At 42.8% G+C, this 72,089-nt stretch overlaps 1 protein-coding gene across 4 annotated transcripts; it reads right to left on the bottom strand.

The window, feature by feature from the left end:
• Positions 1-44,331: 44,331 nt before the first annotated feature.
• Positions 44,332-66,139, bottom strand: LOC141783581 (SLIT and NTRK-like protein 3). 4 transcript variants are annotated; one of them, XM_074660967.1, is made up of 8 exons: positions 65,544-65,798; positions 61,741-62,015; positions 61,305-61,556; positions 60,980-61,095; positions 59,773-60,696; positions 58,251-58,470; positions 46,302-46,958; positions 44,332-46,217 (listed from the first exon to the last, which is right to left on the bottom strand). In XM_074660967.1, the coding sequence occupies exons 2-8, from the start codon at positions 61,954-61,956 to the stop codon at positions 45,729-45,731; spliced, it is 2,874 nt and encodes a 957-aa protein (XP_074517068.1). In that variant the 5' UTR covers positions 61,957-62,015; positions 65,544-65,798; the 3' UTR covers positions 44,332-45,728. The 4 variants fall into 4 exon arrangements, with proteins under 4 accessions (XP_074517068.1, XP_074517067.1, XP_074517065.1 ...); XM_074660966.1 differs by lacking the exon at positions 65,544-65,798 and adding an exon at positions 65,852-66,139 and having other exon boundaries at positions 44,332-46,958; XM_074660964.1 differs by having other exon boundaries at positions 44,332-46,958; positions 65,544-65,800.
• Between the last annotated feature and the right edge of the window lie 5,950 nt (positions 66,140-72,089).

Here is a 72,089-nt window from a genome sequence, read left to right as displayed (position 1 = left end):
TGTCTTGTGTTTTTCGTCCTCTGCAGCCGGCGCTGCTAGACAAACAGGACAGTAAATTTGCATTGCATCACAGAGTTCGCCTTCACATTCTGCACTGCAAGTAGATACCGCTGCAAACAGGGGGGACCTGTTCCCCCCCCTCGCACTGACATTTCCTCCACCGCCTCTTCCTCACTCCCCTCTTCATCTCAAGAGCTGCCGTCGACAGGCTGCAGGAGGATAATTGAGAGTTGTATAGATCGCATGGGGAACATTGATTCCCCTCCACTGCTCTATTCTCTTCTTACTTTCAACTACACCTCCTCTCCCACCCCTCCTCACCTGTTTCTCTCTCTCTCTCTCCGCCTGTCACTCTCATTCTGTCTCCCTGCCTCTCGTTCCTTGTGTGATCACAAGTTGTAACTGCTGTGATTCGCTGCATAGATAATTCATCCACCTCCTGATCTATCTGTCTGGTAATCTGTCGGTGTATCTCTCTTTCTGTCTGTCTGCCTGCACGCTGTATAGCGGCATCATTCTCTATTGTGGCCGAGAGGAGAGATGGAGGGTGAAAACAGCCTCTGAGGCTGATAAAAGAAATGAAGAAACAGTGAAAGCAAAGGTGCAATTTCACAAATATCGAGTTGCACACCCTTTTGCACTTAACAGTTGTCCTCGGGATTGCCTCCTCCACCTTATTTTCATCGGCTTGTCAAAATGTGAAATTGGTGAGGGATTATTGCTTTTACCTGGATTCATCTGCTTAATTTAAAGAGCATGGTGGCCCCCATTCAAAAAGTAATGACATAATCCTCATCCAGCTATCCATCCAGTAATGATAACCTTTCAGTGCAAATAAATGACAGTTTTTCCTACTCCCTTTTTGCAATTAAACCTGCAGTAGGCAGAAATATTTTTGGCATCATTGAGCAAAAAATCCATAATAACCTTTCAGCACATTGTAATTCAAGTGTTCTGGGAGAAAACTAGACTTCTGCACCTCCTCATGGATCTGTTTTCAGGCTTTTAAAAAATCTAGCATGTGACGGGAAACTTTGGCCAATTGAAGGTCATTTCGGAGAGAGAGAGAGCGTTCCTATTGGCTGTTCATTCAACGGAGGCAGCTGTCAATCACTCGCAAACTCCGCTCAAACGGTCAAACTAGGCAGCGCTGATCAAATAGGAATTAATATTCTGTTACTGTAATGCCCATTTCTCTCGGAAAATGTTTTCAGAAACATCTTGTAGTGTACCATTTAGCTGTAATATGAGAAAGTGTGCCCCGGCTGGTGGGCGGTGCTTGGTATTTCCTCAGCTGATCTCAACATGGCTGCCGGGTTCATGCTCATTTTACAGCTGAACAGTACGGAACAAGATGTTTCTGAAAACATTTGAGGTGAGAAATAGGCATTACAGTAACAGAATATTAATTCATATTTGATCAGCGCTGCCTAGTTTGACCGTTTGATCGGAGTTTGCGAGTCATTGGCAGCTGCTCAGAGACGGCAGACTCCAGCTCGGCACTGATTGGTTGTTTTCCTCCGGTCTATGAAATCCTGCATACACCATTAGGAGCATCGGAGGACACAGAAGCACATGATTTTTTTCGGATTACCTATCTCATAAACTACTGTCAGGATATAGAGACCGTTTTATAAAAATAACTGATTTCTTTTTTTTTAAAAACAGCACAGTAGTGATTCAAGCGTTGCAGCAGCAGTTTGATGAGAGTCAAGAGATAAACTGGGTAGTTTGCATGAGCAACCAAAGCTAAAAAGACAAACAACAGAGCTCAAACCTTGAGCAACATAAACTTTAACAACATCAAGACTTGTCTCCTTGTTTGAATGACGAGTGCTCTACACCAGTAGTAAAGTGCATAAACACCAGAATGACGAGGCGTCACAGTGATATAATACAGCAAAAACAGGTTCTCACAGATTACCACTTTAACATTTCAAGGGCCAGACTTATAGAAACTAAACATTTCAAAAGAGAGAAGACATTTTCCTTACTTAAGATAAGAGCGCAGAATAAAAAAAAAAAGGTTGTTTTCTTCACTGTTGCAAGGCTGAGTTGTTTGCACATTGATCTGCCTTTCACTACTCTGCTTCTCTCCTGATATGGATTCTTTGGCTCGGCCTTGACTAGCTCGCTTACACTCAGTCACCTTGATCTGCTGCCGACGCCGAGCAGCAAACACAAACAGCCGACCCGATCAGCTCGTTTCTCCCTCTATCGGGCTTTATAACTCGCTCATTGTTTCACCTTCAAGCAATTACTGTGTTGAGTTGTAATCACAGCCATCGCTGGATGTGTGTGCTATTTCAATGTCTACTTCAGTTACAGTATGTGAAAGACAATGCCTTCATATATTTCTTATGTGAAAAATTTTGGCGACCGATTAGACTGTTGTCAGGCTATTATATAGGCACTATCAGTCGCTATAAGCGCCGTAGATGTGGGTCAATAGGGGCCTACTACACCCACTAGTAGGTTTTATCAGCTATTCTCATGGTATATCGCCGAAAGAAGGTATAAACCAAAAGAAGTTTTAGTTTTGTTGCCTACACCTAAATAAGTGTTTTATTGCCTAAACCTAAAGAAGTTGTAGTTTTGTTGCCTAAACCTAAAGAAGTTGTAGTTTTGTAGCCTAAACCTAATGAAGTTGTAGTTTTGTTGCCTAAACCTAAAGAAGTTGTAGTTTTGTTGCCTAAACCTAAAGAAGTTGTAGTTTTGTAGCCTAAACCTAATGAAGTTGTAGTTTTGTTGCCTAAACCTAAAGAAGTTGTAGTTTTGTTGCCTAAACCTAACGACGTTATAGTTTTGTAGCCTAAACCTAATGACGTTGTAGTTTTGTTGCCTAAACCTAATGACGTTGTAGTTTTGTTTCCTAAACCTAAAGAAGTTGTAGTTTTGTTTCCTAAACCTAAAGAAGTTGTAGATTTGTTTCCTAAAACTAAAAAAGCCTTTTTGTGTTCAAAACGTTTCAGTTCAGTTTTACAGCGTGTTAGAACGTGTTGCTTTTAAGTTTCAATTTCACTTTTATAACATAGTAGGTCCCTAATGACCCACATCTAGGGTGCTTATAGCGACTGATAACGCCTATCTAATGGCCTGAAAACAGTCAAATCGGGTGCTTTTGGTGACTCACGCTGAAGGTTATATATATATTTTCCTGTCTCTTTGGCCAATGAGTCCTTCTCAGAAACCCACTGGGTGATGTCAAAACTGCATTGTCACCCGGCCAAAAGTGAAATAGTTTTTCTTAGTCTGTGAAAAGTTGACACTGTGGAGATAAAGGGTTTTCACCCAGAGCTGGACAGCGGCCCTAGAACATGTCAAGGATTATAGACATTGTGTCAGAGCTGCTGTTGAGTCGTTGTCACGGGGCCCACAGTTTAGAGCTGGGTGCCCAGAACAGTGCCAACATGACTCTCATTCGTACATCCAGTCTGTAGAATATGGAGCTCCAAAGTGTTCATTGTTAAATAAATACATGAGACATACATTTTTAAATCCCATTATTATTATGGAATGTTATTTCAGCATTTTTATTTCAAAAATGTCCTTCTTCGAAACTCATCTTTCATAGTGACATTTTTCCTAATGAAACTTTTATTTCATGTCACATTTTATTTCATAATGTCACTCTCCGTGACAGTGGTCTGTTTTTTGAAGCCCGACCCTCTCAGTGTTCAACCAATCAGTCTCTCCTTGCTGACTCAGCAATCCACAACTGTGCTGCCAGATTGCTAACTAGCTCCTGTTGGCTATAGAGAGGAATCAACGAGAGACGAGAGAAAGTCTTTTTTACTCTTCACAGACTTTAGTGTATCTCTCTGAGGAAAATCTTTAGAATCACAACACTGCTGAGGCAGCTCTGCATTAAGCTAGCTGCTGCTGTTAACACTGGCTCTTCAGTTTGATGCTGACTAATAGTTTGTGGTCAAAACACAGCTACTTAGCTTGGTAGGTAGCATATACTGTATTGCCTTGTTAAACCAGCAACAACTGTTTTTGTGGTCACTTGGTGGCAACGGACAAAAGTTGTGAACACAACAGTGACATATCGTCACCTTTTAAGTTGGCAACTCCGGGGTCTGAAATGTGAAGCCAATGCTGAAGTGCCTTAAACTTGCATTCTCTCTAACAGCCAGCAGGGGGCGACTCCTCTGGTTGCAAAAAGAAGTCTGATTGTATAGAAGTCTATGAGAAAATGATCCTACTTCTCACTTAATTTATTACCTCAGTAAACATTGTAAACATGAGTTTATGGTCTCAATCGCTAGTTTCAAGTCTTCTTCAATACAGCATGATGTTCATTTAGTAAATTATGGTCCCATTTAGCATCAAATAGACCATAAAGCAGGGGATGCTTTAGGGCGGGGCTACGTTGTGATTGACAGGTCGCTACCACGGAGTTGTCCGGTCTGGGAGTTGTCCATGTTTTCATCTTCGAACTTTAACCCTTTCACAGTGTGTTTTCAGTTCATGAAAGTTAAATATAACATTTTGGTCGCCTAAAAATACCTTAGCGTTCAGTTGTACTTTGCTCCACCCTCTGGTGTCACTTCTGGTTGCAAATAACCAAGACGGCGACGGACAAAAAAACCAAGACGTCTCCTATACATCATACTAGTTACATACTGGACCACGATTGGCTTCCTAATCAGTTGTGATGTCACAAAATCCCACTCTTGTGAGCACGTCTAGGACTCAGATTTAAGGTGAGTACAGAGGAACTTTCCCCCCTTTCAGCAGATGAATGTGAAAAAAGCCCTCTAGTGCTAAACTCTGCTCATACATCATTCTGCACAGTGAAGGGCAAACATCAGAGTCAAGCAAGGGCGGAAGAGAACTTAAATATTGAACACTTTGGAGTTTCATCGCAACAGCATTGCCAATTTGTTCCCGAAGCCTTACCTTATAATTTACTCTCAAATGCTACCTTTTTGTCTTACAGTAGACGGTGTCATTTTTGAGGAGCCTGCATGGCATTCTTAAAATATATTCCTGACGTCTTTGTCTTTTCTTGACAGCGGTGGGACAAATCCTCTGTATTTTAAAAATAATTTCACTTATTTCCTGTCAAGGTGTTGTTTATCTTTTGCTCCGCGCTGTTACGTGTCGTTACCACTTATCTCATCTTTGTAGTGGTACAGTGTGGCCTGTTGCAGGGGCACCACCGCAGTCTAACCATCTGTTTCAACTTGAAACGAAGCTGCAGCTGAAGGCGCTCTAGTTTTTCGCCGTTTCCATCTACAGTCGGAATACAGAACAAAATTTTTCTCTTTGAAATCGGTCAGAATTTTAACTCTCTCCGTCTTCACAGGGTTTGTGCTGACAAAGGGAATTTACAGTATTGAACAATGGCAATTAACAAAAGGCAGTAAGGAAGCGGAGCGGGCTGAGGAGGGAACGTCTAAGGAGAGATGAGAGACCCTTTACTCCCTCATCAGTAAATCCTTGCTGATGGGCACGGAGGATTCTCTCTCCCGTTTTTTCTGTTTTAATGAGCACACACACACACACACACACACACACACACTTTCACACACCCCCACATGTATACACACATTCCTTTCCCCCGTGTTTGTGCCTTTCTTTCTCCTCTGACACACACACACACACCCTAAAGAGCAGAGATTGCCTCATTATATCATCATTGGCCTTATTTTGAGCGAAGCGTGTACGGGCATACACTGCAGAAAAAGCCTAAGTCAGGAGGAGAGCAGCGTCTGGTTTCTATCAACAAAGCATTACATTACATTCGAAACCACCTCCTCTGTTTGGTGTTAATCTAATGGCCCATTACCCCACCTGTCATCATGAGAAAATATGGAGGGGAGAAATTCTACCTGACGCCCGTCTCCCACGCCTGAATGAGGATGAGCATCCTGTCATTGATGTGCGTTTGCACGGGTGTGTGTGTGTTCATGCATGCATATGTGGAGTATATATGTGGAGGAGTGTGTGCGTGTGTGTGTGTGCCCGTATTGGTGTGCTGCTGTGTGTGTGCGCACAGAAGGGGATTGTAGAGTCCCTGGCAAGCAGAACTATCTAAACAGTCTAAACAATGCCTCTTTAAAAATCCCCCTGATGCACACACACACACACACACACACACACACGCACTGGCACGTACACACACGCACACTCGCACACTGTTTGTGATCTGGCATGTGATCTGTGAGAACAAACCCCAGAGTGGACACTGTGACGGGGGTGATAGCTCTTGTTTATCTGCTGCTAGAGCTGCATGTTTACCATAGTAACACGCAGGTGTGTGTGTGTTCATATGCATGTGAGTATGTGTGCGTGAGTGTGTGTGTGTGTGTGTGTGTGTGCGTGTGTGCGTGTGTGTGCATCTGGATATACGTGCACGCACATACCTTTTGTGGACCAACTCAAGGCTTTTGGTTGCCTGGCAACCAGATAGAGAAACTTGTAGCTACAGTAAAAGGATTTCACTTTCTCGTTGACAACACCCAAAATAACCAAACCTGAGCAAACACACCCACCACCACGTTAACACACACACACACACACACACGCATACACACACTGTACAAAGCACACCCACTTAGCGCTGCTATGAAAACCAGGATTAACTGCATTGTGACCTTTGTTTTGATCATCTGTATAATGTGCGTGTTAGCATCCTCAGCAAGATCCAAAATAACCAAAGCTGTGCAAATACAAAGACACACACACACACACACACACGCACACGCACACGCACACGCACACGCACACACACATACACACACACACACACACACACACACATAGCACAGAAATGTAAATAAAGACACCTCGGTTAAGTATGCAAAGTGTGAATTATGTTTTTGCCTCATGGACTTGAACGTGTGTGGCCGTGCACAGGAGCAAGTGTTTCCTTTTTGTGTGAGTTACAGTGCTTTCAGTGTCTTACACCCCCCGGTACGCTGCTTAGCTGCTTTGAGACCCATTTAAAAAACAACACAAAAACAAAACAAAATATGAAGGCTCATTTCTGCAGCCCCTCCTCGCAATCTCCCCTCGCTCCGTCTGCCGCTTCGCCCGCCACCCGCCACCTCTTGATCCCCCCGCCCGACATCCATCGGAGAAAATAAATGCAATCCATTATCATTATAGACAAGAAGAGATACAAGGACAAAGAGAATGAAATGCCTCGCATCGCTTCTTTTGACACATTCATCACAGTTGTGATGAGCAGGATAGGCAGGCAGTGCGCCGCACTTCAGCGGCTCAAACAAGACCGGGAAAGACTCCGAGACCGGAGAGGCTTGAAGTGACGCCCACGCTAATGTTCTAATCTTATTCGCGGGGCCTATATTTGGATCCCACCCATGTAAATTTAGCTTCACGGGTGCCTCGACACACCCAAGGCGCTCCGGTTTCTATCTCACATTTGAATAAGTCTGTTTTTCATGAGCAAACCTATTCCACGATTACACAGCGAATAATTACCTACAGCTGAATATGGAGGATGAAATCATTATTCACCGTCAGATTATTAATCACTACTCCAGACCTGATCTGGCTTCTCAGCTGTGAAATTATAGTTCTACTTTGGCAAACAACAATAATGGACTGTACTGAGTTGAACAGGGTGAGAAAGACGGAGCAAAAGAGAGAAAGAAAGGAGGAGGAGGCAGAGAGAAATACCAACCTGAGAGGAAGAGAAACTCAGGTGGAAAATGACACACAGACAGAGAGAGTGAGAGGAAGATAGAGGAAGAGGAAGAACACAAGGAGAATGAGTTTGCCGAGCAGTGTGCTGGAATCCAGAGTAATAATTACAGCACCAGGTCCTTCCATTGTGTGTCTTGGGAAGCCGAATCCAGCCACAGCCGATTTCAATTCATCTTTATTGAAGCTATTGTCAGCATCCTGGTTGGCAGAAAGCGAAGGGAGACAGACGGAGATGGGAAATGGGACAGAGGGAAGAGCTCGGGGAGAGGAGACAGGAAAGGACAGCAAGACATGATGCATGAAAGGACTGTTCGCTAAACCCGCCGCGCCTCGCTGTCGCTAAGATATAATTGGACAATAAGTGTGTTCCTATCCTTCTGTTTTTATCCGCATTTTCAATTTGTGCATTAAAAAAAAAAATAGAGAGAATGCCGAAATCTCGGAAAAAAGTCGTCATTTTTGCAAAAAAGTTTTTATGCTTAGGTGGAAAAATTGGTGTATCGATAGAAGTGAAAAGCAAGTGGAAAAAGACTGATCAGACAGATCTGCACCAGATTTTGCAGAAGGAAAGGTTTTTTAATTGTTTCTAGGTAACACGGTGGCACAATCGTTTGCACTGTCACCTGTTGCGAGCATAGACTGCTCTCTTCCGCCAGGAAACGACAGTTGGTGTAGCGCTATTCTTGTCCGGGTGGAAACAGTAGGGATTATACACACTGTTCAGTTCCAGAAACAGGTTTAGATAAAGAAAAGGAAAAAAAAATGTGAAGTACGGGAGAATTCTGACCCCGGGAGGAAATCGAGACAAAAACGGGAGTCACCCGGGAAAATCGGGAGGGTTGGCAAGTATGAATTTAAAGCTCCAGGTATCTGGCAAAAGGACAATGAGGACCTCGATTTTGTTGATGACATCCCATTACTCTCACATACCCACCAACAAATGCAAAACAAGTCCCAGCTGCTAGAAACAACTGCAGTTAAGCTTGGACTCAAAATACATGGACCAAAAACCAAAATCATGCGGATCAACAACAAAAGCATGAATCCTATATAACAGTCGGGGACCAGCCACTGGAAGAGGTCGACAAATTCCCATATCTAGGAAGTGTTATAGCTGTGGATGATGGAACAGAGGAGGACATAAAATCAAGAATTGGAAAAGCAAGAACAGCATTCAACATACTGAAGAAAATCTGGAAATCCACAAACATTTCACTAAAGACCAAGCTCAAAGTCTTCAACTTCAGAAGACGCATCCTTGGGATCTACTGTAAAAAACACCATCAGCAACATCAACATGTGGGAACGCACCAAATGAGAGACAGTAGAAGTACAGCTAAAAAGGAGAAAGTGGAGCTGGATTGGACACACTCTGAGAAGCAAAACGGCAATAACCCAGCAGGCACCGACATGGAACCCACAAGGCAAACGGGGGGAGTTCAAAAAGAAGGGACTGACGTGGAAACAGCTGGAGAAGATGGCCCAAGACAGACAAGGGTGGAAACTATTAATCAATGGCCTATGCTCAGCAAGGAATACAAAGGCCTAAATAATAAAATAAATCAAATATCTGGCAAAAAGTCACCACAATGAGAAAAAAAACGCTAATGACGTTGGACGCTTTTCCGCTCTGAGTTGAATTTTTTTCAACTCGAGGCATTCAGGGTGCTCCTTAATGCAAAAAGCAGCACGCAAAAAACGCTTCACTCTCATTGAAAACAATTACAAAAAGCCACCCCAGGCTGCTTAAATGCACTCTGTGTGATCAGAGCCTTTTATTGAATAAATCATAACAAACATAAAGCGTGTGACTTAAAGGTCACTTGTCACTGAAGACACGAAAACATCAGATCCGTGAGGAGAGATGAGGAGACTGTGTGACATTCCTCCAATTAAAACATAAAACAAATATAAATGTTTTCATCACGTTTCCTACATCGTTTTTCCTTTGACTGTCTTTTTATGCCCTCTTCTTCTGCAACGGTTTTTATCATTAAACTGGAGAATTAACAGCAGCAGCAGCTGTTTATCTCGATGAACAAACTCCTAATATTTGCATAACGGAAGTGGATGGAAACGCATTTATTTGTATGCAAATCTGGCTAATCGCTGGTCCGTCAATTGGTGCATGGCAGTTTATGACTGACTGTATGTGAGTGCGTCTTTTCTTCCTCTTTATGTGGTCATTCATGTTATTGTGTATTATACATGTATCCATCTGCATCTGTGTGTTTCTATATTGTTGTTGATCTTTAATTCTGGGAGGCTTGCTGGGAACTATGACGAGTGATGCGTCCCGGAGCAATAATATTCGGGGGGTAGTATTTTACTACATCCCCTCTCTGTTGGTATTGAAGCTCCTGGAAACATTGCTCTGCTCATTTTCATACATATTGCCTCTTCTGTCTTCTTTGGATGCACCTCCACCAAGATCCATCACAGAAAGAAAGTGTTTTCTTTAAGACGTATCTCGCCGTAGTCAACACTGAAATGCCCCTTTGAAGCGATTTTTCACAGCGGCAGAATGTTTTTCGGTGCTTTTTTAAACACACACACACCTCCGGAGGAACTCAGGAGCAGTCAACCTACAACACCGGCAGCCTTGGGAATCGGCTGTAACCACCAGCACTCAGCCTCTTTCTTCTCTTCCCTGCACTCAATATAGATTGTTGCAGCAAAACACAAGGCTCTTTGTTAGAGCTGACCATATACCGAAGAGTAAAATGCTATTTCTTGAGTCTAAATTACATTATTTATATATATTACAGGTATGAATAACATTACTTCAAAGTAGAAGCGATTGAGTGGTGCTAACGCCATCAGTTGGCCATTCACGACCTCCTGTAGAGATGTACGTGCTAAAATGTGCAAATGGAAACCTACTTGCTGCCAATTTCTATTACCATCAAAATTAAAAGTCACACACAAGACCTTTGCTTAAATAAAATAAATACAAAATGTTATTAACTAATACATTACAGGGCACAAAGAGCTTTAAATGGATGTGTAGTGTTTTGGAAAAAACGTCCTCCAAAAGCAAAAAAATGTCCCTTTAAAGCTCATACTGTAGAGATTAAGAGCTGAAAGGTTACCGACCCTATTTCTAAGTGTAATCCACTGTAAAGCTTCAAAGTTAAGCATTGTATAAGACGCCATATAGGGGCACTTGTGTGAAGGATTATGAGGTGTCATCAGATAACCAACCCACACAAAACCATGAGCTGAACCACAGGAGGAGACAACATCCCAGACGCCGGCTCTCAACCCCTCGGGCCAAATCTGCAGCCGCAGATAACAGCATTGCCTCTGCAGTCTTGCAGAGGGTAAGGGGGACTTTTTCCTCGTACGAATCTGACCACTAGAGGTGACCGTAGAGAGAGATATCCTTATCCTCGCATGCTCGCCTCACAGTTAGTTGACATTCATCTGCTGGCTCGGAGCCCGGCGCTTCAGTTGTTGGCGTGTGGAGTGGACATCACGGGCCTGACCTGTCATGACACTGCAGTAATACTGTTTCAACGGGAAATAACATAAGGTGGGTGGAAGTCCTTGTCCAGCTAAACACCACCTTGCAGTCTGCTTGACACGTTGGCAGTTTCAAGTGTGTTTTATTTAGACGCAGCAGTTTGTGCAGCACAGCTCAAACGCAGGCAAAGGTATCACACTGTAGGGAGCGCACTAAAATTAGACCGAAACAAAACGCAGGAAGATCAGACCCTCTAAGAAGTAGAGACAGCAGGAAATTAACAACAACTTAGTACACCACAAAGAAAGGTTGTCTTGAGAACAGGTTCGTGTGTCAATCAAAAAGGGGCCTCGAGGGTCCTCTACTGACTCATATGCATAAATAAGTAATAATGACGGTGCTGCTGTTGTTGACTTAGTCCTAAATGTTATTTAACACATTGCTCTTAATTAAAAGCTTTAATTGATATTTTTATAATGACAATGTGAAAACAGTGTTATCAAAGTGAAGAGGGAGGGGGGGGGGGGGGGGATTGCTCCTAGTGATGAATCTACAGAGAATTATCACCTGAATCTGCAGCTGCAGGGGAGCTTTATAGCTTTTTATTACACGGCTTTGTTGAATACTCGATTCTGATTGGCTAATCACAGCGTTTAACATTCTGTTATTTCTTTATAGCAGACCGTTGCTATGGACGCAGTTCTGCTGTCAGACTCTGGCGGAGCGTTTTTGTGTCAAATTATTGATTTCTTAAGTAAGTAGCCGTGTAATAAGCAGGATAATGTTCAGCTAGAGGGTCGTTGTTACTCCTTCAAGGTGATACAAGACCCCCCCGCTTCACCCTGTTGGGGTTTATTTCACAACAATGACAGGCTCGCTGTAGATTATCCCTTACATATTGTATATAAGAAGTGGACGTAGTCACAGTGACGTCACCCATTGGTTTGTGGACTGCTGTTTTGAAGCCTCGAGTTTGGCAATTTGTCCGTCGCCATGTTGGTTATTTGCAACCAGAAGTGATACGAGAGGGTGGAGCTAAGACATTTTTAGGTGACCAAAAAGGTTACAATTACCTTTCATGAACTGAAAACACACTATGAAAGGGTTAAAGTTGTAAAACGAAAACACGGACAACTCCCAGACAACACCGTGGTAGCGACCTGTCAATCACAAGGTAGCCACGTCCTAAAGCATCCCCTGTTTTATGGTCTATTTGACTCTAAATGGGACCATAATTTCCTAGATTAACATCATGCTGTATTGAAGAAGACTTGAAACTAGTGATTGAGACCATAAACTCATGTTTACAATGTTTACTGAGGTAATAAATCAAGTAGAAGTAGGCTCATTTTCTCATAGACTTCTATACAATCAGACTTCTTTTTGTAACCAGAGGAGTCAACCCCCTGCTGGCTGTTAGAAAGAATGCAAGTTTAAGGCACTTCAGCATTGGCTTCACTTCTCAGACCCGGAGGTTGGCCACTGGTTTCATTTCATTGCTAAGCTGTCTGGCTTGCTGGCAGCGTTTTTCTACAATATATTGGGGCCATTGTTGGTTTTATTCCGAGGAAAAAACTCTGAATTTCCAAGATTAAAGTCATCAATTTACAAGACAAAAACTTGGATATTCTCTGAGATTAAATTTATGAGATTCATTAAGAGAAAATCCAAGTGTTTTTTTTTTTGTGTATATTTACGATTTTAATTTTGAAAATTCAATGTTTTTTTCTCGGAATATCACCCCCCTTCCCCTGCTTCATAATTTGTTTTAACACTATGGTCCTATTACACCGTCATATTTTCAGTGACAAAAGCTCTAAAAATCAATTGTACACTACCTGCTCAGCCCCAAACACACACAGTTAGCGACTAGCTGGTGAACATATAGTGGAGCATTTAGCAGCTAAAGAGCCAGATATTTCCCTCAGGAGTCGGTAGAGATCAAAAGACCCAGTAGACTTCTCCTTTTCAGTAAATCTAGCAAAGCCATCTCCACTGCAAATCTTGTGCCCACCGTGATCACGGCTCTGTATCAAAGCGAGTGAAAGAACGTGACCGTGGCTCCTATTCAGTAATGAGACGAGGCGAAATAGAACTTACCTGGATGTAATTCCAGAGCTGTAAGTGCTTGCGTAGCTCACTGTCACTCTATACGATACTGTGGGTAATATAATTAAAGCAGGACACGGCCTGATCACATCCCGTACTATGTGTGATAAATCAGTCTGGTGTGGCTGTGGTGTCAATACTGGGACTGCTGTTAACCCTGTGTTATCAAGTGTAAATCCAGTTTGATTACAGCCTTTAAAACTAGGAAAATACATTTAATAAGCTGTGTGACATATACATTACAAGGGCAAAAGTGTGTGGACACATATATATTACTCCTTAATGTGATTTTGAACATTTAGTTACAAAACAATGAACATTAATATGCTTCCATAACAACCTCCACTCCTCTGGGAAGGCTTTCCATCACATTTTGGAACCAGGACTGAGATCGCCTTTTAGCCTTTTCGCTTGTCATTTGCACTCCTCTTTTTGTGTGACATTTTTCACCATGCGACAAAACTACGGTAACAGCCGCAGTTAGGCAACAAAACCACATAGTTAGGTTTAGGAAAAACATCATGGTTGGGCTAAAAATAAGTACGGAAACTAAGTAAAATCCGTACGAAAACAACACAACAGAAGTACAGAAAAACATCACTAACTTCAAAATAACGCAACGACACTTTGGGACACAAACATAGTCTCAAACACCGGCCTCCTGGTTGAAAGCCCTGTGTTAAGGCCTGATACGGCTGTATGTGTTTTCTGTGCTGCTGTTGCTTTTCCCTCTCCAGTAGCTTTCCCCAGTGGTGCTGCGCTCCTCAACAAGGTGCCCAGGTGTGCTGTATTTGCTCAGCGAGGTTGGGAAGGAAGTGCTTAAAAGCTCCTGTGCCAGCGGCAGAAGGGAGAGGCTTCTGGTGTGGGGACTGCTGGTTTTGCTGCCTCTCAGCTTAGGACTTGATATATTGTCTTCTTTATATTTTTATTGTTAATAAATCCTATGGATTTGAGAGTTTTAAAGGTGTCTTCTGTGTTTGGTTTGGGGTCAGTGTTAGAGTGTTGTTCGCCCCAATAGGGCTGCCAGAGGGTGGGGCGTAGTAACAAGGCCTTTGCACACCAAGTCCGTATCTTTCGTCCGAAATTGTTGCACGTTTAAAAATAGATACGACCTCACATTGTGTCAATCACGTTTACACACAGACTTACAGGAAACTTTTGTCCGTCATTACAGTTTTGTGTGTTTTTTCGCATCTGTCAAAAGCCAGAAAGAGGGTTGTTTTGACCACTCCGAGCCACCGTCCGTGCAAACGTCATCATCCAAAATGGCATTTGATGAACTGATTCACATCTCCGGTCATCTCCACGTCATCGGACTCGGATTTTTATTGGATGATGGAATTAAAAAAACGCTTACGAAAAAGACATTTAGTTCACATTGTGGTTTCAATGTAATATGTATATAATGCCTAGCAGGTTGAGCTAAAACACACTAGTAAGGATCTAAAATTGCATAATTTACTTACTGTAGCTTTAAAGCCAAAGACAAGCTACATCCCTTACATAACCAATATCACACACTATATCTGGCCTCAGGTCCTGCTGTCGATACTATATTGATACCGTATATCTTCCAGCTCTCATATGAAGCGATGGAGGAAGAAGAATTACAAACTGTGCAGCTGAGGTAAAAATGGGTCTTCTAAAAGCATTTTACTCTCTGTTAGTCTTGACTCCTACTACTCCCTGCTTCCTACGCTCTCCAAAATACACCGTCCTCCCAATCACGTCACCTAAAATTGACAAATGGACTAAGGTATATTTTTGGCCTCAGATATTGAAAATAGTAAAGACCAAAAAGAAGAAGAAGAAGCAGCCTTGACAAGTTGTGCTTTATAATCCTATTTTTCTAATTCTAATCAGTGCAAGTTATGATGTTTCATGGTCTTTGTGTATCATTACGTGCGGCGAGCAGCAGACAGAATAGATGTGAGTGTGAGCAGTGAAGGTGGAGGTAGAGAGAGAGGATAAACTGCAGCAAAGGTCAGGAAATAGATTCAAACCCACAAAATTATAGGGGCACAAGGCGTGCTCCTGCTGAGCCCTTTTGATCCAACAAATTGACCTTCCATCAGTTTCGGACTACAGGGAGCTATTTGTAAGTTGGCAGCCATCGAGGCTGAAAAATGTCTCGCCGTTCCCCGACAATCAGCCCCGCCGAGCTCTGACCAGAAGCAGAGCAGCACGATGAGCTCGTCCGGCTGTGCCGCCGCCATCGGGGCTGTCAGGCTGTTTGGTAATCAGTGAGCTGTTGCAAACATTAGGACGCTTTGTCGACCGGCCCGCGAACACGGGAAATGAAGATGATTTATAATACATGAGAGGAGCGGTGTCACTAATCCCGCGAAAGCAGGAAACACAACGAGGACTGTCAGCAGAACACTGAAAGTACAACATGAGACTATTGGTACTGAAAAGACGAATAAATCTGACAAACATTTTCCCTGAACTACAGATTCATTAAAACACAAAAACATCATTCAGCCTCCAAAAAAAGACTTATTAGAAGATCTAATATTCTTTGTTTCTGCTGCTGGTCCTTTATCTCAAGGAAAATGAACTGGAACATTTTCAGTGCTTGTCCACATTTGGGTATCTGGAGTGCTCACAAACTGTGAAATAAGACAACTCAGTCTGTTCTTTGTGGGCTGCCTAGATTAGAAAACATGTGATTCAACAAGCCATTCAGATTTGGCTCCCATTCTTATGTCAGATATTCAGGCTCATTAGAATACATCGCCCACAGCTTGAGAACTACCTTTGCAAAGGTGCACCATATTATTCTCACAAGCCAATCAGAGCAGACTGGGCTTTTTTAGGAGGAGTGCTTAACAACCCGTTCTCACTCCCGACTCGTCAAATACCGCCGATTGACACACGGAGGCACCCTTTAGTGACTGAATGCGAAGTGCCAGGCTTTCATTAGACGGTAAGAGCAACTGACGTGGTATAAAGAGCGTGTGAGGGGAGGTGGATGGGTCAAACAAACACTGGACTTTCAACCAGGAGACCGCTGTTTGTGGCCCGTGTGAAACTAAAAGTTAAAAGTTGACTTGTTTTGTTTCATCAGTTGTTAATAATATGACAAGTCATGTGAGTCACGAGTCACGTGAGTTGTTCATCACTCGGTGGTGACGCAAGGTCAGTGAGTTATCGTCAACCACGACCCTTTCCTAAACCTAACTAAGTGGTTGTGTTGCCTAAACTTAACTTCCTGTGAAAACGGAAGCTTATTTTGAAAGGACACTATGCGCTTACAATAACATCGGAGCTCTCTGTCCACGCTGAATCCGTTAAAATTAACTTCTGTCACGTTATGTAAACAAACCACATACCAGCTGTGCGCTCAAGATCAGACTGGAGACGTAACCACTTAATAGATGGGTGATACTTGCTATCTTCCTACATTTGTTGCCTACTTTTTAAATGGAAAACACGTTTTATATTGTGATATTGTGTTGGGCTTAAAGATGTTTTTGAACATTAAGGCATGTAAACATGTTCTAGTAGAAACCCAAAATACGATCCTGAAAATGAGCGTGATATATCGCCTTTAAATAGCTTTCATGAACATATCTCAAATCTAGTCTAAGTTACTGTAGCTCTGGACTGTGTAGTAAAATTTCTTCAGCACCCTGGAAGTAATTTAAAAAAACAAAAAACAAAAAACAAAAAAACATTTTATCACCAACTGATCAGAAAGGTAAAAGAAAACTGATTAAACAAAGTGTGAATCTTACCAAGCAGTCTGATTCTCCGGCTTCATTCCCTTTTGTGTGTTGTCAAAACCGTAATTATATTTTTATTGTAAACCTGACAGCACATTAAAAAGATTTTATTATCAAGCTGACAAATTGCTTCATTATGCTGTCTTTATATTGACAAATTTGGTTGATGAGTGAGTACTTAAAATAAGAAAAGACTATTTCACGACACACAAAAAAACAACAATTACTTCTGTAGTACGGAAACTGAAATTCGAGTGATGCATCCTCTACCAGCTTTTGTCTCCATTTGAAAGATGACATTCATAGGTAAGACAGGAGCATCTTGTCTGGAAGAGAAGATTTCAAAGATAGAAATTAAATTATAATATCCTCTGACTAGTCAGGCAAATGAACAGCTATTCTAGCACTAAAATGTGATGTCTTCAGGCGACCACATGTTTTGTTATTTTAAGTTATCCAAAATGATCCCCATCATTAGTTTCTCCTCCATTTACTAGCTGTTTGCAGAGAAAGACGCTTAAAGTCAACTTACATCCAGTCGATTTCTAATGATGTCCATGTTACTGTGATAGAAAGAAAAACATGAATCTTAAACCGGCACGGCAGGAGGCATCTTCAGCTAAAGTATATCTAGTGACACAGAAAAGATAGAAACACTGGAGGACAGACATGTTTTGCTGCAGTGCAGGCAGAGCAAGACATGAGGTAATTCAATGTGATGGGGGCCACAGACCAATGGCAATCCCACGACATTATACTTAAATGTCCCCACAGTATATAACATGATAAAAACAAGTCTACAGCCATGCTTTCAGCTCTGTGAGGCTGTATCATAGGGACAGCTTTGAGCTACCATCAGCATGATAACATGCCGATATTTAGCTGGTGTAATGTTTACCATGTTCACTGTCTTGATTTAGTGTGTTGGCATTTGCTAATTAGCACTAAACACAGTACAGTTGAGGCTGATGGGAATGTCATTAGTTTTTGGTCATAAATCAAAGTATTCTTATCTGGTGATGGAAAGTGGAAAGTTAAGAGATCCCCAAAGTTCATCCTGAGCATAGATTGTATATAAAAAGTGGACATGTCACCCATTTGTTTGCGGACAGCTGTTTTGGTTTTAGCCATTATGGTTTTTTGCTTTTTGTTTTTTTGCAACCAAGTGACACGAGAGGGTGGAGCTAAGCACAACCGAATGCTGAATAAGACATTTTTAGTCGACCAAAGAAATTAATTCTTGTGAGGTGAAAACACACTGTGAAAGGGTTAAAGTTGTAAGACAAAAAACACAAACAACTCCCAGATCAGACAACGCCGTGGTAGCGACCTGTCAATCACAAGGTAGCCACACCCTAAAGCATCCCCTGCTTTATGGTCTATTTGACTCTAAATGGGACCATAATTTACTAAATGAACATCATGCTGTATTGAAGAAGACTTGAAACTAGTGATTGAGACCATCAACTCATGTTTACAATGTTTACTGAGGTAATAAATCAAGTGAGAAGTAGACTCATTTTCTCATAGACCTCTATACAATCAGACTTCTTTTAGCAACCAGCTGAGTCGCCCCCTGCTGGCTGTTAGAAGGAATGCAACCTCCTCTCATAGCATTGTTTTCTCAGCAGGCAGCGCTTTTCTACGTCTGCATGTTAGGGCCATTGTAGGTAAAAAAAAGATTCAAGATTTCCAAGATTAAAGTTGTTAATCTACAAGAAAAAAACGTTAGATATTCTCTGAGATTAAAGTGGCAAATTTACGATATTCATTACGAAAATATCCAAGTTTTTATTCTTGTGAATTTACGACTTTAATTTTGAAAATTCTGAGTTTTTTTCTCTGAATATTCCCCCCCTTCCCCTGCTTTGTAATTATGACACTATGGCCCTAATACACCGTCGTAGTTTTCAGTGACAAAAACTCTAAAAAACAATTGTACACTATACCTGCTCAGCCCCAAACAGACACAGTTGGCGACTTTAGCTGGTGAACATATAGTGGAGCATTTGGCAGCTAAAGAGCCAGATATTTCCCTCAGGAGTTGGTAGAGATCAAAAGACCCAGTAGACTTCTCCTTTTCAGTAAATCTACCAAAGCCATCTCCACTGCAAATCTTGTGCCCGCCGTGATCACAGCAAGTTTCCCACTGATCCTGAGGAGTGTGGGAATTTCTGTACCAAATCTCATGACAATCCATCCGACAGATGTTGAGACATTTCACTAAAATACAAAAAATGTCAACTCACGGTGGTGGTGGAGGAAAAGTCGGGGGATCACGAAAGGATTCATCCTTTAGGAATCATTAATGTCTGTACATCAAGGTGATCCATCTATTGATCGTTGAGATATTTCAGTCCAAAATGGTGCACAGACTAACTGACATTCAGTCCCATCCCTATAGAGTCACATCCACCATGGATGGGCATACAAACTTTACTCTGCGTGCTCCTATTGTGGAAAGTATACCCACATGCCACCCCTGTTTTGCAAAATACAAAATGAGTGCAGCAACACAGTTAATCAATACGCCGTCTTAATAAAGAGGATCGATACTACAAGCTGATACAATACGTCCAGAACTGACTGAAAGTCACACGGTCGGTTTATTCGGCTCAGCAAGAAGAAACTGAACGCTGATTCTGGGAACATTTATTGTTGTTCACTCCACATGAAATCTCAGCGCTTGTCAAGTGAAACATCAGCAGGCTTTAGGCCTCTCTGTTTGCTTTAATTTGATCTAAAACATTTAAAGCTTGGGTAGGCAATAACCTTTCAGCTTAATAGTTCAACTGGTCTGAAAGAAAACTAGACTTCTGCACCTCCTCATGGCTCCGTTTTCAGGCTTAATCTTGCCCCTGACAGGAGACTCGATCACAGGTCATTTCAAGGAGAGAGGGCGTTCCTGTTGTCTGTTCTACAAACACAGATGTACGTGCACGTCCCTTCATCATCCTGAACATCCTGCAGGAAAAGTTGCTATTTCAGCATCGGCAACAACTCCCTACCCTGCAAAACAAACCCAAAAAAAGGAAGACGGACTTATCAGAAAGAGTCTTACAATATCGGCAAAGCATTTCAGAGATGGAGAGAAAAGTTACTAATAGTTTAGCATTTTTGCTCACGGCTGCACCGAGCGCTGTGAGCTACCCTCATGGCTACGGTAGCGACAGCAGCAGCTCGGGGCAAGCATCATTTCCTCTCCATCTCTTAACTGTTAAGCCTTCTGCGTGAGCTCAGTGTAAACTACTCTACAATGAGATAATGTGTTTCAAGAGACTTCCTGGATAAGCAAAGGTTGAATGGAAAATTAATAAATACACTGTATATATTGTAAGTCCACAATGGAAAGACGTCTTTGACTTTCTTGTGCCATCCTTGATATTTTTGTGTGTGATTTAATCACCTGGTTCCACTATTATAATAATAATAATAGTAAATTGGACTTATATAGCGCCTTTCAAGAAACCCAAGGACGCTTTACAAAGAGGGCACTCAAAACCATACTAATAAATAAAACAGAGGAAAAAGTGTAGCCCGGTAATTAAAACGTGTGATGTGTAGGAAGAGTTAGCTGAGGTCATGTAGGCCTTGATGAACATGTGGTGCTTGAGGTGGATTATGGATTACATTAGATCAAAAGTCAATAACTCATTTTGTTTTTTGTAGAATGATAACTTGGGGCGGCGCGATGGTGGAGTGGTTAGCACTGTCGCCTCACAGCAAGAGGGTTCAAGGTTCGAAGGAGTTGGAGTTTGCATGTTCTCCCAGTGTCAGCGTGGGTTTTCTCCAGGTTCTCCAGCTTCCTCCCGCAGTCCAAAGACACGCAGGTTAATTGTTGACTCTAAATTGCCTGTAAGGTGTGAATGTGAGTGTGAATGGTTGTCTGTCTCTATGTGTCAGCCCTGTGATAATCTGGCGACCGGTCCAGGATGTAATCCTCCTTCGCTCAATGTCAGCTGGGATCGACTGAAGCACCCCCCCCCCCCGCGACCCTGAATAGGATAAGCATTGACAGATAATGGATAGAACGATGACTTGATGTCATCATATCATCACAATAATCATTAAACATCAGTTGAAATGGCAAACACAAAACTAGACACTATTTGTAAATGTAAAAATTGCAAACCGTGTCGAATCTGCCTTCAGGCTTGGAAGAGAAAAATGCTTTGAACAAGGACCTCTGACAGCTGGTAGAGTTTTTTTTAATTTTTTTTTTTTAAATGATGTCATTTACTCAGTTTTCATTTGCTTTGACTTATCAAACTCATTGGAAACACAGTTGGAGAATGCTTCCTGTCAAATAATAAGTGGCGGCATGTCTCTGTTATCTAGCCCCTGTTATCTTCTAGCAGGTGAAATCACCGCTCTGGTTCGAGCCACACTTTTAACAGCCCCCTGAGCGAGTAGTAAAGCAACTACCAACTCTTCTCTCTTCTCTGTTTTGGGCCAGCGACGGCCCACCAAGACGCCTCCTGGCACTCCAGCTGGCTGCTCCGCTATTGTGCAGGAGTAATAACCACGAGGCTCCTGTTAGCGACGGGCGCGATGTACTCCGGGTTCCTTCCCCGATCTGTGGACTCCCCGCGAGGCCACTGAGCCATTTTAAATCATGGCCTCTGATACTGGAGAGGTATCAGGGAATATAGTAACACACTGATGCTGAGGCGGGCGGACAGGGAGAGGCAGATGGACACAAACACACTCAGAGACCCACACTGCTATGAGTGAAAGCGTGACTGTGACAGTTCTGCTGTGGGGTTATCAGTGGCCAACAGAGCATGCACAGACACACACATACACAAACACACATATACAATCCCCTACACACACACACGCACAATCCCGAGGCCTCTCTAGTCACTGTTATGTACAGTCAGAGTCTGATGGGAGCAGACTTTGCCTTTTCCGTGCCTGCCATCATCCTTCCTCAGCCTCTTTTATTCACCGTCTTGTACCTCTTTGCCCCCTCCTTTCTCCCCTCATCCACACATCTACCTTTTATCTCCCCCCCCCCCCTCTCACCTCCCTCCTCTACCTCTCCTTCCCCCTCTGATCCATATTATCCTCTTAAGTAAAACACCCCAATCATTCTTCAGCCCGCCCGTCATCGGCGACTATACTGCTGAGGTCACACATACAGACAAGACGAGCCCCGTGAGCGCATGCATGAGCGTAGGTGCCCGCGCCGATGCTGGCGAGGCAAATATGGGTGTCATCATCTGAGAGATCATACCGCATGAGCAGGAGTGTCTGTCTGGCTGCCTCCCTTAGATTTTTCTCTCTCTCTCTCTCTCTCTCTCTCTCTCTCTCTCTCTCTCTCTCTCTCTCTCTCTCTCTCGCTCTCTCTCTCTCTCTGCAATAACAGTTTCACACTCCCTTCCCCTCTCCACTGGGAGACAAACATTAAAGAGCTTTCTCATAATGAGGGAAACTACAGAGAAAAGACCTAAACTACACACACACACACACACACACACACATGCATGCACACACATGCACGTAGAAACGTGTACACATGTCCCACAGTTACGTAAAGGTTACGTAAAAGGCATGAATATTAAAAGGAATGCTAGCGCTTGGCTGTCATTAAAAGTGTACATACAGTGTGTGTATGTGTGTGTGTGTGTGTGTGTGTGTGTGTGTGTGTGTGTACACACGTGCGCATACATTCATGTCTCTGACCGTCATTAGAATACCTAATATTTTATGAAGGAGCTGGATGGAGGAGATCCTAGTGCTATTAAATTAGAGCTGGTAATGCAGGGGTGGGAACTCCTGCGAGGCTGTTAAGTTGTAGACAAGCTCATCCTGAGCCGTCCTGCAGTCAGTGATGCACTTTGCAACAGTAATAATAACTGTACATTTTATTTAGATGGTACTTAAAGCCATAAAGGCTAGAGGACAAGATATTTTTACATTTTTAACCTCTTATGCGGGGACATGACTGTGCCATTTTTTTTGTCTTTTGAGATAATTGGGTGATCACAGGCTGTATTTCAGGCTGTTCTCATACACACTTCGTAGCGTTACCCACGGAACTAAATGCACTGTAATTCGTATATATCGCACAAAATCTATTTGTATGTAATCCATGTAATTGTGAGCCAGGAAGTGTAAAGAGCGGCGAACACTGCACAGGGAGGAGGTCGGTGTGGATGGGTGGGTCCAAAAACAGGAGACTTTTGCCCAGGAGACTGGTGTGCGTACCCCAAAACCAGAAGTCAATGTTGATTTATTTATCACGTAACTTCCGTACTTAAGTAACGTCACTTCAGGTGTTATTTTAACCCAAACCACAATCTTTTCCTAAACCTAACTAAGTAGTTTTTCTGTGCGTTCCAATAACCATACTACCATACTATTTAGTATGCCAGAAAAAGATTTAGTATCGGTGCCTTCAAATGGGGTCGTGTTTACCGTGTTCACGAGAAGAGTCCATATGAACGCCCCCCTCTTGTGGTATTCACGACATCGTAAGTAGAAAGTATCTGAAAGTTCACGAGTTGTAACGTGTTTTTTGACGTTGTCAGAAATGACGGAGACCATGGAAGTTAATTTTTTGATGCATAATAAGTTAATTTATTGTAATTTTAGTTGTACATTGTTTTTCTTTGTAATTTTATTATGTCTGAGGAAAATGTTGATATTGCCAACAGCCTCATCTTTTTCATTATGCCTTTGCCTTTACTGCATTATGTTACCCACATGCTAGCTTGCTAAACTGTTAACCTCTGTGGCTTCTAGACGCCGAAAGTAACGTTATTATTGCCGTTGCTTAGCAGCGGTGTTCTCAATACTTAACCACTTGAACGCCAAGCATATTGTGTACACGACTTCCCATACTGTAAACACGATCTCACGAGTTTCATTTGAAGGCACCATATGTCCCAATACATAATATGTCAAATGCAGTATGCCAAAAATACCAGGATGTCGTTCTACATCCGGTCGCATTTTGCAGGATGCAAGCCAGCATGCTTTTCTGGCTATTCTGACCCACAATCCTTTGTGCAGCTGATATATGAGCAAGAGGGTCAAAGTTCAAGGCACAATGTTATGACGAAGTGTCCCCATTGTATGCATACTGCATGCAACAGTACGTACTTTTTAAGGGCAGCTGCAGTATGTACTAAAAGTAAAAAGAAAAAGTATGTGATTTGGATCGATCTTTTCCTAAACCTAACTAAGTAGTGTTGTTGCCTAAACCTAACCAAGTTGTTTCCTGTTAAGACAGAACTTTATTTATGAAAAGACTGGAGCAGACATTAACGCTGGACATTCGTAGGAAAACACACAAAAAGAAGAATAACTTTTCGTAACATATCTTACGAACCGTTATATGAGAATATGTTGCCTATTTACACCTGATGATCTGCATCTTGATACGATATCCAGTATCCAGATAACTGCATTAACGCCTGGTATTAATAACCATTCACCCACCCTGCTGCATGGTGAGCCAGTCATACTGACAATGAGCTGTTGCCAAATATTGCTCAAACCCTCCATGGAAATTTATTTTGAAATCTGGCGTGGGATCCCAAACTTAGGAAAAAAAAAAAACATGACGGGCTGCAGTCTGGGGAAATGCGTATAAAATGATTGACTGATTACATGAAGGAGTCATAAAAATAACTCTTGGATTTGAATATGTTGAGGAGATGGAACAACCTAATACAAAATACTGTGATATATTTATTGGAAAAATATGATTTTAACAACGTTGAAGCTACAGAAAGGGAAACAAAAGGGGAAAACTGGATGTGAAAGGGTTAAAAAAACATCCTCTTATAAGGGAAGAGGAATACCAGCCTTTTGAAATAGATTTTTATTGTATAAATCATGCTACAATGCCATAAAAAAGTTTTAGAATGAGGTAAGTTACATAAAAATAAAGTTTGATTCTCTAAATTTCATTTATTTGGCTCCAAATATTTATGATATTTGTGAATTTTTACTACACGCTGTCATGAGGATCGGCTGAACGTACGCTGCAAGCAACTCACGCCTTCAATAAAACATGAACTCAGGATATTCTGAAAGGTATGATAATATAATATTTACAGTTATTACAATAGTGCTTGTTCTCTTTAGCGATGCAGAGTGCAGTCGAGGGACAGACTTCTCTTCGCCTGTTGGGAGCCACGCCGACGTGTTAGATATAATACAAACAGACTCTTTGGCTGTAGTATAAACACACGCTTTGTTTTCAGTAGGTGTTGTTCCCACAGCTCACAGTGTTTGCTCTTACCAAACTCCTCTAACTGCCGACACTGACCAAGGGAATATAAAAAATAAAAAAACAGAGGGTTAATGAGGTTCAGGTGCCGCTCATCGTCTCTTTCCACCTCCCAGCCAAAAGCTCCAACTGGCCCCCGCCTGCTGCATCCACCTCAACGCCAATGAGGGTTCAAACTGCCCTGCAACACCAGAGAGCAGGGACTCCGTGCAGCGAAACTAAAAGGAAAAACAGACCTCAATATTTATCACCTGCCTCGAACAAAAGTAGCACTGCTGCAGAAGAAGTTACTGGAACATTTTAAAAGCCTTTAAAATGACTGCTTTTAGCCTTTTCCTTTTTTTTTTTTGGCCACGTTTTTGTGAAATTTAGTCCAGTCTGTCATAGACTGTATATAAGAAGTGGACGTAGTCAACGTGGCATCACCCATTGGATTGTGGACTGCCGTTTTGAAGCCTCGAGTTTGGCATTTTGCCCGTCGCTATCTTGTTTTTTTGCAGAAGTGACACAAGAGGGTGGAGCTAAGTACAACGGAACGCTGAATAAGACATTTTTAGGCGACTAAAAAGGTTAATATTAACTTTCATGAACTGAAAACACACTGTGAAAGGATTAAAGTTGTAACACGAAAACATGGACAACGCCATGGCAGCGACCTGTCAATCACAAGCAGTGGGCTACCTCTGGGTCTGAGAAGTGAAGCCAATGCTGAAGTACCTTAAACTTGCATTCTTTCTAATATCCAGCAGGGGGCGACTCCTCTGGTTGCAAAAAGAAGTCTGATTGTATAGAAGTCTATGAGAAAATGAGCCTACTTCTCACTTGATTTATTACCTCAGTAAACATTGTAAACATGAGTTTATGGTCTCAATCGCTAGTTTCAAGTCTTCTTCAATACAGCATGATGTTCATTTAGTAAATTATGGTCCCATTTAGAGTCGTATAGACCATAAAGCAGAGAATGCAAGTTTAAGGCACTTAAGCATTGGCTTCACTTCTCAGACCCGGAGGTTGCGACGTGGATGTTGTTCACCAGATGCACTGATGAATATGATTTGCTTTTAGGTTTCAGTCAGTAGGCTTCATCCTCTGGGGATCTTGAATATCTTAACAAAATTTGATGGTGACTGATCCGATAGTTGTTGAGTAATAAGCATGGACCAAAGTGGTACACCGACATCCCTAAAATCACACTCCTGGTATTGAAAACTAGTGGGGCAAAGTGGATTTTCAATTAAATTATCTATTAATTTTACAATCTTCATGTTAGCATTCAAATCTCATCTCCGATGGCCTTAGTTTTTATAAAAAGATAATCATTTCATTGTGGAAATACTGGATTTGGATTACCACCAAACGGTTGTTTCTTTACCAAGCCTGTCCTCCAAACTTTATGAAAATCATTTTATAATTTTTTTTAAAGATATCCGGCCTTGGTGGAGGGTACAATTCGATCAATCTATTAAAAAAACTAGCAAAGGTCTTCAGATGATTCATGAATTCATAGTAACCCATGACAAATTTGATTCGTTATTAATAAAAGTCCTTCAAGGATTGCTTCGGCTTCCATCAGAGAAAAGTTCACCTTCTTCAACCCTGTAATGCATCTCTGTTCAGATGTTTGACGGTGAATCCAAACCCAGCGAGCTTTGTCTGCTTCAGAGCGGCTTCCGCTGGATTCATATAAGTTATAACCTCAGCATTCAAGGACTTCAAAGACCTAAAGCATTACAGAAAGAAAGAGTTACCGCCGGTATGTACAGAATGTGGAAAAAATAGACTCCGATTACATTAGACTTTGAAAGGCTTCTGATAAAACACATTAAGACAGGTCGGTGCTTTCAGCTGTTAGGGCTAACTTAGCCTTGAGCTAACGCCACAGCGGCTCTATTTGATGTTTTTGTGATGCTCATGTCTCATGTCATATTATGTGCTGTCATGTGTGCTTGTTCTTTTGATATTTTTTTATGCTCTTTGTGCAAAGCAATATCCCCTCGGGGCAACAAAGTTTTCATTCATTCAGTCTTGTAAATGTCAGACGTGTTAAGCTGCTTGTTAACTTTGTTCAAATGTTGTACCTTTTAACAGGTAGTGATTGTTAGGTTGTCACAACTCCAGCCAACTCTTAGTCATACTTTCTCTTCTGTGCCACATACTCTCCTGTCATTTCAGATCCAGACACTCCCTCCTGACCTACAGTGACCTCTTTCCTTCCGTTCCTCCTAACCTGACCTCCCCCCTACCTGCACACCTGTTCCCACTCTCCCCTCACCCACTCTGCCGTATACAGTTCAGGCAAAGAACGTATATTGCCAAGAAGTGAAAGTTAATTGTTCGTTCCATTTCAACATCAGCGCCCAGCAGCAAAGCTGCGCTTCTGCCAATTTGGACTGAAAGCGACAACAGGACGCCAGTAAAACGTCCACGTACAAAGTGGCGTGCAAAAGAAAAAATGAAATGATCTCTATTCTATTGTCATATTCTACAGAAATGGCCTGTGTTGAACAATAAAATAGTATAAATATAATAAGCGTTTTCAGTCCAAAATGGCGGCAGGGGCTGTTGTCCAAAAAACGCTGGAGTTTCGTCTCCTTTTCACAGCAGCCATTTTTGACATGCAATTGCAAAGTAAACACAGGTGTAATTAATCAAATTAATTATGGTCCCGTTATAGTTAGTAGGCTCGTTCAAGATGAACTTCGCCTCGCCTGGAAAGTAGACGAGATCAGGAAGTGACAAAAAGCTGCGGTCAAGTCGGACAGTTTCCAGCCGCCCTCAAAGAATTTACAGGAAGTCATAGGAATAGCTACATCCTGTTAGATCCGATCTGTAGGCTACTTGTAGTTTGCAAACATATATATGTGGAAATGTGCCTCTATCTGGCAGCATTGTGTTCTATCCTTTATTCTTTTCATGCCTTGTAAAGCTTGTTTTGATAAGTGCTGATAAATAACCGTTATTATTATCATCAACCACACAACATGTATTTGTTAACAGATGAAACCATCATTACACAACATGAGACTAATAGCCCACAATCTAGCTTTAAATATTAGAATTACACAGAAAGTTGTGACTTTCTACAACACGTGGCGTTTGTTGTCAAAACTAAGAGCCAATCAGCTCTTTGATCAGGCGACAGCCAGGCGTTTCCCATAATGCCCTGGGTCTTGCAGTCGGCGGAGAGCAACTGCGGCGCCTGGCTCTAAAAGCCGCAGCCGCCTCGATCTTGTGAGGTTATCGTGTGCCCACGTGTGCATGACGTCCGAGCAAGTCGGACACAAATCTAACTGGCATGCATTGTGCAGCGATCTGTTTTTTGACCACATGTAAACATTAACTTTTACCTAACCTGCTTGTTGTTACATCCCGGTCCTGAGTCTAGGTTATGTTTTTCTTCTTTTCAGTTGTTTTTTTCTGTTTTATTTTGGTATACTCACCTTTTGTCTCTCATTTCAGATACTTCACTTCCTGCCCTCATGTGTTTCTCATCTGTGTGATGACCTGCCCCGCCCTGATGAGCTTCACCTGTCTCCAATCACCCTTGTGTATTTAGTCTGTGTGCTCCCCTTTGTCTGTGCCAGTTTGTCTTTACTGTTTTAGTGAGCGTTCCAGCGATTATTAAGTCTCTGCCTCGTGTTTTTGATACAGTCGCCTGTCTTTCTTGGATAGTAACCTGCATTCTACTCTGTTTTTACTAAGTAAAGACTCTTGCTTGCATATCCGTCTGTGTGTCGTGCTTTTGGCTTCATTTCCTGCTGGTCCGCCGGTGTATTCCTGATGCTTGTCTCAAACCTGTTTCTCCACTGAGCCGTTACACAGATAGGTTAGCTTGCATTATTATACTGAAACTGATGGTTCTGCAGGCTTAGTTAATATATCACCAAGATGTATGAAGCTATACACAGGAACTGACACATTCAACAGCTGCTGCTAATCAATACCAAAAGTCGATATGCATATTTTTGGTACAACTTTCTAATGAGTCAAGCCTGAAGGGTGACATATTAGCAACAGGTAGAATGGAGTCTTGACAAAACAGAGAACTGAAATGTCACATCATTTCTTCTCCTTCATTCAGGGCTTCCAGACGGCATATTGGCTGCACTTCTGTGCTTAAAAACGTACACACAGTGGAGCGAGAGATGAAATTTAATGCTAAGGTGCTTTCTGGAAACCGAGCCAAGGACGGTGAAGGAAACCAGAAGTTGCGCTCCTGAGTGGATTATCACGGTCAGATAAAGAAAATGAAAGTCCAGTCCGGCGCGGCTGGACCGAGCTCACCTCACAAGATCAAGTGTAAACAGGTGCTCGGTGTCCAATTCAACTTTTTTTTTTTTTTTTTTGATACACTCACTGTTTGATCTTGAGCGAAAGAGACCGACTTCAAGTGCTCGCCTCTAAAAGAGAGTGTGGCAGACAGAGAGAGGGCGAAAAGAGAGGGTACGGTTCAGTGTTTCTATGAGGCAGGAGAAGGAGAAAGAGAGCTGGAAGGCAGTCAGGTGTAATGCAGCAATAATCGAGTGAAGAGAAATAGAGGTTGAACGGGTAAAACTGAGAGATCTTGGAAGCAGAACACAAGAAGCTTCTTAAAACTCTCACATGACAACTGGTGAAACTGTGTTGTCTAACCAGCCCATTATTTTGAATAAGTCACAGACTCGGCAGCTGTGAACGAGCCAATGCTGCATTTACATTACAACATTTAAAAAGCCCTTCTGGGCTGGAATGAGTTGAACAGGGCAGCACATTTCTGCTCTGCTGAGTCTGCTCAGCCGTGCCGTTTTCGGGGTAGTTCACTGCGTATTTATTAGATTCAACAATTGGTTGTCTGCAGACGTCTAACCTCTTCCGAAGTCGCCGGGTAATCTTACTTATAATTGCAAATTCACTGTCATAAAAAGTTTTGTCGAGCTTGAAAAATGCAAAATAGAGACCGGCGCAGATCTGGGTGGCTCCTTAATACATCTTGAAATGATTTACAGCAGCATCTTCAGCTGCTGCAGTCAACATCAGCAGTGCCCCGGTCTCCCATCGTCTCTCATCATCGTGGGAATGAGTGAAATTCATTTTGCCATCAACTGTCCACATGTGGCTGAAGTATACGAGAGCTGTTTCTATAGAGGCAGGAGCAGTGGGGGAGAGGAAGAAGAAGAGCGTCCCGTGGAGTGATGGAATGAAAGAGGAAAATAAAAATGAGGGCAAACGCAGCAGACTCCAAATAGCATTCTCAAACAGAGGTTTTACACCTTCCAGAAACACCTGCGGCGTCACTCTAATTCCTCTTTTCTCATCAAAACAACCCTGTAATCAAGATGTATCATTTTACGTATATAATTACATTTCTAAGTGCTTGGCAGTGCTGATACAGGTTGATTAAATAATTAGTTAATCAACAGAATATTAATAGCTAACAATTTAGATAATCGTTTTAGTCAATTATAATGCATAAAGGCCAAATGTTGGTTTGTTCCAGCCTCTCAAATGTGCGTATTTTCTTTGTGGTATATGATTGTAAATGAAATATCTTTTGATTGTTGGACGAAACAAGCCATTTGAAGATGTCACAATAAGCTCTGGAAGAATTGTGATATTATTTTCTGACATTTTATAGACTGAAGCAGCCGTTCTCAAACCTACTCAAGACCTAAAGTGGAACTGAATGTATGAATCTGTTCTGTCACGTCAGTAAACAAACAGAGTGCTTCCTCGCCAGCAAAGCAATCAGTATTCAGGTTAGCGAGTGTCATTCAGACACAGCAAAACAACATGTAAAGTGCAAGATGGGCCGATTTTTAACCGGGAAGAAAAAGGAAAAGCAGGTGACGCTCATCAAGATGTCGGACGACGGTAATCAGTCGAAACCAAAGTCAAGGAAATATCCCAAAGAAGCAGGTGTTGTTCATAGGGGTCACAGTCAACGTAACACAGTATATGAGACTAAAGAAACTCGACTGTGAAGACAACATATAAAGACATTTAGGCCCTCTTCTTAATTTGATGGTGCCAGTTTGTGGATCGTAATTCATTGTCTCACTGGTATCTTAAACAACAGCAAGCCCTCACCAACGCAGCCCCCCCTTTAACGCAGGGCTGTCCAAAAATAGCAAAAAATGTCCATCACAATTTTTTTAAGAAGAGAAAAGTTGATCCATCAAATGACAAACGAATAATCAAATATCAATATTAATGATCAAAGTTGTTGCGGCTTAATTTTCTGTCAAATGACTAATCGATTAGTCAAGTAATCCTTTCAGCTCTAGAGACATTACACCCCAGTTATGCCAATGAAGTGAAAATACTGTGAGCAGCCTCATAAAAGCTGCATCAAGGTGCTAAATTCCAAATTCAGAGCAAAGCTATGATTGAGGGATTGCCTCCACATGGCTGTCAACATGGCAACGGTGCTAACAGCACGAACAGTGCAACAACGGCAGCAGTGTGACAGAGCTGACAGTGTTAACCTCGGGGGAACCGGAGGAGTTACACTTCCGCGACGGCGTTATCGGCGTTATCAGCGTATGAACGCAGTGCAGAGCAGCGCCGATTAGCCAGTGGGGCACGCACACTGGGACTCACATGCACGCGCGGACCGACCGCAGAGAAACTCTGCAGTCTGGTCTCTTAAAAATTACCCATAAAACAAAACTGCATTGTGAAATACGTTTTGAGGGAAACTAATTTTTTTCGCCGATTACGTTTGTTTTTTACAAATCACAAATTTGTTTGTAATTTGTCCCGCGTAGGGAGGAGGTCCAGGTGGTGGATGAGTCAACAAATACCGGAGCAGCCAGGTTCCAGGAGACCGTGTGAAACTAAAAGTCAGCGGTTCACTTAATTTAATTATAATTTTTACCAAACCGTACCAAGTAGTTTTGTTCCTTTTTTTGTTTTGTTTCCATTGAAACGTAACTGAGAATGCGCTTTAGTTGTATGGTAACGTGACTTTGTAGGAGACAAGGTTGAACTCAGAATACAACACACATAGAGGGAGAGCAACTTCATTCTCTGCTCAGGTAGACATTACTCCTATATCTTTACATAGCAAATAGTTGTTTGCTGCAATATTAACGCTCTGGATTTCAAATTTAGCAACTTTAACATTTGTCATTTGCACAACAGATGTAAAACTGATATATGCAGTTCATGTTTGTGATATTTCAACAAAATCATGTTTAACTTTCAGGTTTTCCTTTCCACAATATGAACGGTTAAAAGTCTTAAATTAGTACCGTGGGATTGGGAGAGAGGGGCATGACAGGACCACTGGACTACATAATGACTCAACTAATCGGAGAATAATTAACAGATTAATCAATACTGAAAATAATAGTTTTGTTGCAGCACTGCGCTTGATCATTAAGAAACTGACGAAGAGAGCATTCAATATTTAGATCCAGGATTCAATCAAGTCATTATGATTAATTAATCAATCACATATTTGCAAGTGAATTGGCAGGAAAGAGTAGCCTGAGGAGGAACTCTGCTGCATCAGCAGCAGCTCGCGTAACACTCGGCTCATGAACTGCGAACACTTCCAGCCTCTGGGTTGTGTTTGCTATTGTAGCTCCGGCTCCCATTGTCCCACCATTGTTAATGATAATGTCAGCTGTGAGGTGTGTGTGTGTGTGCTTTACAGTGTGTTTGCAGAGTGTAAAAAGCTTTGTGTGCACTGTGTGTCAGAGCATAGTGTGTATCAGAGCAATGTGTGTGTGTATGTGTGTGTGTGTGTGTGACCAGAGGTGACCCAGTGGTGTCCCTGCTGGTCCGGAGCAGGGATAACACCCTCTGGAGGCGACGCTCATTAATCATCTCATTCAAACACACAGAACGCAATCCATCCTCCCATCCTCTCCTCCTCCTGCTCCTCCTTCCCTCTCCTCCTCTTCCTCCTCCTTCGCTCCGCAGCACCAACGCTCCGTAATGGGGTCACTGCTCCCATTTAACAGAGACAGACAGAGAAGAGAGAAAGGAAAGGGAGAAGGGATGGAGTGAGGAGTGAGGAGAGGAGGGGGGGGGGGCATAAAGACGAAGTGAGATTAAATAAGAAGTAACGAAGAGGGAAGGACGGCGAGGGAGGCAGAAATAATAAAAAGAGGGGGAGGGAGATGGGGGGGGGAGAGGAAGGAAGTAATTACAGAGGGAGGTGTTTGAAAGTAGGAGCGATTAAGAGGCGAGGGAGGGGTGATAGAGTAAGGGGGGTTAAAAAAATGTGCTGAAAAACAGTAAAAGTCTTTCCCCCTGATTAATGTCGCGCAAGAGAGAAGCAAAACATTGTGTCCTTTGGAAATGTGGAGAAGAATCTTTGGAATATGCCGCTGTGGGAACCCAGCACTAATTATGTGACTGTGTGTGTGTGTGTGTGTGCGCGCGTGTGCGTGTGTGTGTGCGTGTGTGTGTGTGTGTGTGTGTGTGTGTGTGTGTGTGTGTGTGTGTGTGTGATTCATTCTTGCGCTGGAGGACAAGCATGTGTACATAACCAGCACACATACTGTAGAGATGCACAAAAGCTGGTATAGATACACAAACACACACTAGCGAGCGAGCAATGCCAGGGGACCTCGGTAGAAGTAGGTTCCTCCTCCTGCTGCATTATTCTCTTTGGAATGTTGTTTTTATTTCCTGGTTCGAAGCTGTGGTGCATCGCCCCCGGTTATCCGCCATCACACACACACACACACACCGGGACGCTTCACTCATCCTCGTCCCAGAACCACTTTCGAGAAAACAGCCTCTGACAGATGCCCCAAACGAAAACGAAACTGGAGGCCAAAAAAAAACATCTGAGCCTGACAAAAAAAAACACTGTGCGCGCCCTCAAAATAACAAGTTCATTGTGTTTCCTGGTGGACGGCGGCGCCCGTGAGGCGTCGGCGTCCCTCGGCTGTTAAAACAAAAAGTTAGACATTATGGGAAATTTGTTTATTCGCTTTCTGGCAGAGAGAGTTAGATGAGAAGAATGATACCACTCTCATATCTGTGCGATAGATATGAAGTTAGCTTAGCACAAAGACTGGAAACAAGGGGGGACAGCTAGCCTGGCTCTGTCCTACAGTAACAAAATCCACCTTAGGGATGCCGTAAGAACCGATACTTGGGTACCAAGTTAATGCCAAAATTCTGAAAACGTGATGGTATTTTCCACAGTACCATCGCTACCATCTGGGTTCGAGACAAACGTCGTCCTGTTGTCCCGGAAACAATAGAAAATGTGTTAGAGACACAGTAAACTCACTATTGGGATGCACCTTATTTTTTCCCTGATAATGCTACATGGCGTGACAAATCCGTTTTGAAATCGGCACGATTCATGTTCTTTTATTCCTTCTTTCTGTGATCTACCATGTGAATAGATGATAAAACCTACTAGTAGGTGTAGCAGGCCCCTATTCACCCCACATCTATGGTGCTTATAGCGACTGATAACGCCTATTTAATAGCCTGACAACAGTTTAATTGTCTGATGTAGGAGACCAGAGAGACATTATTAAAAGTGTCTTTGTCTGTTCAGCTCTCAGTAGGCGTATTTTTGAAAAATTACATGTTTATATCTGAATTTGCGATGTTTGTCAGCGGCTATTCTTATTAAAAATAAGTCTAATACTGCAGAGAGGAAGCGAACAAGCAGCACAAATAACGGGGACTTTTATTGTGATGAATATAGAAAATGAAATGTTTATCCACCGTTTTACAGCCACTCCTTTGACCACTACACACACACACCTTCAAGCCGGTAGCCCTGTTGTAATGGAGGTGCAAATCCCTGCTGCGCTGGGCTGACTCGCCGAGTCAAACTGAGTCAAGCCAAGCCAACACGTGTAAAAACCCTATTTAGGTGGAAATTGTGAACATCAGGCAAAGATACTTCATGAGGTGAAAGGGGCCATGCCAGTATTCTAAAAACAACTGGAAGTTAGTTTTCATAGTTTGGCCCGCTTCTCAACACGGTCAAAAGTTGGAGCTGCAGCATCAGCTGTGATGCTGCAGCTCATGGAGGCAATTAAGATACTTTAAACCCCCCTTAGCGCTTGATTGCTGCAATTTGTGTCAAAAATAGCACCAATCATAACTCAGTCAAATCTGAACTCACAGACATGATGCTCATATTTTTAGATTCAGTGTGACTCTCACTTCCCGGGGATATCATCGTCTCTGACGTCCAAATAAACGTCCATAAATCTGCTTCAAGATCATCATCATCATGTTTTTTAGTAATCCAGTAGTAGCTGTCTGTTCATTGTATTCATAGACTGTATATAAAGATTGGACGACATGACAGCTCCACAAAAGTGAAGCCAAAACATCTTGATCGCCCCCTGGTGGCTTTTTCCCAGAAATTATTTCTGTCATTTTAGGTAGTTCTTATCACGCTGATGTATGTTTGTATGTTGTAAGTGTTCCTTTTTCTGTTAAGTTTGGTTTTAATTAGTTATTTGATGCTGTAAAAAGGGGTGTCATGATTGACAGCTGTGATTGACAGCTGCTCTGAGTGAAGTCGTGCAGCCGGAGGCTCGGGAATTGTACGAGAGGAGATGTAACTTTAACTTTCCATAACCGTCACGATTCGGTGTGATAGAACATGTGTCAGTTTGATCATAAATGTAGTTATAGAGATATTATGGTTAGTTCTTAGTTACCTCGGTGCTAACATAGCAGCTAGGTGGCTCACGCTAACAAGCTGCGGCCATGCTTGGCACCTGATTGGCTCAGGTGGTGAGTGGGCGGGACTTTAATACCGTATCCAGGATATTTTGGCTTCACTTTTTGTACAGTGGGAGGAAATGAAGACGTGTCATCCATCTATTTATACAGTCTGTGATTGTAAACAAAGAACTGCTAATAGATAATCTGGCATACTTTTAATTGTGCCAAAATGTGAGCTTTTTGGTGTTAACGTTGGACAAACCCAGACTGGCTGTTCCCCCGTTTCCAGTCTTTGTGCTAAGCTAAGCAACCCTTATATTCAATCAGTGGTATCAATCTAATCATCTTACTCTCCACCAGGAAGCGAATAAGATAATTTCCCAAAATGTCAAACTATTCCTTCAAAGTGCTGCGGCCGAAAGAAAAGATCATGGCTGTTCCTTGTAGTCGCATTGATTCCACCCAACTCAGAGCAGAGAGGTCTGGGCATTTGGTGTCGACTCAGAAAGCTCTGTCTGCCAGAGACGAGGAAGCTAATTTATATAAGAATGGGATGGAGATTAAGACCTCTGAGGGTATTATGGATTTGGGGAATTAAGCATAATGGATTTCATGTAGGGCTTTCTTTTACGAGTCCCTCGTTGGAGAGAGGTACGCAGTCTTGAGAGCAGATCTGAGTCATTCCACGGCCGGAGGACTGACACGTGCACGTCCTAACCGGCTCTCATTCAGTAAAAACCACACATGCACACACACATTGCACGCCTTTTCTTATGCCCACATTCATATAAACAGCAGCTCTCCAGGATGAGCCACGGCTCCTAAACCGTCTGAACTAAAATGCCTTTTGTCATCCCCCCCAAGTGTATATTTATGAAGATTTTACACTTCCATTTCACACCGCTCTGGTTTTTTGAAACATGGATTGGTGGAAATCATCAAAACAACAAACAAATAAAACGCACAATACGCCAAAACACTGCACAGCGGTTTGTAAAACTCACAGACAGGATTTTAAAACTCCGGAAAGCCGTCACGGCGGCAGCTATTTTATCTTTCGTCGCGCTGATTGCCAGGTAAACCTTCAAATTACAAAGTGAGCCAACAGGAATAAACTCAGGCAAGATTTTTTTTTGTAAACAGCCTTAAAATCGTCTCCCTTAGATGGATTCTGAAGACGAAAAGTGTTAAAAGTATAAGGGGTGAACACGATTATATGAATACCTGTAGAATTTAATGCAACCCAGTGCAACAACATCACAAACAATGGCTTCAAAAATTAACAGAAAAGAATTAACTGCAGGTTAAAGGTCAAGTATGGGCGCAACATATAAATATAACTATTAAACATTAAATTATACCATTAATTATTACTTCAAACTGTATTAAAGTTGCAATGTGTAGAACTTGCTTGGATAATGCCAGTAACCTTGCACTTATTCATTATATCATTATCAAGTCAAGGATAACTCGTGAGTTGGTTTTGATTTATTAAATAATTGTTTTTTTTACTTGCGTTTTAAGGACTGGTTTATCTGTAAGGTTTAAAGCAGTATTAAGTAATTTTTTGGCCACTTGTACGCAGCGGAACAAGCTGCGAATACAACGTTGACATATTATCACCTTATAAAGTTGATATGGCGAAAAGTTGCTTAATATTTATACAACCAGCAGACACTGAGCAACGTTACCATAAAGAATAACGTTCCCTTACAACTAAACTGTGTTCTCTGTTACGTTCGGAAGGAAACGTATTTTGTTGTGGATTACCTTTGTCTTTGACGTATCACAAATACGTTTGTAAGTCCGCGGAGGCTGCAGCTAGTGACTTAATACAACGAGCGACACGCAGAGCAGGTGACGTATTATATCGAGCGACCGCTGATGAAAGTTGTGGAATAATAACATTATTGAAAGTTACGTGGTGTAATAACGAGTATAATAAGCGAGAAAGTCCAGTACGGGCGGGCGGAGGGTTCAAACAAACGCCTGGCTTTCCCCCAGGAGACCGCTGTTCATGTTCGGTGTGAAACGTAATAATTTTAAGTCAAACCATGATGCTTTTTTACTAAACCTTAACCCAGACGTTTTGTTGCCTAAACCTAACTAAGTAGTTTTGCAGCGTTTTTGATTTGTTTATCTTCAATTTACTACGTTAACCATGTGTTTAAAACCACGACCGGAATGTAATTTTTGGGGGGACAGGGTTTGGCCACCTGATGAATGTCTTCAGTCTACTTTTAGCTCTAGGCTAGTCTTTATAAACTCCTGAGGGAAATATCTGGTTCTTCAGCTGATAAATGCTTCACAACATTCATCAGCTGGTCGCTAACTTTGTACTGCACACTACCCGCCCACCAAACTGCAGACAGACAGTGAGTTTATCGGAGCTTTTAAACTGAAAACAGCTGCTTGCTGCTGCTGCACGCTGATGACAGCCACGAGAGTGAATACAAAACAGTAAAATCGTAGGTCATATAACCAAAACAATGAGCTGAAAGGCTTGTAGGGCTGAGGGGAATAATGTCGGGTGATAATTCTGTGGGTTCATCGCTACCTGCAACTCCTTTCACATTACACAGTCATTTGACCCGTTGTTAATATAAACATATTGACTGGTGCAGCTTTATAGATTTTGTTTGTGTGTGTGATTGGATTGCTAACTAATGTCTGGTGAGAGCTACTGTACATGACTCCAGTTGATGTCAATATTTTCAGTCGATTCCCTTGTTACTACATTATGATGGATAGGTTGATGAAATAGCAGCGAAACAACGTTTGTATTGCACTGAATCCATTTTAAGTCCGTCACCAGTCTTTCCAATGTCTGTGTGTCTCTCTGTATATAAGAAAGACAGTAAGAAATATTGACTTTGGTGCATCAAAGTGGCGTAGATGTTGGTTTGAATCTGGCTGCATTGAGACCCTTGCTGCATTTTATCTTCCTGTCTCTCTCCCTACAGTATGTTTCCTGGCTGCCTCTCTACTGTGTGCTATAAAAACAAAGGCAAAATGCAGCGCAAAGAAACCATGAAAGAACTGACATTGGGTTCAGGAAAATTTGTTAATTTTGGGCTTTGGCCTAAATTTGAGGCACCGCTACGATTAAATAAAAAGTTTAACATTATAAGCTTCACAATATGGACATTTATAAAGTTTATATTACTATTCATGTAAGGGATAATGTACAGTAATGTACCCCTGAAGGGGATTATTTCACAACAATGACCGGCTGGCTGTACATTATCTCACTTATTACACAGCTAATTACTTAAAAAAATCTATAATTTGACACAAAAATGGTCCGACATCAGAACCATATCCATAGCAACAGTCTGTTATACATAGCAATGGTCTGTTATAAAGCAATAACAGACCGTAGAATACTGTGATTGACCAATCAGAATCAAGTATTCAACAAAGCTGGGTAATAATGCAGGGTTATTTAGTAACATACTGATATTCATGTCATTGGTTTCATACCCTGTGCATGGAGCACCCAAAACCTAAGATCTTTCTAGAACTGATCAGTAAATCAACATGTGTGAACTTTGCATCGCTGCTGGGTGGATTTAGATGCTTGATGCCATCGCTCTGGTGATGAAAAAGTAAAAAAGAGGTCCCAGAATTCCCCTCTGTGCAACAGGACACATAAATCACTGGCACGCCCCTACACCCAGACACATAAACACAACTGTGCTCCCAGTTTCCGAGCGGCACTTGGAGGGAGAGAAGATATTCTGGGTTATCTCCGTGAACGGGTGCCTTCCCCTGGCTCCCACTCCACTCGCCTCCCGCGCCAGATAAACATGTTGTTCCAAACACTGGTTCAACACACGGCGACGGGCGGAGATTAAGGCCGACTTAAGTTTATCATAAATGAAGTGCAAAGTCGACAGTTGTGTGGCCCACTGCCTCTCAATACTGAAACCACCAGCTGGAGTGTTTAGGAGGTGATGGGAGCTGCGCTATAACAGCCACCAGGCATTCCAGTGCTGATGTAGGCTCTAATCCGCTGCTCCTGGCTCGCTCCTGACAGCGGAGGAAACAAGTCGAAACAGCACAGAGACACATCCACAAATCAGAATTTATGGTGTGATCAACACCGTCTTATAGTTGTTTCAGAGAGACACCGATCCCAAGGCTTTTTGTGGGTTTCGTTGCAGCTCTCAATCCAGCGTGTAATTCTTATATAGTGAATATTGAAAAAGCGGAAAATTGGATAAAAAAAAAATCAATAATAGCAACATCTGAGTGAAAATCAGATTTTTGAAAATACATCTGTAGCAAAAATACATCTGTAGTTTAACCGCAGGGACGCATGATCAGCAGGACATCTACATTTTCAGCCCATTTTCTCTTCTTCTGAATGTAAGAGGTGAACTTCTTACAGCAGGAAACAACACTTTGTTTTGCATAGTGGGGACTTAAACTCCATGTGAAAATCTGTTCAAAGCAATCTACATTTTTCAAAGAGTATTTTTCTGCACAAATAAAAAAACAAAAACCTCCCTGGTTCTTCCATATTCTCCTTATTCTTTCACACACAAACCTTAAAACTCACATAAATGTGCACGACGATACAAAACCACACACACACGCACACACACACACACACACTTTGAAAACTGCAGCACAACGCCTGTAAAGCTCATGTGACGCTTTCAACGTCAACCAGGCCCGGTCCCTGCCATCTTAGTGTCTCCACGCCGGCTTACCGCAACAGCAGAATGACACGGTAACAGACACATATCAGCTTACTATAATAACACCTACAGCCAACGTGCCGAGTAATCCGCCATTTTGCTTCACAGCACTGTAAATAAGTATTGTCATGTTACACTAGGAGGCACGGAAAGCTTCCTCTTCTGACCGTAAATGTTTGGCAGACGCGTAATTGAGCTCCTGAGTCTTTGCAGAGATCATGTGGGTGTCGCCGCGTGCTGGAGAGCAGACACAAAGCAAAGGAGGCCAGGAATGTGTGGATTGGTGGTACAGTCTTATGATACTCTATAAGAACCAATGTTCCACCTGCATAACTTTATACAATCTTTTGTGTAACCACTGAACTTTGAATACTGATTGTGCAACAAGGGTATAGTTTAAGACTTGTTATTGCCAAGAAAGACTTGTTTCTGTCAAATAATAAGAAGACCTTGACCTTAAATCCAGAACATTGTGAACCTAAAATATCACAGCTACAAGAATAACTACCTACAGCTGCATTCTCCCGCACAATACACAAACACTAAATGTGATAGGAGACTTTGAGTGACCATGAAACATCATTCCACCCTTATGTTTGGACGAGGCCTGTCAAAGTTAACGCAAATTTGTTTTAACGCCACTAATTTCTTTAACGCATTAACGCAATCGATATTGCGAAGGCTCAATTTTAAATCTAGAGCAAAGATACTGGCATCGTATGAAACTAGAAAACGTAATGAATCCATGTCAGACTACCTTATCGCAAAGGAGGCTAAATAACGCTTCAAACTTATGCTAAATTTTGACGAGGAAAAACTGGCATGGCCATTTTCAAAGGGGTCCCTTGACCTCTGACCTCAAGATATGTGAATGAAAATGGGTTCTATGGGTACCCACGAGTCTCCCCTTTACAGACATGCCCACTTTATGATAATCACATGCAGTTTGGGGCAAGATTTTAGCATATTTTGTATGCTAAATGCAGTACCTGTAAGGGTTTCTGGACAATATTTGTCATTGTTTTGTGTTGTTCATTGATTTCCAATAATAAATATATACATACATTTGCATAAAGCAGCATATTTGCCCACTCCCATGTTGATAAGAGTATTAAATACTTGACAAATCTCTCTTTAAAATACATTTTGAAAAGATACAAAAATGTGCGATTAATTGCGATTAATCACGATTAACCATAAACAATCATGCAATTCATCGTGATTAAACATTTTAAGCGATTGACAGCCCTAGTTTGGACCAATCAGAGAATAGAACAGCAACCAGTGGGTGTAGGCCTTTAACCAGAGGGATTACAACACAATGTAAGAGAGACTACTCAGAATAAAACTGTATAAAAGGATCTGACCTTCTGTATGTATTCAGTTGCTCTGCACACTAACTCGACGTTTGTTAGCTTTAAATAAAAGTCTCTACTGGAAGATCTCCGTCTACTGCTGCTGATCACGACGGCAAATACAGTATCTGCTTCACACACATACTGTAAGTACTTCTTCTCTGCGTCTCACCACCTACTGTAACTCTCTGCTCGCACACAAATTAACAAGTCCTCCAGCAGCCTTAAGCCTGGAAACACCAGCTCGCTGATCTTTCTCCCCTTCTTTTCATCTCCGCCCATCCTCCCTCAAATCTCCCTCTGTCCTCTTTAGTCCCTCTTTCCCTCCCTACCTTCTCATCTTCCTCTCCCTTCCAGCATCCTCCTCACCCTAACCTCTCCCTCTCCCTCTCTCTCTATCACTACGTCTCTCTCTCTCTTTGTAGGTATTTCCCTTGCTGATGTTGTCCATTGAGAGCCAGTGATTGTCTGTGGGTGAGAGCAGAGGAGAAGAGTGGAGCCGATTACTGCAATGCAGAGCAACCAAACAACATCACGGCGCTGCAGCAGCAGACGATGCCGCCACGTGTTTGCATGTGTGTGCTTGTATGTGCAGTTTGTGTGCATATTCAAACTGTTTACTTGTGCACATTTGCAGCACTGATACAATGATGTGTTTATGTGTGTGTGTGTGTTTGTGAGCGATGACCAGCCCCACCACAACTATTTGTCATGCCCAAACACCAAAGCTTCTGCAGCTATGCACCATGACTTTTAAATAGATCTCTTTTCACTGACATCAAACTATGCCCAACTGTGCATTTTTAATACCCCACGTCTTTGCAGAGAAGAATATGGTTTCATGCCTTCACACACACAAACACACACACACACTCAGAAAAGGATCCGCCCATCGCAGCTCGGGCTAAATCTATTATGCGAAATGACAGTGTTTTAATCAGGCTAATTGTCCATCTCCTCGCCATGTCGCTGCCATCTCTACTTAACCGATGCCACAGCCGCACTGTTTTTCTATTTTTTTTTTTTTAAAGGAATAAATGACACGGCGGTGGAGGAAGAGCGAGAGGCAATCTAAGCCACAGAGGCCCACAGGCGTTTGAAGTCTAAAGACTCTTTCATCCTCGACTCTGGGAAATGAATGATTTTTTTCACACAGTGACAGGACAGCTCTGACAGGACCCAAACACATGAACCATGGCAAAGCTGTCAGATAGTCAAACACACACACACACGCAGGCACGCGCATATACAGGGAAACACAAGGGCAAACACACACACAGCTGGAACGAGTCCAGAACAGAAAGTGTTGCGAAAAATCAGGCGTTCACGGAGCGAGGGAAGTGAGAAGGAAGCGTTAAAAAGCGAGAAGGAGAGAATGATGCTATAATTAGTCGTTTGTTGCTTTAACTGGCATTTAGTTTTTAACTGGGCTTCTTTGTCTGTAGACACAATGGGGCTGATGTGGCATGAGTGAACTACACAGCTTAGAGGATTAAGGCTGGACTGAGGCTGCGGCGCCGCACTCTCTCTCTCTCTCTCTCTCTCTCCGTCACGCACACAAACACTCAACTAGCTTCACACACTTCCTTAAACACACACACACCTACAAACAAAGGCACACCCCTCCGAATACACACACACACACACGCACACACACACACACACACACACACACACACACACACACACACACAGTCCCGCGTGTGCACACAAACGCACCCACAGGGGGATTATCTGTGCAACAGAGTTCTGAACACTGAGAGTGAGGAGGCGTCTGAAGAAGTGCACTCATCACCGAAGGATGGAAAGAGCACAGTGGAGAGAAACAAAAACACACACATACACAGACACACTTCAGCGCCGAGCTACCTGTGTGTTGAGCAGCATATAGAACAGCATCTCTCTGTGTCTGTCCTGTGAGGCTGAGCTGACAGCCGGAGCAATGAGAAAGAAAGAAAGAAAGAAAGAAAGAAAGAGAGGGAAGTAGAGGAAGGTGAGAGGAATAAAAAGAAATCAAACGTAGAGATGAAAGTAGAGAAAGAAGATGGAGGAAATCATTAAATAGAGCTGGAGCAATTCAGGACCTTGGCCCCCCTGGGGGCCACCAGCCTCACATGTCCTTATTTCACAAATAGATTGTATTGATTTTATCCCATTAAAGTGGTAGATTTCACACTATTAACTTCTATCTCCATCCATTAGTGTGTGAGGAAGCCTGCAGGCCCGGCTCCCATCAACGCGCTGCGTGGACACAAGCTCACAGGCTTAGCACACCTCGAGCTGTTTCTTTCATGCACTATTAAGGCAATGGAGTCGGGAGAGAGAACATTTATAGGGGGTCAGGGCATGTGTGTGTGTGTGTTTGCGTCGATTTGTCACAGTAGCTGCCATCGCCAGGTTGTTTTTTTTACGTAGCACCCTTTATTGTATTTCGTGGGTCGGCGGTAAGAAGGCTGAACCAGATGCAGAATCATCCTATACATTAATATAACATGATCCCTTACAGGAGAGCTTCAACACGCAAAAACTAAGAATAAATATATTCACAACTGCCTCTACTATTGGTAGGAGATGAAAGCATAAAAAGGTACCTCCGTAAAAGATAATAATCGATAGTTGATAGAAGTGTCTTTTTTTTTCCTCGACAAAAAAAATGCCTTCACGTCCTGTGGTTTTTTTAGTCCATTGTTTTTTTGTTTTTTTTTGCCGTTCAATTTTCCTCTGAGAAATACTTAAAAATCAATACAACGACCTCTGTGCCTTTGTCCGGTGAAAGAAAACGGGGAGCAGAGGTCCTTGTGGCCTCATTAAGTCTGGCTGATTAAGAAATCCAAAACGCATCCATTGCCACAGTGTCCTTCGTACGTCGGCCTTCCTTTTGTTTTGTCTTGCGTTACAAAAAAAAAATAATTTCTGTATCCTTTCATCCATAAAACCTTTTCATAATTTCACACATCAACCAACTATTCCTGGATATGTCCCTCGTCTAGCCCTGTAAAAAATTCAACTGGATAAGCAAATTAAGTTAACTGGATGAGATGGAAATGAACTGCATACAAACAACTCCACTATTGACTGGGTATATTATTATTTTTGGCTCATCCAGGGAATGCAATTATTCGGCGGCTTTGATTGGTTTCAGTCTCAGTCGTCCATCAGCGTCCCATCCGTTGGTAGTCAAACCTCTTTGTTTAGATAAATAGATCTGTATTCATAGAAAAATAAGCATTGACCACGCTGCTGGCTGTTCATTGCTAAGGCACTTGGCTGTTTTCAGTCATTTATCTCCCCTCTCTCGCTTTGTCTCTGTCGTTCCTCCATCTTACACGTCCACCCAGTTTGCTCCACGCCTTCTTGGCTGTCGCAGTCTATGACTCTGGGTTTGATGTTGCAGAGAGCTGATAATATGAACACTGACGCCCACCGCCACCACGCCGACTCCTGCTCATTGTGGCGCTGACTAGAAAAACCGAGCCTCGATATTTTGTGAGGCGTAATAGAGGAGGAAAAAAATTCTGTAGTAGCTGCAGCTGAAGTTTTCGCCTCCAGGCGGCAGAGATCTGGGATCAGCTAATCCTTTCCAACCATATTCACCAGTAGTGGGGAAAATACAAAAAGTGACCTCAGCTCGTTATCCAGGAATAAACATGTGTGTAGTGTAGTCCCGCTCCCCCACAGGCTCCTCTCAAAGCCACACCAGCCTCTGTACAGGAGTCATTGTTACTGGATGATTCATCACCAGAGAGGGAGATGATGAGGAGACAAGTAGCAGGAAGAGGAAGAGAAGGGGGGTTGTTAAAACTGGTAAGACCGGTCCAGCACCTCCATGTAGTCTGGTGTGGTCCTCAGTCTGGCTCTCTGCTCCCCTGCTCCCTGCTCGCTCTGGCTGCTGTTACCGCCGCCTGCCGTGGAGCTGCCGGTGGTGACCACGAGCGTTTGTTCGGGCCTGGCGTCCTGTTTGGAGTCTTGGGGGTGAGGGTAGCGGGGCGGCGGCCTCGCGTACCTGTCTGGCAGGTCTCTGAACTCGGGGGTGGGGAGTCTGAAGAGGCAGTCCACCAGTTCGACCTTAGGGGTGGGGCCCTGGCTGTCGATCACCGTGGGGCAGAGGATGCCGTTCCCGTGGAGGCCCGGGAGCGGCCCCATCGCTCCCGCGACGGTGTTGATGGGCGATGAGGACACGTCCCGCGTCCAGTCCCTCTCCTTCTCTACCGCAGAGCAGTATCCTCCCTCGCTCTCTTTGGAAGCTGCGAACGTCTGCTGCTGCTGCTGCTGCTGCTGCTGCTGCTGCTGCTGCTGCTCCTGATGCTGCTGCTGCTGCTGCTGCTGCTGCTGCTGCTGCTGCTGCTGCTGCTGCGGCCGCTGTTTCACCGCCGCATCCGGCTCCTCTTTGTAGATGGGGTTGCTACACATGTGCGGTGTCGCAGCGGCGTTGGGACCTTTCGACGCAGCCTGCGGGGGCGAGATGGTGTCGTACACGTGGTTGTGTTCGGCCGAGGGCAGGGGCGGCGTCTCCGGGAGGCCGTGGTGATGGTGGTGGTGGTGGTGGTGATGCGCCTGCTCGGTGAAGATTCCGCACTCCATCTGGATGCCCGCCAAGTCTACCTCTCCCTGGCGACGGAACGGCAGCTTGTCCCTCCTCCTCAGGGCGTAGGCGATTAGTGCCGCTGCCGCGAAGAACGCCGACACAAACAACACCAGGAGGCTGAGCACTAACACCGACAGAGGGATTGAATCCTTCCCGGGGGGGATCAGGGGGCCCAGCCCTGGGCCGGGGTAGCCAACCGACACGCCGCTGTCTGCGGCGGTGGAGGTGGCGGTCTGTTCCTCCTGCTCCTGGTCCTCATGGGACTCCAGCTCGGGGCAGAGCAGCTCCATGGAGAGCGAGCGGAGGTCTACACCTTTGGTCTTTTCCGGGGAATGGCAGACGACCTCTCCCACCACCACCACGGCGCTGAGCCCCTCCAGCCAACGCTTCAGCGGCGCTGCTTCACAGTTGCACTCCCACGGGTTCTGCTGCAGGTCCACCTGGAGAAACACACAACACCACAGCGTTTTGTCATCCCGTAATAGTACACTAATTACCGGTCTGCCGTGCAATGCAAATTCATAAATCACATTGTGGAATATAAACAAACAAATAGATAATTTTGCTGACAACCTTGTGATACACATTAGTAACTTTGTCACTGTCTCTTGTGTTATATTAAAAGCCAGCCACCTTAATAAGGTGACAACAAGAAAAATGCTGTTTTCTCCTCTACCTTTGCCTTTCACCACTTAGAATATATGGAAAATGAGTTTTTATGCATTTGCATAATTGAATACAGCACTCCACGAAGGCCAACGTTTTTTAAATGATTTTATGAAATATGCAGGTGATGCAAAGTACTGATTAATGTAAATAATGTCATTATGGGGTCGTCAAAACACTGAAGTGCTTCCATTTCCTGAATGGCTGTGCACCGCCACGATATATACTCTCAATAATGGAGAACGACTGGGCAGCGACCAATTCAACTTGTACTACCCACAAGTGCTCTCTTTAAAAGTTGTTCACACATGTACTACAGCAGGTTATAGGGACATTTCAGTTTACAATAAAGACCACTCAGAGTTTACATAAGTGGTTATTGACAAAACTCACCGGCAGGTTTTGTTTGACGAGTATCACAGCACTTTGTTTTTAACAATGCTGGGATGTGATGCAACTCTCCCCCTGTGCTATAATCCAATAGGTGTGTGTGTGTGTGTGCGCGTAAATCCATTTTCTCATTGCCAGCTATTGATTGTGTGTCCTAAAAACAAACTCAAATATTCACTTTGCCACATTTTGAAAAGGGTAAAGCAGATTATGCACAAATGGAATCACTCGCATCCCGTTGTATTGTCTGCAGAACTGATCTGCTCCGTATCTTTAGCAATGACATTGGCACTGAAAGCTGATATTCTCTCTGTCACACTTCCAAGGAGCTTGCACAAATGTTGTCATGCTAATTTGGTTAGGCCAACTCCCTGGCTCGCAGAAATAGATGGATGCTTTTTGAGATGATTCAGCATTGCTGTTGTGGGAGCCATGGTGCGACTGCTTCCCCCTGCCTCACGCTGAACAACAGGATGCTCCGGCTTCACTTTATTGGAGTTGGCCCACTGTGGGCTTTTGTGCGGCTTCGATAATGACATAATTGCAACTGGAGGGTGGAAACAACACTCTGTCTCAGTTTTAACTCCATTTGAACACTTCCACTATATTAAAGGTGCACTGAATAGTGCAGTTTTCTGCGTTTCAGCATCATTGTGACTCTGTTATTCAGCACGAATGCACATTAAAACAACAACATTTTAAATAAGCACCATTAACACCAAAATGTCAGCTTGTTTTTGCAGTTTTATAACTTTCATAACTACAACCCTCCATCTGCTTGGAATTCCTGAAGCATTTTATTCCAGGTATTGTTCGCTTTCACACAGATCCCAAGGGCTCTATCCCCTTCTCTTTTGCAAGCATCTGTCCAACATGTGCAACACCGTTTACAATTTATACGCCTGGTCACCTAGTGTGTGATTTGCTGTCAACTTGTCAATCACAGCTCTGATTTGAAAAGAAAATATAGACCCTCAGTTGGCCCGACAGGTGCTGATACAAGTGGTTGAGAAAAAACGAGTGCATGGAACCCCTTTTTTGGGAACAAGAAGCCATTTAGCAAAGTCATTCCACTTACAAAGTCACAAACAGTACTGTATGCTACAGGTCTTATAACATTTTTATGTAGACAAATATTTAAAAAAAAAGATTTACATCCACAGAGTCTTTAGAAAGGTGCCAAATAAAAATACAAATGTTGGTATTACGTGATATCTCTGGGACGTCAGCTAGTGTGGAAAAAACTGATAAATGGCTGAGATTAACAGTAAGTGACTGGCAACGACATGTTGTGAAGTAAATGCAATGGAACGGGGGAGGGATGATGCAACGTTGAGTGGCTGAATGTTATTAGTGTTAAAGGTCTAATAGCACCTTTAATGGTACTATATAATTATCATACAGTGTACTCAGTATGCGCCAGATGGTTTGTTACACAGAACTATCTGAGAAGCCGTCATTGGAAACTGTTTGGAAAAATGGCAGGTGATTGGATGAACCATCTGTCAATCAAACTCTTGCCGAAGCCAGTCTGGAGAAGAGCGGAAACATATTTTTCCATTGAGAAAAGCTTTCAGTGCCGTTCTTTGCTCTTGTTTCAATGAAGAAATACTCTCCAGTTCTGATACAGCTGATGCTATTGCAGCATCTACGCTAATCTCCGGCATTGTTGTTTTGAACAAACAACAATCGTCTCTCCGTGTCGTGGGTGTCGTCACGTCACACACACATAAGCCACGCCTTTTGCTTCCAGTAGCTACTCACACAACCAGGTCTCACGGGAATTAGGCGTATAAAGTGCACGACATTAAACGGACATTCCATTAATTCCATTCCATTAATTCCATTCCATTAATTGGCTGTCTTATTGCACACTAAATGCCTAGCACATTATCGTGACATTCATACGCCTTTTTGTGCGAACGGGCTGCGTCACAGGATAATGATTGGTCCGTGCTCTGGCTTGCTGGACACAAATGCATTTCTTGAAGCCTGACAAGGTGGATTTTTGTGTGATATGTGATACCACGAGTCTAGCGTGCTCCCATGACATCACAAGAATCCAGCTGCCGTTCAAGATGACTCTGTATACAGCCACCAGAGTCTTTTTTCGAGTGCAACATTTGCTGTTTTTGATGCTTCTTGAAATAAAGAAATTCATGAAAAACACAAAAAAAAAACTCTTTTGTCTGAAAATATATTCAGCCCCGCTTAAATAATGCCATCAAGTTTTGAATGGAAGCTGCCACGCTTTAGCCGCAGAGGAGCAAATTTTGCTCTTGTGGGTTTTTATCATTATGACGCAGATCAAAGATCAAGCAATAATTGCCCAAAATTTACTTGGGAGCCGTTAAAAAATCACATCAGGGGAGAAATTCAAAATTGATCACTTTGCCCAAACAGCAATATCCTGTCAGTCATCAGGAACTGCTCCAGTTAGTTCACAGAAATATAGTCAATATAAGCAGGTTTTGGAAGTTGTGGTGCAAGGATCCTGCTGTAGTCCCCGGTGACGAGACGGCCCTGAGCTGCTTCAGCTTGCCAAGCCTTCTCCATACTGATGAATGTGTTTCATTGTCTTGTGAATAATACACAGGGTGGAAATGAAAAGAGTGCATTGGAAGAAGAATCTGCAGCATACGCAAATTTGAGTTTTTCTGAAAAATGTGTACAATGGAAACCCGTCTTCATGGCTACAGTGTTGCGTGAGACGTTATACATACAAAGCCGGAGAAATGCGTCAAAGCGGTTCACTCATGGACACTCTTATGCTGTTAGATTTCATCAGTCTGTGATGTGGAGTGCGTTCAAGGAGGGCTTTTTTTTCTTTTTTGAAGTGTTGTAATTTACTTTCATAGTGTACTCCCTTTGGCTGCCTCGTCGACTTCTACCTCTGATAGTGATTTCCCATATTTCCCAGAGCGACTTCAACAACCCCTTGGGAAGGGCCATGAACTTGTTCTATCCAGCAGTTTGTGTTTCATGTAGGTGGAGAGAGTGGTAGTAATAGCAAAGAGCAAGAGTTTCTGGTCCATTGAGGCTATTGTCAGTAGAGAAATCGGCATCTCTGCGTCTGTGTGATTGCTGACCATCAGAGCAACATGGTGAGTCGAGAGAGAGAGAGAGAGAGAGGGGCCCTTGATCTTTTATTCTGAGGGAAAACAAACACAGACTTTTAATACTGCTGTATCAGATATCTGGATTTTTTTTGTGTTTGAAGTGTGCCAAAGGAAGCATGTAGACATGGCATGATAAGCATGTTTGTCCTGTTACCTGCAGAGAAATACAATACTAAACAAATAAATCGGCCCGGGAATGCAGGTTTTTGTAGATCTATTTTGTAAATCACACACATGGGAAAGGACCTATTTTCATACCTGTATTCTGGGGTTTCTACTAGAACATGTTTACGTGCTTTAATGTTCAAAAAACATTTTACTTTTCTCATACCGGCTGTACTGCAGCTACTCTTTTCATCTTCTGTTCTGAAACGCTCTGTTTGAGCTGCTGCCCCTTTAAAATGCCAAGTCTGCTCTTGATTGGTCAGCTGGCCCATTCTATTATGATTGGTCAACCAGACCAAACTCTTTGGACTCCACTCCAGCTCCGTTCTAACTAGTTTTGTTTGCGGGAAAAAACTAGCCCAAACTAGCCAATAGGCAGATAGAGGCAAATGTGTTACGTGGTGACATCACCACGTTATGGAAGAAAAGGCGGGACTTCAATCAAGGCATTTCAGGCAGTTCAGGAGCAGTGTTTCTGTGGGGGAGAGTAACTCCATTTGACGTGGTCTTTGGGCTTTATAACTTTGCAGACCTTTTACATGCACAAAAAAACTATATAACTCACTAAATTAAAGGGAAAAAGTACAAAAGCATAATAGGTCCTCTTTAAAAAGAATATATTTATCACAACTGCTATAGATATAAATAGGACTGACCTATAATCCAATATTATAGTTCATTACCTCCTCATATATAACCGTATAATGACAATATTCTGTCACAGCATTGGAATACATGTTTTTGTAAACAAGATATTGCCGCTGTAGAAACAGAATAACACTATTAGAAACATTTAACTCAGTGGAATGAAAATGTGCTTAACGTTCAACTGTGTGATTAAATATCATAGCATATGGATACAGAAATAAGTGCAATATTAATCATGCCTATATCATCCGCCCCTACAGACAATTGATTCAATTACAGAGAAAACCCTGCCTGCTTATGTTGCAAGAAAAATCATCTTACAGTGCAGTGAAACGTTTTAAACTTGCTTTACTGAGACTCATCCTGAAATAGAAAATACATATGCTTGCCAGATGACTGGACTTTTATTGAGCTAATGTATTTATCTCTTAAACACCTGTGGTGTCTGTATTTTGCTGTGCTGTGCAGTTTTAAGTGGAATATCGGCTGATGTGGCTTATTTTTTAGTGCATAAACATCCACTGGTTTGTGTTGTGTTGAGGAAGACGTAAACCAACCAACTGAAAATAATGGACAAACTAAGAGAAGCAAGAGTCGTACTGACAAATAATCTTTTTATAGACCATTTCGCAGTTGTAAACATAAACATTCCTAATGTGTCCTCATCTGACAGGAAGTAAACAGAGACCCAAGCTGTTGCCTAGCGATGCGACTCCTTTGAAACAGTCTATAGAATTAGTAGATATGATCTGACGAGGACATTCGTGGTTATAATTACCTCTATTACCTGACTACCAGTTGAGCTTAAGACTTTAATCAATGTCAATTGTATTAAGCCCATGCTCTCCTCATTTCACTGTCCTAGTTACTGGCTCGCCACTTAGCAGCATTGCTAAATTTAAAGGAACAGTGTGTAACATTTCGGGGGATCTATTAGCAGAAATGGAATATAATATTCATGTTTTCATTAGTGTATAATCACCTGAAACTAAGAATCGTTGTGTTTTCATTAGCTTACAATGAGCCCTTCATATCTACATAGAGAGCAGGTCCTCTTCACCGAGTCCGCCATGTTGCTCCGCCATGTTTCTACAGTAGCCCAGAACGGACAAACCAAATACTGGCTCTAGAGAGAGTCTTTATGTTACCTGAAGGCCAGTTTGTGAGCCGCTGAGTGCAAAACCGTGGTACCATCTGCTCCTAAAGTAGTGTTACCACGGTTTTGCACTCGGCGGCTCACATTACCGCAGTCTTATAAAAGGGAGGAGTGAGCGGAGGGGTACTCAGTTGGTTGCAATCTGCAACCACACCACTAGATGCCGCCAAATCCTACACTCTGTACCTTTAAATATTAGATATAATAGCAAACCTCCTCTGCTAGTCTGATAACAGAAAGATGAGTTTTAACATTCAGTTAGTAATAAGTATTAGAGGTGGAAATTATGAATCCGTTTAGTCAAAGATTCATGTCACAGACATGTGGTTTGTTCTATTAGATAAGCGATCGACCACTGTTGGTAGTAAGTTAAGTTGATTACTGGTCTGAAAAAAAATAAATTCAGTTCAGTACAATACTAGTCAATTCAAGGACTGTTTATAAGGTTAATAGCTCAGCAGACACCTATTTGCAACTGACTTATAACATGATGATTGTTTCTGTACCTTTCACCATTTTTCAATAAGCTCTAAACTAGGAAATAACATACTTAGCAGTTCCACTGCTAAAGGCTAATGGCTTGGCCTTTATGGCTATACTGAATTATCAATGTGACTCAGTCATTAGCCTTTAGCAGTGGACGTGCCCCTGATTCGACTGTTATCAGTTCATTAAATGTGTGTTATCAATCGTTATAAGCCTCATAGATGTGATATCAGTAGGGGCCTGCTACGCCTACTACGTTGCAACACAAAAGCAACACGTTTTAACAGGTTGTAAAACTGCATGAAAACGTTACGTTTTGAACACAAACAAAACTTTGTTTATGTTTAGACAACAAAACTACAACTTCTTTATGATTACGCAACAAAGCCACTTAGTTAAGTTTAGGAAAAAAACGTGTTTTGGGTTAAAATAACTACGTTTGAAAATAGAAACTACACGTTATTGGGTTCACATGTGAACTTCGGTCTAAGCCCTGTGTATTTTGTTCCATCCATTGCTTTCGACTTTCACCCCAGATGGAGTTTCACGCTGTCTATTCTACAGCGCCTGACTTCCACTTTTGCTCCGGTCATTATTACTAAAGATGCTGGAGGTCGCTGTTGTCTTCTTTTATTTCTTATTTCCGTGATCGACCATATGAATCCACGATAATACCTACTGGTGGGTGTAGCAGGGCCCTACAGACCCACATCTATGAGGCTTATAACCACTGATAATGCACATTTAATGAGCTGATAACAGTCTAATTGGCTGGTTTAGCTTGAAAATTCAGGAGCAGTGCAGTGCCGGCACATAACCCTCTATAACAGCGCAATGTGTTGTTTTTATACTTTAAACAAATGAGATATAATGCAAAGACAGATTCTGTTACATTTGGACAGAGCCAGGTTAGCTGATTCCAGTCTTTATGCTACAGTTATAAGCCACCCGGCTGCTGGCTGTAGCCGCATATTAAACAGACAGATACGAGAGTGGTATCATTCTTCTCATCTGTGCAAGAAAGCAAATAAGTGTGTATTTCCCAAAATGTCAAACTGTTCCCCTTAAAGATTAATTTGTACAAGCATTAACACAGGCTCAAATAAAACTGGCGACTATTAGTTGGGCATTAAATGGTTTCTTGTCGAACCTGCCCCTAGTGAATACTGTGTTGTTTTCATCAATCTTTCTGGAGTGTGCATTGTTTTTCTATATGACATCAGGAAAGGTGAGATGTGGCTGTGGGCAAGTTTCTCCACTGCAGCTGGGAACAATGACAGTGAGTCGCCCTACTGTACAACATGTTCTTTGCATTTACTGAGAAAGACATATGTGTTGTCCTGAACTGTTCATATTTCTGGCATAGACTCACATTCTGACTCACCCTGATTTTATAATATTCTTGCCATTGCTTTTCAAAGGGAAGACTCATTTATGGAGGACGAAATCTGCCAAAATACAAAATAAATAAATAAATGACTTGATAAATAAATACATAATAAATAAATACATAAATAAATACATAGATATATTTAAAAATAAATAAAAAAATTAAATAAAGAAATAAATAATTAGAAAGTAAAGGCAACAAAAAATAATAATTTATACATTTATTTGAAAATAATTAATAAAATGAGTACATAAATAAATAAAAGGGGAAATTAAATGGAAGAGTAAATAGATAAGGAAATGAATACAAAGATAAATAAATAAAGAAGCAAATTAAAACAAAAAACAAATTTATGTCACATTTTATCAATTCATTAATGAATACATTTATTTTTAATATTATATTTGCTACATTTAATGACATATTTATGTATTCATCAAGTCGTTTAGTTATTGATTGATTGCTTTTTTTTATTTTGGCAGGTTCCGTCCTCCGTACTCATTTGCTCTTGTGTTGCTATTCATTAACTAATTTAAAGAAATTACAGACACCATGGCCATTTTCATTTCCTCTGTAATGCCTTAGAATAACAGTGACATCAAAAGAGGTATTTTCAAAAAATATCAGAGCATGTAAGTGGGTGTAACTGTTTAATCCTGTTCTTGATGGTGACAATGACTCTAAGCTATACATGCTGCTGATTATCAAAATGGACTGCTTTTTTTTTTTTTTTTTTTAACGGCAGCTGCAAGCTTCACCCTGCCTCCATCTGTGTTACCCTTTGATTTTACCGTGCAAACTCTGGCTCCAAAAGCACACGTCAGCGCCCAGAAATCCCAGCTTCAAACAGACAGTAAGTCAACAGGTGATATCATTGTCACATTATTTCCTGCAGTCCATGGGCAGCGCTAATGTGGCTTTGTCAGAGTAATAACAACCCCGGTAAATGAATGAATTCAATTACCGCGCTACAGATTTTGAGCCCCACAATGGTGATGCCGCTGGGCTTTATGAATATGGCACACAGTGTACTTCCATTTTGGTGAGTGCTTTAATGCTGTTGGACATCAGAGGCGTATAAGAGCACAAAAACATAATACACTTCTGCAAGGTTCCTCCAGCTCCATAAATCCCCATCGTCCTTCCCCTGAGCAAACATTTAGAAACAGCCTCTGAACTGCCAGCCTCACCCACACTACCTACAGTAGGATCGGGAATTCTTCACGGAGCAAAGTAAAATGGAAATTCACAATGACATTCAGGCTAATCCACACCCACCATACCTCGTTCTACTCCGGCTGTCTAAGTAAAGCCTGGTACACTAAATTTGCTGAAGTGAGAGGAGGCAGGATGAAAAAATGTAATACCTCGGGTTCGGTCCTTATCGGCGCATTGTGTACAACCAGTCACATACTGTAACCGCTGCAGTTAAATGTGCGAGGTAAGGTCTAGCACAAACAGTGAATTTAGCACACACTGTAGTCTGTTTACAAATAGGGGCGTTAATTACAACCATGCTCAAAAACTTGAGGGGTTCAGCTTTCTCCAGTTTAGCTCCTGATTTATTAAGACCACTTATGCAAATCAAGTCAATTGCAATTTTCCAATTAGAATACCTGAGGCGCAACCATAGTCCCACATGCCGCAGCAGAGCTCTCAAAACAACAGACGACGCAGATGACGGAGGAAACTGCAGCTGTGCCAGAGGGCAGGGGCTGCCAGAAGTTTTAGAGGCGGTGACGGCTCGATCCAAGATCTCAGCTTTGCTTTTGTTTAGTTCATCAAGCTGTGATAATGTAATGTGTCTTGGCAATCTATTAGTTATTTTAATCTCATCGTCTGACATTTGAAATAAACACACTCTGTATAATTATGCACATTTTCGTTTAGTAAATCCACGGGGGTGATCCAATTCACCAATCTCCATTTTTCACCCTGCCACTGTCACTCAACAAAATGCATGTTATTTGGCCTAAATCTGCTAAAAGCTTCGTGCCAGCTATCTGACTCATTTACACACCAGCGGGTCAGCAGATCAGAATCATTTTCTCAAGCATCCACCTGCACCAAAACCCCCTCACTCATTCAGCAAATACAGAGGCGACATCCCTCCCCTTCCGGTGAACCATCATGGGACCTTATTTGGAAAATCTGAATTGCACCATGAATAACACATGCGATGTTTGTCAATTTCAAAGATAATTTTGCAAGACAAGAAAGTATCAGACTGAAAATGCCTACTTATAAAGTCTACACACCCAAAAGTCTTGTAATCGGTGTCTCTGATGCCTGTGTGTTTCGTACCGGGATGCACTCACACCAGCAACGGGTCTTGCTCGTTCTTTCCATAGACTGTAAGAAGTGGACGTATAGTCACCGTGACGTCACCCATTGGTTTGTGGACTGCCATTTTGAAGCCTCGGGTTCGGCATTTTGGCAGTCGTCATCTTGGTTTTTTGCAACCAGAAGTGACACGAGAGGGTGGAGCTAAGTACAACCGAACACTGAATCAGACATTTCTATGCAACCAAAAAGGTTATAATTAACTTTCATGAACTGAAAACACACTGTGAAAGGGTTAAAGTTGTAAGATGAAAACACAGACAACTCCCAGACAGGACAACGCCGTGGTAACGACCTGTCAATCACAAGGTAGCCACGCCCTAAAGCATACCCTGCTTTATGGTCTATTTGACTCTAAATGGGACCATAATTTACTAAATGAACATCATGCTGTATTGAAGAAGACTTGAAACTAGCGATTGAGACCATAAACCGGTGTTTACAATGTTTACTGAGGTAATAAATCAAGTAGAAGTAGGGTCATTTTCTCATAGACTTCTATACAATCAGACTTCTTTATACAACCAGAGGAGTCGCCCCCTGCTGGCTATTAGAAATAATGCAGGTTTAAGGCACTTCAGCATGAGTGCCTTAAAGTTGTAAGATGAAAACACAGACAACTCCCAGACAGGACAACGCCGTGGTAACGACCTGTCAATCACAAGGTAGCCACGCCCTAAAGCATACCCTGCTTTATGGTCTATTTGACTCTAAATGGGACCATAATTTACTAAATGAACATCATGCTGTATTGAAGAAGACTTGAAACTAGCGATTGAGACCATAAACCGGTGTTTACAATGTTTACTGAGGTAATAAATCAAGTAGAAGTAGGGTCATTTTCTCATAGACTTCTATACAATCAGACTTCTTTATACAACCAGAGGAGTCGCCCCCTGCTGGCTATTAGAAATAATGCAGGTTTAAGGCACTTCAGCATTGGCTTCACTTTTCAGACCGGAAGTTGCCGACTGATTCTTTCACTTCTTGGCTGATAAAAACACCAGGAGTCGCTGGATAAAACACATCAGGTAAGATAACGTTTCATTTGTGCGTGGTCATAGTTAAGTTATCTAGCTAGCTAGTGTTGGTGACGTACATTGTGCGAGACGAGAGATGTAAGACAGATGTTTAAAATTAAATGATACTACGACAAACTGTGACTTTCTTGACTTGCAAAATTATCTTTCACATTGACAAACATCATATGTGTGATTCATGGTGCAATTCAAATGGGATCAAAAAATGATTTATTTGTCTCTCGCCGTTGACTACCGTACATCTTTTTTCTGAAATAAGGTCCCATGGAGGACGCCGAAATGGGAGGGACTTTGCCCCTCTATACAGACAGTGGTAGATTTGCACCAACCTGCACCAGTCCGGTGAGGTGCTCCAGTACGCCCACCATAGGAAGCTGCAGAAGGTGGTTATTTCGTAGATTGAGTCGAGCCAGATTAACTCCAGAAAACACCCCGAGGGGGAGGCTCCGCAGCAGGTTGGCGTTGAGGAACAACAGCTGGAGGGACGGCATGGAGTCGAAGGTCCCGGGATCGACCTCATGGATCTCGTTGTACTCAAAATAAAGGTACCTAAAGAGAGAAGCGGACGTGTTACAGCGTCTCTGTATACATGGAAAGAAACTGTGGAAATAGGAGGATAAACAGGGTGTGATTATGTTAAAGGAAACAGTACTTAGTGATATCTGACTGTAATGAAAAATAACTTTGTATAAATAAGTACTAATTTTCACATGTTCAAATCGATTTATTTTGAAGTATAATTTGCCTCTCCTGCGCCCCAGCAGGATAATAACATAACTGAATATTTATGTAAAGAAGTCATAACAGAATTTTAATTTAATCTGCACTTTTCACAGCTGATTAGCTGATCAGTGTCAAATTATATTGTGCCATTTTGCGCTGATGACTTGTTCCACTTGCCTAGACATGCCCGATCATGATGTCAAATTTAAGACACTTTGAATTGTTAAGTTTTTTTTTTTTTCAATAATAGAAATCAGTGTGAATTTAGGGAAGTATGACTGTAGACTTTTCCTTGCATGCTAGTGATCCAATATACTTCCATTGATGTAATAAGTAATAGATCTGGTTTAAATTACTTACCGCTCACTTGCCCTAGAGTCACTAACAAAGGCTAACGAGAGGTTAAGAGGAAAACGTTTTGAATGTCCTGAGAGGATCTTTATTATTGATTAATAGTCAAATTAATGGGTCTGTAGATGTTCTGAGTCTTATCTTGAAATATAGAGACAGTGGAGCTGAAAGGCTAAATGATGTTCTGAATACGTATAACGGCACAAACCTTCTTTCTATAGCAGAGAATGAAAGTTGACCTTAATCAAACACCGCAGCTCCCTGAATAAATACATTTACTGACTGTAGATATTTGCTGCATTCATTATTTGCAGAGGAATTATTTTTGTTAGCTTAATCTGACAATGATACATACTGTATGCATCATTCTGATGAGTGTTTTTATAATAAGCCTTTTCCGCAAAAAGCAAATGACACCATCCAGGCTCCTTATTAACACCTCTGTATGCAAATATTTTGAAAAAAACTCCATTAATTTTCACGTTGTCACTCATACCAGACTCACACTTCAACTGAAGCATGCCATCAGGCAGCGTGACTAACAAATGACACTCCTGGAAGAGAATGGGCACCTTTTCATTTCAATCAAATTCCGGCATAATGGTAATCAAAATGTTCTGCTCAGCGCTATGCTGGTATTACAGTGAAATTAATTTCCGCATACTTTTAAACAAATGCATAAATACCTAAGCTGACGTGTGGTTTTATGAATTTGTTTGAAGTGCAGTGTGCTTGAAAAACGCTGCGAGTGATCCAAAAAGAAAAAAAAAGTCCTACCAGAGATTCTGCAGCCCCAGGAACATGTGGGGGCTGAGCCTCTCCAGGTTGTTCCCGTTCAGGTAGAGGCTCCTCAGGCTCGAGAGGCTGGAGAAGGCCCCCTCCTGGAGGTACGAGATGCGGTTGTTCCCAAGGTGAAGAAGGTCGAGGCTGGAGAAGTTCCAGAAGTCTGCGCGGTAGATCCTCTGGATTAAGTTCCCGCTCAGGTACAGCTTGCGTCCGTTGAGAGGCCGCGGCGTTAGCTGGGACACGTTGAGGAAGCTGTTCTCCTTGCAGTTGACGGTCAGGCCCAGGTCTATGATGTGCAGGTTGCAAGTGCAGGCCAGGGGGCAAATGATGGGGATGGGGGGTCGCGTTTGGAAGCCAGCAACTGGGGGATTCTGGTTGGGAATCAGACTGCGAGGTGTGGGGGATGTTCTGGATGGTCGAGGCCTTTTAGTAGGCCTCGGGGACTTGTCTTTACGCTCCGCTGAGGAAGAGGACGACGACGTGGAAGAGGGGTGAGTGTTCTGGCGGGAGCCGTGAACCATGGAAGAGGGTTTAGTCGGCCTTACTCGCCCGGGGTGGGAGTTGGGTCTAGAGTTCGGGGGCAAATGTTGGGGCGACGATCCCGCCAACGGACCGCCACTTTCTGCTTGCAGCTCTTTATCCGGGAGGTCGGCGCACAGCTCCTTGCGTGAAATCTCCCTCAGGTCCTTGCCGTGAAGGTGGAAGGGATACTCGCAGGTAACGTCCCCGACTACAGCCGTGTAGGGGATCTGACCAAACCACTGCTGTAGCTGCACTGCCTCGCAGCCACAGTTCCAGGGATTCTCCTCCAGCTGTAGCTCCATTAGGGAGCGACCAACGTACTCCAGGGTCCCAGCATATGCCAGGCTCTTCAGACGGTTTCCCCGCAGGTCCAGATGAGTCAGAGACACAGATCTGGAGCAGCAGGAAGAGGAGGAGGGGGGGATAGTTAGCTAGGTTAGATGAAAGGACAATGTGATAGTAAGTGAAAATAAAGGTTCACACATTCCACCGCTGATTAAATCGGCTTTTTTATCTGATGATTAATCCGTCTTTTATGATTTGAAATAGTATGCACACAGAAACACTAATTCCACGCCAGTACAGACTGGCTAATTGTGTCTGACACTGATATTTCTACAGAGCCGCCTTGGTGTAATTTAAAAGCTTTGCAAGGGAAATAATCAGAATATCTAACCTGAACAGATGAGCAGGCAAGACAGGGATCAGGTTGTCGTTGAGGATGAGAACCCGGAGCTTGTAGAGGAACCTCAGGACGCCGCTGTCGATTCGTTTGATCACGTTGTAGTCGGCCTGCAGGTGAAAAGAGAAAATGTGATGAACATAATTGCTGCAATTGAAAAAATAGACTGAATGCAGCAGGAGAGCATCTGAAAATTGCACCCAAGCCACCTGCTAGCCACTGACTATTTCTGTCACAATCACAGCTATCTATTGCAATCTTGGACGAATTAGTCAATAATTCTGTCAATCATGGGTACTCAACATCTTCTCAAGCGTACCTGGAGGTATTCCAGAGCCTCTAAACCAGCGAAGGTGTCATTCCTGAAGACCTCCAACTTGTTCTCGTGGAGGTACAGGCGCCTCAGTTTGGCCAACCCGTTGAAAGCTCCCACTCTGATGTCCTGGAGCGCATTGTTGCCAAGGTTTATCGACACTGCGTTGCCAAGGTGCTGAAACCCGTTGCTATAGAGACGCCTCAGAGAGTTCCTCTGGAGGTTGAGTTTGAAAGGGCGGACCCACGACTGTGACACCTGAATGATTAATTAGAGGTCTGATTAGTTATCTTATTAATTACATGAATTTAAACAGCTAGAAACACCCCATAAGCCACATTAGAGGCAGGATATTAGACTTGGAGATATGTTAATGAGATAAAATGTTCCACGTGCACGGGCAGATTAATGAGCAAGGGGTGGGGGGTGGGGGGGGTGATACCTGGCTGACATTGGTGAAGCTCCGCCCATCGCAGTGCACGTGCAGCACGCCTTCTTTGACCTCGCACGTGCACGGCTCGAAGCAGGGCTCGTCCACTTCCTCCTCGGAGTTGTCCACCAGAGGGGTGTGTGTGGAGGTGGGGGTGGGGGTGGGGGTGTGCGACGCCCGGGAAAGACACACACACCCCAGGGCCACCGTCAAAGTGACCCACTGCATCCTCCTGCTTCTCAGCTCAGCAGCCTGGGGCTACAGCCCGGCATCGAACCCTCACCGCACTGATGAGCGGCACAGTACATGCATACATTCACACACACACACACACACACACACACACACACACACACACATAAAGGATTAAAAGAGGGCAAACAGCCAGGGAGGCAGCAGCAAGAGTCAGTTCAGGATGAATCAGATTGATGATACATCGCAAGCATACACTGTAAACAATTGCTGTTAAGTTACAGCAGGATTTCAACAGTATTAACCTGTTATTGCTAAAAACAGTGCTTTACTGTTAATACAAAAGAAAACCTGTTAAATTACGCTCATAGGCCGTTTTTTAACTGAACTATAATGCATTCTTAAAAAACAGCACTTTACTGCTGATCAACTGTCTAAAGTATCATCTAACAGTTTCATGCAGTATTTTTTTAATTCTGGGACCTGATCTGCACATGTGAGGCTGGTACATTGTACATGATTGTAAAATCAGTGAATTAGCTTTATTGTTCTTCACTCACATGTTGTTCTGGTTTGCATTCTGTGCTTGTAGCCAGCTAGAGACACACATTTTGGGATAAGTGTCAACAAGTCTATTATAGCCTTTTTCCTAACAAGTGCCTTTAATTGCATTTAGTGTGACTATTCCTATGTCTGTAACCTGCTAAGTCTATTCATATAGGCAAAAAATTATGTTTATTAAAATGTATGTAACAAATACAATCTAAATAGTGCATTAAAACAAATCAGTAAGATAATGTAAAAGAAAGGTGAAAAACAGCTATATAATGTATCTTTAAACAGTAAATTAACTGTAAAATACTGTGAAATTAATAATTAATAATTAACACTGTATTTTTCATTAACAGTACAAAGCTGTAAATTTCAGCGACAGTATAATAATGTTAATTTTACAGTAACATAAAGGCAACCCTGCTGCCAGTTCTTTACTGTTATTTTACTGGGGAATTGTTAACAGTGCAGGGAGGCAGCAGCAAAAGTCAATTCAGGATGAATCAGATTGATGATACATCACAAGCATACTAAAGCGGTCAGAAAATAAAAGTTAAATCACACAGACTGGAGCGCCACGGGGAAAGAATTACATTACATGGAAATAATGATGTATAGGCCAACTGGAGGACACAGTATGCAATGATATGAGCACAACCATGGTAAACATATGTGAGATGCATTCAGGGAAACCAGGGTTTTAGATTTACAAGGTTAACAAAAGCAGGGGGGGATATTGATTTAAAAACAACCCCGCTGAACAGTCTCTCAGCTGCTACGACACTGCTTTTGAATTAAAAATTAAAATACTGACATTGAAAATGCAAAACAAAGGCAAGCACGTGGGCTCGTTCACCTGTGAATCACATTTTATCATTTTCAGAGTGGCTTTTTGGACAAGTGGTGGTGGGGGGGGGGGGGGATAGAACAAAAAAAAGCTTGTGATGAATATATTCATCTGTACTCTCAAATGCCCGGTGAAGCTGAAATGTCACGCATGTGTTGTCTTAATGTATGCAATATGAATATGGGCGAATGCAAATCAGATTCATAATGCTTCTGTCTAATGAACTGCTCCATTTAATAAGACGAACGGCAATCAGAGAACAGAAGGAGGAGGCACGAAAAACCCCTTATTATCAATCAACAGGAATACGTTGGGTTATCAACAGCCATCGAGTCCCGTCATGATCATTATTGTGGTAATGACGGTGGAGTGAAAGCGTCGCTGCCAATCCAAACTCTTCAAAATTTACAAAAGGGCTGATGTGAAGGCGGAGCGGTGACAGGCGGGGACGTGAACTGATGGTGATGGTGATAGTGATGAGGAGGAGGATGGCACAACAACCGAATGAGAGTTGCAGCAGTCCTTGAAACAAACAAAAAACAAAAAAACAAAAATGGGAGTCTTGCATGGGGACACTTCCTATCAAGTCTTAATGAGATCTAAATTGGATGAAGCATCTCGGTCTGCTCATACGGTGTTGAACACTGCCATGCGAAAATGCAATAATGATCATCATGGTATGGTAGCTGTAATCATACAGCAATAATCTGGCATCAGCGAGTTAGACAAGGAGGCAGCAGTGAAAACATCACCGCCCGGGAGAGGAAGAGCAATCACAGAGATGATTATGACGGGGGAAAGAGGTGGAAATGAGAAGAGGAGGATGATGAGGAGGAGGCAAAAAATGGGAACAAGGTGAGAGAATGGAGTAAAGGAGAGATAAAGGGAGAGTAATGGAGATGCAAAGGGAAGAGGGTGAGGTGGGAGAGAGAGAGAAAGAGAGAGAGAGAGAGGAGTGGGATTGCATAAGCAGAAAGAAGTCAGTCAAGGCTGCCACTCAGGATGAGAGCTCACAGTGAAACAGCTGAAATCTGATATTGATTACATCAAAGCCCTCCTCTCGGCCTGCACACAATGTACGCCTGCCTTTCCTCCGAGAAACAGAGCCAAGTTACATGTGAGTGAGTGTGTGGAAAACAATGTGAGAAAGGTCAAACCGTATCCCAAAAAAAAAAAGTGTGCTTTCACAGCCTGCCAAGTAGCAAGAAACAGGTAGACACGTGTGGATGAGTGTGTGCTTTCATAACAAAAAACAGTTCTGCAACAAGAAGAACACGAGGAGAAGTATGTTGTAACATGAGGACAAAAGTGTTGCAGGACAATCCAGGCCCGACATAGCTCAATAGTGTTTGACAAATTGGATACAGAACACAAGCCATTCACAGTCCCAGTAGGTCTTTGGGATTCGTCAAAGAAAATGCATTGTTTATAGCAAACCCCCCTATATGGAGGAGATCAATAGTGAGTCCAGATAGACCACTGGGATCCCTCCTGTTAGATTCTGCTCTGGTGGATCTCTGCTTTTAATGAGAAGACCTCTTTCTTCAATCAGCCTCAGTCAGCATAGCTCTGCATCATTACAGCAACGAGAAAAAAAGGACCTGTGTGTGTGTGGAGTGGTGACAGCACAGCAGGATTTTTAAAAGTCATCTGAAAACAGGCCTGACACAGGTGTGGCTTGTCTGTCTTTTTCTTGACTTCCCCTCCTCTCTCTCTCTCTCTCTCTCTCTCTCTCTCTTTCTCTCTCTCTCCTCTCTAGACCTGCACACACTGACGCAAGAGAAACCAGAGATGACGGTCACTGCTTATCCCTCACCATATTATTCATGTCACATAATTCCAGTGTCTACCTCTCTGTCCTCTCTGTCCATCAGAACCTCAGCACTTGCTTTTTTTTTTTTTTTTTGGGGGTACATGGATGGGCCCCTGCACTATAACAGGCATCACACATCAAATGTATATGGAAGGGGCTATACCAGCCTGAGTATATCCCCTATAAAGAAAATAACCACATTCTATAATAGTTAGCAGAATTAAAAAGCATGACCAATTAAAACAGCCTTAACACCAAACCTATTAAAGACATTTACCAGGCTATGTATGAAAATGAAAATCCTTGGCAGAGTAACGCAATCCAATTGCATTCCCCATTGTCTGTCTCTCTCTCCACCAACCAGCCTCAAACAGCGACGCTTAGCAGAGCAGGGATGCGGGTAATACTCACTCAGTCCGCCGCCAAAGAATTAGGGAACGACCGAGAAAACACTTTAGAGGCTGACTGTCGACATGTCGTTCACATTCAGACGCACTCTCCTCTCTCTCTCTCCTCTCTCTCTCTCTCTCCTCCTGTAGAGGCTCAGGCGGATGGGGATGGAGAGGGAGGGAGGTGGTGGTGGTGGAGGGGACGTGATAAGACTGCAATGAGGTGGAGGATAAAAACCGGGAGAGAGAGAGAGAGAGAGAGACAGAGAGAGAGAGAGAGAGAGAGAGAGAGAGAGAGAGAGAGAGAGAGAGAGAGAGAAAACCGATTGCCTTTAGGATGCAGGTCCGCTTCTCCACAGTGCAGCCCGTGGGAGCTGCGGCACTGGACCGCTGGACATGCGCGCAGTTGTACTCTGCGTAGTGATGGAGAATCCTCTCTTCATCTCAAACACACAACTGGGTAATTCATAGAGGTGGAGGAAGATGAGGATGGAGGAAGAGGAGGAGGGTGGAGAGGGGGGCCGGAATTAATCATGCAATAAGAGGCGACGCGCAACTGTTTGGATATGATGCGTAAAAAGAAAAAAAGCGCGCAGGTTTGGGTTCCTCCTTCACCTCCTCCTCTTCATCATAATAAACACATTACAGACAATAAAGAAGCCCCTATAAACTTTCTCCTCACGTTGCCCTCGTGTGCAGTCTGGTAACAAAAAAAACAAAAAACACCCCGACTGTTCAGCTATACCGACAATAATTTATAATCTCATTAGTTTATTCATCTCTCCTCTTCTTGCCCTTAAGCACCAACGACGGATTTTTAGTGAAACCGGTGTGTGTTACCATGGAGACTCGTGCCAGCTGGCTCCCCGTCGCGCACGCACACATACACGCGCACGAGCACGCATCGGTCGGTCGGTGGAAAACTGTGGTGACTTTTTATCATGAGGGGTGTAGTTAGTTAGTTAGTTAGTGGCAGCTTGTTATAATAAAGGCTTCTTCTGACTCAGTGGAGATGTCCCAACGTTTCCTCTTTGCATTCTGCAGACACTCCTTGGTCTGCTATCCAAGAGATGAGGCTGGTATTGTGAGTGAAAGAAGTTTATTCCATGAAAATAAACAAAAATATAACCATATGCAATGATGGAAATAACTAAAATTACAGTCTACAATCTGCAGCAAGGAAAATTGTGGCTCCCCATCCTGCTCCATTGAAGCCACCAGTCAGACTTAAAGGGACACATCCAAATTGTCCAATAACAGGACAGACTAGAGGAGCAGGTCTTAAAAATTCAGTAGGCAACCAGTTTTTGGCATCAAATATTCCATAATAGCCTTTCAGCATATTGTAATTTAAGTGTTCGGAGAGAAAACTAGACTTCTAGGCATCTCCTCATGGCTCTGTTTTCAGGCTTTTAAAAAATCAGAGGTCGCAGGTCATTTTAGAGAGACAGCGTTCCTAGTGAGCGTTCCTATTGCCTGTGCTCTGGCTGGTGGGTGCTTGGTATTTCCTCAACTGATCTCAACATGGCTGCTGAGTCACAAACTTTCTCATTTTACAGCTAAACAGTACACTGCAAGATGTTTCTGAAAACAATTGAGAAATAGGCATTTGAGTAACAGAATATTCATATTGGATCAGCGCTGCCTAGTTTGACCTTTTGGTCGGAGTTTGCCAGTGATTGACTCGTGGCTTTCATAGCAGGAAGCTAGACTGGATACAGCATTGGAGGCGGGGCCCCGATCATTCCTATGAAAGTTGCTCAGACTGTTGCTCGACTTCCGACTGGAAAAGTACCCGGATCTTCCGGCGATCTTCTACATCCATTGAGCCCATGGAGCAGGCTGGCGACAACTTTAAGGACCTAACGATTTAAATAAGGGTTATTCAAGTGTTCATGCTGGGAAGGTGATTTACCCAAAAAAGAATATCCGCTGAGTTACAGACGTCTCTTTCCCAATGTAAGTCTATGCGAAAAAGTATTTTTGGGTCTAATGGCATCACGTGACTGACACAAAAGTTGTAGTACCGCCGTTTGGCCACTACGGAAATTGGCATCAAAGACCGGCGCTCTTCCTGGGGGCTTGGGGAGGACACCAGAGGACACAAATTCACATGATTTTTTTTTTCAGATTACCGGTCTCATGCACTACTGTCAGGATATAGTGACTGTTTTATAAAAAATAACTTATTTTAATCATATTTGCTTCATTTCTACCCACTGCAGCTTTAATAGCGCAAAACACACATAAGAGAGTCCAAATGGATCACAAAGCCCATTCTACAACATGACTAATTGACCGTAATTCTGATGCATTTCAAACATTTCCAATGGCATAACACAATGTACTTTTGAAAAATGAGAATCAAATACATAAAAAACTGTAAATAATACAACATGGCTCTAACCAGGAGGACAGCTGAGATTACAGGGAGGCCTCTGGATGTCTGCACAGGCCTACATCAAAACACCTGTCTTGCCAAAAGCAGGTGGGTGCAACAGATGGTGCAGAGATGGAGAGCGATGAAGCCTCCCCAACACCACCACCACCACCACCAACCCTGAGTTGAGCACACCAGTTCACCAAGGTGGCTGCTGCTCCATCAATACTGCTTCTAAGTTGCACCCCCCTTGTGAAGCCCCCCAAGTGCACCAATGGGGTCTCCATCAAGGACACCGCGGTACCACGGCGTTGAAAACAAGCATTCAAAAGCGTTCAAATATCAGTCAGCCGGCTTCATGGCTACAGGAAAAGATTTAATAACAACATGTCTTCCACATTACTGAGCTGAAAGTTCAATTTTCAGTTCAATTTCACATTGATTTCAGCATGCATCAAGGTGAATCACCTTGAGGAAATGGAGAGGTGCATCTCTGCCTCACACACACACACACACACACTCTCTCCTCTTCCTCGCTCTCTCTCTCTCCCCATATACCTCTCCCTACAGCAGTGGAGGGGAAAGCTCTCCCTGGAGATTCCTATCTGAAACAGTAACAGAGACGGTTCCAGTAATATCAGGAAGATGTAGATGATGGTTATAGATTTCAGGGCTCTCAGGTGCATTAGGCTGTATTACAGCCTCCCCACAAAGCTACTTAATGCTCACTTGCAATGGAAACAGGCTGGCAGACGCAGGGGCACATATGCACGACCGCATGCATTTGTGGAGCACATGCACACATTTAAGTTTTAACATGCAGCTGATGTATAGAAATTAGGTTTTGCTGCAGTTCTGTGATTGGTGATGCCAGATATGTGGCAGTGGGTAATGTGATCCCAGACCCGAGGCTATATCGTCTAGAGCGTAACGATGCCCGTGACGGAGAAGCTGGGAGAAAAACACTCTTTGCTTTTCCTCACCGTAGTGTTGTCGTTGAACCGTGGAGGCTCCCTAAATTAAGAAAACAAACGGAGAGGAACTGAGAGAAGATGGTTATCAAGCACCATCAGATACCTGCGTGTCTGTTCTCCAGGGGCAGGAGCCGCTCTGAGCACATAAAGCACTTTTTTTGGAACGTTGACGGCGCCTCTAAAGTAGGGGATCTATTTATACTGGCCTAGTGCTGTCTGTGGAGCTGTCCGGTGGTGAAATGGATGGGGGATTCGTGCTGTTTCACTTCAGCCACTTCTCCTTTCTTCCTTCTCCGCTTTCTCCTTCTCCAAAGCCTCTTTTCTTTCTCTCATCTGAATTATGTCTGTCAGATCATACTTAGATTCTTTCTATATCACTCCCCTTTCTTCCCTCTTTACTTTCTTACTTTGATTCCCCTGTGGGCTTTTGTCGATTCAGACTGGTTTAGACGCAATTCTCTCTTTGTTTTCCTCCCTTTGCCCACTCCTTCTTCTCTTCCACTTTGGACACGTTGCAGGAAATGGTCATCCCTTTCTCTTTTTTTTTGCAGCTCTCCCCAATTACACTTTTGTTCCTAAGATATCCACAGGGGACGGGCTTGCATGCACAATTGCACACACGCTCAAGAAGACTCGAGGACAAGAGTCATGGTTTATTCCTCTCCCCCAATGCCGATCCACGGGTCAGAAAAAAGCTCCTACACGTTGTTCGCATACTGTTGAGCTGTCCCTTAACACGTGTTTTGGTTTCTTTGTGGCCCGCACTGCCTCCCAGTCTCTCTGGTTACTCAGCGGGATGAGGCAATCAGAGAGGCAAGCAAGGGCACTAAGAGTAGAAAGCAAGTGGAAGCGAGGGAGGAGGAGGGGATGGAGGGAAAAAGGGAAAAATAACAGGCCAGTTGTGGGATAGAGACAGTGAAAGGGAGACAATGAGCAGAGGGAGTTTGGGGGTTTGTGAGATGTGTGTTGAAGGGAGAGAGGGGGAACCAACAGAGAGATGGGGGGGGAGGAAGATGAGAGGGAGGATGGCCAGGAGGGCAGGTGGTTCTGTCATTAGCTCCAGATTAAAGCAGAGGGCAGCTCCAGAGGACTCACCTCTGATTCACACAGTAGTACTGCAGGCAAGGACAAGCCTCCCGGGAGACATGAAACACACACACACATGAGCACACATGCTGGAAACACAGTAGTGATTCACAGGATTACCCACAGGCTCCCGAACACACACATAAACACACTTATAGGCATACATAACACCCCCATCCTCATTTAGCATAACTACACATAAGATACACTGTGACTCACGAGAACATGCCGAACTCCCACACACATGCCACATACAGAGAGCACACACACACACACACGCGCGGTAGAGCTAATTAATCAAATCTCCTGTTTTAATTAGGATTCAAATCAGTTGCTGTGGGAACCTTGCCCCCTTGGAAACTCAAGGTAAAGACTCGTCTCTCCAGGAAGCTGACTGAGGGGGATACATTCATACAATGATTCAGCTGCATTTTCACACAGACAATTTTTTTCTCTTTCAGGGGAGGCCCGAGGCGCCCCCTTCAATTTGGGCACAAAAAGTGGAAAAAATGTGCATTTATGATGCGTGCTAACACAATGTACCTCACCATGAAAAGGCCATGTGTGTTGGCGTTAAAGGGGAAGTTTCATGGTTTGCAGAGGCCCCGTCCAATCGATCACTAACTCAACCATTCTGCCCTGAGAGTTTTTTCACGTGGCGGCGAGGCATGTAAAGGCACTTTCACACACTTCTAATAGGCTGCTTATCTTCGCTATTACCGCAGCCTTGCAATTTCAGCCGAGCAATCCCTGCTGCACTCACACCGGGAGCTGCTATACAGTACAGTACGCCTGCATGGTGCAAGACTCTTACAAACATCATTCACAGTGTTCTCACAAGGGCTCCATTAGTGATCAATAGGATATATTTGTGAGAATCAGCTCAGTGCTTTCATTTTTCTGTCCGACTGCTTTGGAGCAGCAAGTCAGAGGAATCAATATTCTAACATTTCTGTTAATTTTAATCAGACTGGGGAAATATTTACTCTGTGACTAATGGGGGTCTATTTTAAGCAATGTGGAGGTTTTAGTGTTAACAGTGTTGTTAGATCTAGCATCAGTTTATCTTGAATGGCGAGGGATGAGAGAGCTCAAACTGTAGTGGAAAGCATGCCGCCTCCATCTGTCCCGAGCGCCTTAATATCAGCTCAGGTGAAGACTGGACTTGATGAATTAAGGGAGGAGAGGATGCCAAGTAAAGCCATTAGGATACAGGAACTCAGGCGTGTGTCTGGCTCGCTGGTTGTCATGGTTGCGGTGTTTATCACCTCTTTCTGCCGACAGAAGCCCAGGGGCAAATCAGATTGGCTTCAGACAGAGAGACACAGAGAGAGGGAGAGCTGGTGAGTGAGGGGGAGGACATATTGGCACAGTGGAGGGGTGAAATGCCAACACGCTGCGGAGGGGAGGCTGAGGAAGGGCATTGGACAAATGTCAATGTGGCTTATTCATGATAAGAGTCTGTTTTTTAACATTTGACTGTGATATGAGGTAGCCTACAGTATATTACTGTAATTATCAGATGATTGTTAATCAGGCAGAAAACCCTTACCATAAATCTATCTTTTTTTCTGTTTACTCACTTGAGATTTATCCACTGTTTGCTCTGCTTTTACTCAAAATGAATATGTCAAGAACATTAATCAAATTTTAATTTAAAGCCATTGGAATTTGGTGGAGAGGATGTCTGTCTGGCGATGACTGGAAGCTGCTTGACATCCTCCTGCATCCATCTCTTCATATCTATGTTCAGATCATACTGTATCGATTTGTGTCACAGGCCCTATGCCTGTTATACAGTTATATGTGCTCCCTGTATAGTGAAATGAAAACCTTTTAATGGTTTAACATTTTAACTTTGCAATTCACACCAGATTCATGATTTTTTTTTTTAGCTGTGCATTTAATTATACTTTCTTTGCATAACAGAAATGATAATATATGTCTTTCTAATATGCCTAAATGTTTCAAAACTATTATAGTCAAACATTGTAAGTGGTAAAATAACTGAATATGGGATTGCATGTGTTTCCTACATTATAATTAAGGTGATTTAAGCTTTTTAACAGACTTTTCAGTGTGCCACATTTCGGATATGACTTTCCCACATTAGGAAATAATCACTAAT

Source organism: Sebastes fasciatus, chromosome 15, assembly GCF_043250625.1.
Source record: "Sebastes fasciatus isolate fSebFas1 chromosome 15, fSebFas1.pri, whole genome shotgun sequence".
Lineage (NCBI taxonomy): Eukaryota > Metazoa > Chordata > Actinopteri > Perciformes > Sebastidae > Sebastes > Sebastes fasciatus.
The sequence above is the reverse complement of the archived record's forward strand: the minus strand, read 5'-3'. Positions and strand labels throughout refer to the sequence as shown.

Coding starts and splice junctions, on each gene's coding strand:
- LOC141783581 (XM_074660966.1), bottom strand. CDS start 61,956: ATGCAGTGGGTCACTTTGACGGTGGCCCTGGGGTGTGTGTGTCTTTCC. Junction 61,096..61,304: donor AGGCTCTGGAATACCTCCAG/GTACGCTTGAGA, acceptor TTTCACCTGCAG/GCCGACTACAACGTGATCAA. Junction 60,697..60,979: donor TTGCCTGCTCATCTGTTCAG/GTTAGATATTCT, acceptor CTGCTGCTCCAG/ATCTGTGTCTCTGACTCATC.